Source organism: Eurosta solidaginis, chromosome X (assembly GCF_040869045.1).
Source record: "Eurosta solidaginis isolate ZX-2024a chromosome X, ASM4086904v1, whole genome shotgun sequence".
Classification (NCBI taxonomy): Eukaryota; Metazoa; Arthropoda; class Insecta; order Diptera; family Tephritidae; genus Eurosta; species Eurosta solidaginis.
In genome coordinates, this window is record NC_090324.1 from 62,011,891 (window position 1) to 62,083,979 (window position 72,089).

General features: G+C 39.2%; 1 long non-coding RNA gene across 2 annotated transcripts; it reads right to left on the reverse strand.

The window, feature by feature from the left end:
• Positions 1-13,567: 13,567 nt before the first annotated feature.
• On the reverse strand, positions 13,568-20,456 carry LOC137234221 (uncharacterized). 2 transcript variants are annotated; one of them, XR_010947735.1, is made up of 3 exons: positions 20,306-20,456; positions 14,598-14,723; positions 13,568-14,516 (listed from the first exon to the last, which is right to left on the reverse strand). It is a non-coding gene; the product is annotated as an uncharacterized lncRNA (long non-coding RNA). The 2 variants fall into 2 exon arrangements; XR_010947734.1 differs by lacking the exon at positions 20,306-20,456 and adding an exon at positions 18,955-19,127.
• Between the last annotated feature and the right edge of the window lie 51,633 nt (positions 20,457-72,089).

Genomic DNA, 72,089 nt, shown 5'->3' on the forward strand with positions numbered 1-72,089 from the left:
CACCATTTCTCCGCTCCCCACGAAACTTCTCGATGCCCCTCTATCGATGGCCGCCTCGGTTGATTCCGCGTCGAGCCTGGCTACGGCATAAAGGCGGCCATGCTCTTGGTACATTACTACTGCCAATTCGAGGTTGGGTTCTTTGGGCTCACTGCGCCTTTTTCTTCGTGAAGCCCTCTGTCGTTTCCCTGACGTCGACGGCAGCATTCGATTGCGCGTATATCGCTGCGGCCACACTCCCAGCAAAAAATTTTCCGTGGGTTTCGGCATCTATTGGTGTAGTGTCCTTGTTCACCGCACCTCCCGCATACGTTGTTTTGGTCGAATCTGGAGGCGTGGGGTGATTCCAGGGTCGTGTCACTTGTGATGTGCCCCGTAACTTCGCGGCGATTGCCGCCTAAGGGTCTTCGATAGTCCTGATGTATGCTCTCTTATTCCTCGGCAAGGGTTAAGAGTTCCGCGAGATTGGTGAAGTCCCTCCGACGGATGTAAAGTAGGTAATCGGAGTGGCTATTAGGGAATATTCGTTCCAGCCGTTGTTCGCTGGTGTATCCTGCGTGTCTCGTCAAGCTCTGTAACGCTAGCAAGTAATCCTTATACTTCTCCCTGTTATGCTGCCTTCGTTGGAGTATGTCGTCCTCGAGACACTCGAAATACCGGACTGGCAGAGAGAAACATAAGAAATCCTCTCTGAAGGTTGTCCACCTTTCCCTGTGCGCATTGTTATTGCGATACCATTGTAGCGCGGTGCCCCCTAGTAGCCCGGGCATGCCTTTTGGTAGGAGATCCACGTTTAGCTTGTACACTTCGCCTAACTTCTCTAGCCGCTCGAAGAACGCTAACGGATCCCGTCCACCGTCGTACTTAACTGACCACTTCCGCACTTGGTCGATGATGGGTGCGAACAAAATGGTCGGTGCTTGAGTTACCTGAGTTGTATAATTTATGGCTGGTACCGTTGTTCCCGATGGTAAGTATGGCTGCGCGAGTTGCGAATGTAGTTTCCTTATAAGCAGCTTCTAGGGATAAACATTTTGTGTGTATTTCCAGTCAACATTTGCTTTCGATACCAGTTCTGCTATGCGCTTTCAGATCCCCCGGGTCGTGCCTGTCTGCTCAATACCCAATTCCTGTGCTATGTATATCAGCCCCTCCTTTGAAATGTTGTCTAACCACGTGGTATCAATCTGGTAGGCCATTTTAGGGATAGGTTTCTAGTCAGGAATGTTCCTTCTGACGTTGTACGATTTGCAGTGTCCCTGCTCTGGCACCAATTGTAACGAAGCTTTTTCTTGCCCCGGTGCTTCTTCAATAAGAGCTGCGGTATACTCGCCGTGTCAAGGGTTCGCTTAAAATTAATTTGTATTTCGGGGCACCCTGCAAATCCATTTCATATAGATTTCACTTTATTGTTTTAACTCTATATATTATAACTATAATAAACAAATGTAATAAAAGAAAGATATGTATGTATTTTTCACTCCGTTAGATGCTTCCTCTATGATTAGTGTTGGGCTAACGGTCCTCGTGTCCCTTTAGGATCGTTCCATTAGTACGCCTTGCTGGTCGTTGACTGGGTGTGCGTAAATGTATCTCTGTGACGCCCTGCGTCGGCGTGTCTCTCTTACGGCTAGCGACTGCGCGTCTCTGCTGCGGCATATGTCGGTGCGTCTGCGTGAGTGTAACTCTGGTATGGTTGACGCCGTATATTTGCGTATCTCTGCTGCGGTCAACGTCGTACGTTTGCGTAACTCTGTTGCGGCCAACTTCGAATGCTTGCGTGACTCTGCTGTGGCCAACGTATTATGCTTGCCTAGCGCTGCTGCGCCCAGCGTCGTGTGATTGCATAGCGCTGTTGCTGCCGGAGTTGTATGCTTGCGTGACTCTGCTATGGCCAACTTCGTATGCTTGTGTAGATCTGTTGCGGCCAGCGTCGTATGTTTGCGTGACTCTACTGTGGCCAACGTCGTATGCTTGTTTGGTGCTGTTACGGCCAGCGTCGTATGTTTGCGAAGCGCTGTTGCCAACGTGTAGCGCTACTGCGGCCAGCGTCGTGTGTTTCCGTAGCGCTGTTGCGGCCAGCGTCGTATGTTTGCGTGACTCTGCTGTGGCCCATGTCGTATGCTTGCGTAGTGCTGTTGCGGCCAGCGTCGTATATTTGCGTGCCTCTGCTGTGGCCAACTTCGTATGCTTGTGTGGTGCTGTTGCGGCCAGCGCCGTGTGTTTGCGTAGCGCTGCTGCAGCCAGCGTTGTATGTTTGCGTGACTCTGCTGTGGCCAACGTCGTATGCTTGTGTAGTGCTGTTACGGCCAGTGTCGTATGTTTGCGAAGCGGTGTTGCCAACGTGTAGCACTGCTGCGGCCAGCGTCATTTGTTTCCGTAGCGCTGTTGCGGCCAGCGTCGTATGTTTGCGTGACTCTGCTGTGGCCCACGTCGTATGCTTGCGTAGTGCTGTTGCGGCCAGCGTCGTATATTTGCGTGCCTCTGCTGTGGCCAACTTCGTATGCTTGTGTAGTGCTGTTGCGGCCAGAGATGTATGTTTGCGTGACTCTGCTGTGGCCAACGTCGTATGCTTGCGTAGTGCTGATGCGGGCAGCGTCGTGTGTTAGCGTGACTCTGCTGCTGTACTCTGTTGCGCCTTACGTCAGCGTATCGGTGGCATCAGGCCGGTCGCGTCGCTGCGGTGTGGTTTATCACTCTCACGGCGCGGTCCCCGTCGGCGCAGGCCTGCGGACGTCACCTGTTCGCGGTTGCGCGTTACTGTGGCAGGGCCTGTGCTTACGCGGGAGTGAACGAAGTCTAAAGCGGTGTTTGCTGGTAGAACCGACGCATTCACAACTTGAGGCCACGACTCACTCCTATGAAAGGATCTCTCCTGGTGGTAGAACCAACAAATTCGAAATGCGCTTCACTGGTAGCTCTGGTCACGACCACAGCTCCGTGCTAACTAACTCATGTGCTGCTGTGTTGCTCCTTTTATGGTTGTCGTGTTTGGTGTTGCTAGGTCAAATGGTTGCGTTTCCATGGTTACCGTGTTGCTGTTAAATGTTGCGATCGCTCGTTGTGTTGCTGAGACTAGTTAGTTTTTCGTGTTACTATTAAGTGTTGTGATCGCTAGTTGTGTTTCTGAGACTTGTTGGTTTGTCGTGTTACTATTAAGTGTTGTGTTGCTGAGACTTTTTGGTTTGTCGTGTTGCTAAGGCCTTTTGTGACTGGCTGTTGTCTTAATGCTGTGTTAAATATGTTGTGGGGTCGTTTTGTGTGGGCCAAATTAATGATGTTTTTTTGGTCCTCACAATTTTAAGCGGATGAAAAATAAAATTATTGCCACCATTGTCACCGTGAAAGGTGATAATATATTTTTTGCGAAAACTACTATAGGATGTCTTGAGGTCCTTGCTCTCATGGACTCAGGGGCGAGCGCCAGCTGCTTAGGAAAGGAGTCATCTGCACTCCTTCGGGGAAATGAAGCCTTGATTATGCCAATCAAGGGCCAAAACATCCGGACCGCGAACGGGGAGGAATCCGCCGTGGTAGGAGTAATAAAGTTACCTGTGGTATGGGATAACTCCACTAGGGGTCTAGAATTTTTGATTGTTCTAGACCTTTAACAATAACTCTATATAGGCATAGATTTTTGGCAGGCATTTGGAATGAGTGTGGCCAGTAAGGGAGCGAATGATAGTGTAAATGTTGCCGGGGTGGCGGAGCTCGTGCCCGCCGACGGTAACTTGTATTTCGATGCTGTGCAGTACGTTTCAACGCCGGAGCAAAATGATAGTTTGGAGCGTGTAAAAGCCCAATCCCCGTCCTTTGCTGTATTAGGGTTAGGCCAAACAGATAAGGAGGAACACGTCATCGAGGTGGTTGACGAGAATCTGCCAGTAAAGCAACGCCATTTATATCGCCGGCCATAAAAAAACTTATTTACGCAGAACTGGACCGAACGCTGAGCATGGGAGTGATCGAGGAGTCCAACAGCAGTTGGAATTCGTCGGTATCACTGGTAATAAAAGGGACGAAAAACCGCCTGTGCCTTAACGCTCGCAAAGTCAACGAACGAACAATTAAGGATGCCTACCCCTTACCACACTTTGATGGAATCCTTAGCCGGCTACAAAATACACGATTTATTTCCGCGATAGATTTGAAGGACGCTTTCTGGCAGATTTCTCTTGAGAAGAAGTCAAGAGAAAAAACTGCTTTTACTGTCCCTGGCCGACACCTATACAAAGTCACGGTCATGCCTTTCGGGTTGTGTAATGCAGCACAACGAATGTGTCGTCTCATGGCAAAGTCATTCCGGCCGCTTTACGTGAATGTGTTTTTGTTTATTTGGATGATTTGTTAGTGTGTTCTGAAGATTTTATGACCCATATGTGTCTGTTGCAAAAGGTCGCTCGGTCTCTTCGTGAGGCTAAGTTAACTGTTAAAGTAGAAAAGAGCAAATTCTGTTTCAGAGAATTTCGATATCTAAGGTACGTAGTCGGGGTTGGTTGCATTAAAACAGACGCCAATGAAGGGGTAGCTGTGAGCGACTTCCCAGTTTCGAAAACCCCGAAGCAACTACGACGGTTCCTGGGTATGTCAGGCTGGTACCGACGTTTCATACAGGGCTATGCGACAATTGCAATTCCGCTGCACGACTACCTCAAAAAGAACAAAATTAAGAAATTTACCATGAAGGACGAAGCTTTGAAATCTTTTCACATTTTGAAGCAAAGCTTGATTTCAGCACCAGTGCTGTACCGGGTGTGTACCTGATTTTAACCGAACATTTTTTATTCAATGTGATGCGTCAACTGACGGAGTGGGAGGGGTTTTGTTTCAACTGGACGATGACCAGAACGAAAGACCGATGGCCTACTTTTCGGCAAAATTAAATAAGGCGTAGAAAATTAAAGCATTACAGAACTTGAATGATACGCCGCCATCGTGAAGGTCAAGAAATTCCGACCTTACGTAGAGGGAGCCCCGTTCACCATCATAACTGATTATGCCAGCCTCAAATGGCTCATGAATCAGAAAGACCTTTCTGGGAGGTTGGCAAAGTGGAGTTTGAAACTCAACGATTATGATTTCGATATCCAACATCCAAAAGGTGCACAAAACGTGGTTCCCGACACACTCTAACGAATGCACATGGACGAAATACTGACGAACGGAGAAGTATACGGAGTTGAAAAAGACGGATACCGAAAACAACGACAAGTTACCAGACTTATGCATATCGGACGGTTCGGTTTATTAACGGACGCAATTCTACAGGGGGACGATCGTCTAGCGGACCAGACTTGGAAACTCTGGGTTCCGTCGGGATTGCGACCGGGGTTGGTAGAGTCGTCTCACAGCTTGTGCGGGCCCAAATCCACCGGCTTTAGGGCCCACACATTCGAACCTAGATAATCTACAATTACAAGTTATATATCATTTCTCGAAGCACCCTAATGCATATGACAATAAATTTATATCAGTGCATATAGGATGTAAAACATATAAACCCGAATTATATAAATTGAATTTACACACATAAAATAATCTTTTTCTGAAACACCCTAATATACACTTATATATTTATTATTTCGCAAAAAAGATAATTTTCTCTGCCAGCATACGGCAGAAATTTGGTTGGATATTATATTTTGAATAAAGATCAAACGGAAAAAAAACTTTGGCTTTGCATTGAGATCAACGGACCTGCTGGAATTCTAAACAACGATGGGAATACAGCAATGCAATAAGCAACACACATAAGCTTCCATTGCATGAGCGCCAAGAACGTGCAAACATACGTATACCAAGAAATTACGACCAAGCACAGAAGGCATTGAAGCGAACCGTCAAGGCGGACATCGCACAAAGGGGAAACAAAAAAAAGTGCAATGTACTAGAAAGACGTCACCTCAGCATACCAACAACACAGCGTGTGTACTAGGCAGCCATAAACATTACACTTGCAAGTTACTTACGAAGAGCAACTAACTCGTTGACAACAACAAGGCACAATAAGCAGGCAGCAGAGGGAAATTGAAAGTAATTATGCTAACTAACTGGAGATGCGTGCCCATGAACTCGCATGCTAGGGGGCAGACCAAGGGGAATTACTACATATGTAATTTAGAAATAAATACTTATATGCAAGTAGATAATTGGATATATGGGTAGAATAATACCGTTAAACGTAGGATATCTTATGTAAATACATGTAATAAGTAAAATTTATTGTTTCAGGATAACTGTCCCCCTGCGCGTGGACAAGTATAAAAGGGCGACAAATTTTGCGAATTTGAGAGTAGCCAGCTAGGTGTAGTAGCATGCTAATGCCTTGTTTAGCGCTGAATGGGACTCCTGGGATTTTTCCATCTCACGAGTTCTTTATTTTAGTAACTTTGGGAGTTTTTCCAAACCCATCGTTAGAGGGATTGTTGTGGTTTTTCCACCTCCGCAACATTCAGGAAGAGCAGGCTATCTTTAAGTTATATACTCTGTGGGAGTTTTACCAACTCCGCCGACTGGGGGGAAGTGGTGGTTCTCCACCTCCGCTTTATTTACGAGTAGTTTGAGATTTTATTTTAAGCGTAGTCCCGGTGGGGGTTTCCCACCTCCGTCGCCGTAGCTTTAAGGGTAGTTTTAATATTTTGAATAAAGGATTTATAACGTTAACAACCAACAGGGTCTTTCCTTTTAAAAGGAGACGATAGGGATTCTTCTCTATTCCCACAGGGATCCTGGACGGACTGAGCATACTCCGGCGTAAGGAAAAGTCCGCCACAAGCTCACCGTCCGCTGGTCATGGTGGCATCCATAAAACATTATCCCGACTACGTCAGAAGTATTACTGGCCAGGTATGATAGCTAATGTTCGCACATTTCTTAAAAACTGCGAAATTTGCAAAGAAAATAAAACACAAAATGTCTACAAACAGCCAATGATGGTCAAACAAAAGCTGACAGGGCGACCTTTCCAACGTTTGTTCATAGATTTTATGGGTCCGTATTCTCGTTCTAGTGATGGTAATGTCTTTGGCTTTTTGTGTTTAGATCATTTTTCGAAGTTTGTGTTCTTAAAACCAATGAAAAGGGCAACTTCAGCTGAGGTAGTAAAGTTTTTAGAAAAGGATGTTTTTCGGACAATGGAAAACAATTTGTTTCTGAGATATTTGGTAACTTTTTAGAGAAATATGGCACAAACATGTAAAAACCACAAATGTGTCAGCGATGCCGCATTTGCACTCCGCAGTGTTACTCATGCAGAAATCAACATGTCGCCGTACTACGCCACTTTCGGTCTACCTATGATACAGCATGCTGCATCATATGAGCTATACCGAAAGATGGCAGCAGTAAAGGATATTGATTGCGAGGTAGAGGCTCCAAGTGACAAGCTGCAACTGATTTGGAATACGATTATGAGAGAGCTGAGGTTGGCCCACGAGAGAAGTAAAAAAATATACGACACTAGAAGTAGGGATGTCAAGTTCCAAATTGGACAAGTGGTATATCGCCGAAACTTCAAACAAACCTCCCAAGTTGATAATTACAACGCCAAATTAGCTCCAAAAAAGTCAAATGTATTGTTTTAAACGTTTTAGGAAATGTATGAACTTGGCGATAATAGTGGGAAAAACATCGGCGGATACCACGATAAAGACATTTCTGCAAAATAGTTTAATGTTTTTGTAGTGCCAGTCCTTTTGTTCTATGTTATTTATTTATTAATTGACATACTTTATTTATTTATCTATTGACGTATGTAATTATTGTATTAAATTATTTTTATTTTTCTTGACTTTTTTATTTTTTATTTGATTATTTTTGCATTTATTTAATTTTCTTATTTTATTTATTTATGTATTGTACCTTTTTTTTACATACTTGACTACACGATCTGTGATATTTTTTTTTTATTAATTTGTTTTTAATAATTTGTCGGCCATCTGTTATATTTTATTTTATAAATTTTTTTTTCATAATTTTTCTGCTAACTGTGATATTTTATTTATTTTTTGTTCTATTTTATTTTTTTATTTATTTTTTTATCTGTGATATTTTATTTACTATTGAATATGTAGAGTAGTATCTGTGATATAGGTTAAGTTAGTAGCATTAGCCCAGTGATTAGTTTGTAGGTAAGCAGTACAAAAGTTTGAAGGCGTGAAGAGAAATAGGCCCGGCATTAAGTCGAGGCCACACGTTGGACGCGGGGAATGGTAATTGGCACGCTGCGTTGAAAACCTTTTACGCACACGCTCCATAGTGCAGGCACCATCGGCGGTTGCAAGCCTGTAACGACAGCCTGCCCCCATACTGGCTTGAATGAGTGGCAGCGTATATATGTGTCTATATGTTTATGTGTTTTGTGTCCAGGTCCGTGCCTTAGCCGCAATGCTGCCACTAATCTAATGACATCATGTATTGACAACATTGTAGCTATAGTGAACACAATGTTGCAGCGGAAATAAGATGTTGCGCTTGGCATCATACTGTTATAATAAATAAAATATCACCTTGTTGCTAACACCCTAGCAACATTGATGAATGCCATGCACCCATGTGTTTATTTTGTTCTGTATTATGTATGTGGACGTGTATGTGTGCAAGGCTATGAGCGTGCGAATGCATCAGTGTGAGCGGTCAAGGCACGAACCAAATGTATCTGTGTAGATGTACGTTTTGAGGAGCGGTAAGCGTGTGAATGTATGAGCGCCTAATTGTATAGATGGAAAAAACGGGAAAGTCGAAAAAAAAGTTTGGCATGTAATGGTAAAAATTTTCCGTTTCTGGGTAACGTTCCTTACCACGGCGGTGGCTATAAGAAGGAAAAAAATTAGGCAACGGGCCAAAGTCTTGTATTAACAGTATCCAGTGCAAGTCTAGTGGTGATAATCAACAGTGAAGTGCGCGCTTTTAAAGGTAAAGTTAAAAGTTCACATAGTTCGTAGTGCGCGAATTATAATGCGTTTGTGAAAAAGTTGTGCGCGTCGAAAGTTTCCGCGATACGATTGAAAGGCGGTTTTGGACAAATAGATTTTGCAAGAGGTAAGAACACAAACAATTTTTTTCCAGGCACGCTTGACGGGAGCTGGGTTTTCAACCTGGTCTACCTCCCAAGCAGGCCAAAAGAAAACTTGCATCGACATTTACCCCTACATACAAATATATGTATGTAGATGAGTATATGAATATGCAGACATGAGATCCACAGGCAACTGTGTATATGTACATGTACATAGACCCGCTTTTACCTTTGAATTTTCTAAATAGATTTTCTTTTGTATTTAGTTTCAGCGCGCAATTGATTTTTCTGTGGAGAAGACCCACTGGGCACGGTTCTTGGCGACGTACCGGCCAACAACAACTACAAGAAATTGGTAACTTTGAATATAGCAATTTTCACCTGCGGCATTGGGCCGCAACACCAACAACCATAGCCATCTCGGCAACAACTACCACGCACTACACTACAATATTAATTTGGTGGCGCACACCACAATAACAACCACTACAGCATTTTTTTTATTGGCAACATACGGCCGCAAAAACCACAACCGCATCCTTTTTATAGTGGCGACGTACCGCCCTACAACAAAACAATTGCCACGCATTCAAAGGCACTACATTATATTTAATTTTTGCCTGCGCACACCACAACAACAACTGCAAAAACACAATAAAATTGGCAGAAGCGACAGCATTTTTCACCGGCGGCATTGTACCGCAACAACAATAGCCACGACACCACATACAACCAAAATCCTTTAGGAACACACAACTTGAATCAACCCAATATAAGTTTGGCGACAGCTGATATCCATTTTTGCGCTAGTCATACATCTTGAAACACAAGTAACAAACAATATCAGCGGAGGGAGGAGCTTTTCCACCAACACGTTTAGCTAGATTATGATTGTTGTATCTTTTGTATGTATTATTACATTTATTTAGATATTGTTATAAGGAGCATAATTTTGATAGGCAAAAGGCAAAAAGAGTAGTCATTTCCGGGGCCAAGCATTGCTTTTTCGAATATATTAATTTTGAGTTTTACCTTAACTCTATTGCAGAAGTTAATGGGGGCACTTTTGCCTCCATCAGTTTTTTCTTTTCGTTTCTTCATTTTCTTCTTTTTTTATTATTTTATTTTTCTTCTTTCGTTTGACATTTAACTTTTTCTTGATATTCTGATATTGTTGTTACCGAATACACATTTTTTTTTTTGGACATAGTTTCGCCTACCTATGGTAGTACCAATTCAAAATTGTCGAATTTTGAATTTCGGCCTTTTTTTGTAATTTCTTTGTACTTACATTCCTTTTTCGGATTATAGGCAAAATCATTTCCAACATCTTTTTTCTTGTTAGTATGTGATAGGGTGCCTTTAGCACTAATAATTTTTTTTCTCGTCTGATATAAATTTTTTTTATATTTTACATTCAATCATCGCGCTGGTAGATTTGATACTACCAAAGCTCTCAATGCTAAAGACCACTAGCGAGTGCTCTTGGTTGAGTGATGGAGGGTGGCTACCGTGAGCGTTTGTATGTATGTTTTTGACTCCTACTATTTCAGCAAATTCAGCACATCCACTCAACTGCGCCGGCGCCGTTGGAGTACGAGTATATGGGTGAGTGAAATTTGAGCACAATATTTTTGCTATTACACATATTTGAATATATGGACATATATAAGCATATAATGCCTGATCTTCTTGAGAAAATAGAAGAAGGAAACCTAAACAAAAGAAATATATGTACATACATAGCTACAAATATACACACATTTTGTTTATAATATGCTAAACTGGTTTTTGCTTTCCTTTGATGACCTACTTTTGTTTTGTACAAAATTGATCTTATGTTTACTTGAGCGGTTGCGGTAGGTCAGGGATTGGGGTTCTCGAATTTTCTTTTTTTCGCCCTCTTAGTTTATTTTGTTTGAATTTCGATAGTAGTCAGAATTTAAGATAGTAGTCAGTAAGATAACATATTAGGGTGGTTCATAAACCTTTTTTTTACCACTATAAGGAACTTGACCTCTCGTTTTCCTTTTTTACTTTTTTGTTTGCCATTACAAGCCATTGTTTTAAATTGAATTGAATCGAAATTAATTGAAATCGTATGTTATCATTTTGTTTTCCTTTTTCTTAAAAGTTATTTTTAAGTGGGTTTTTATCCCTACAAATATAATTTGTTTTCAGTCAATGAATTAGATAGCTCTAGGGGGTAGACTTAAGTAAGATTAAATTGTTTTATTAACAATAAAATGTATGGATGAAAACATAGATTTTTGATCATGCAGGGCTAAATTTCTATTTTTGGTATTGGTGCTGCGCTTATGCACCTTTTTCTCCCCTTATGATTTCCCTTTTCTAACTCTGCCCCTCACGTCTATTTATATCATTTTCAGCTTTTTCTTTCCTTTTTTCTCATCATGCAGGTATGAACCCCTTTTTTGTTTGTGTGGCTGCGGGTGAGGTCGGTGGTGCAATACCCCGCCGCCGACGACGAGCTAACCTGGGCCCGCAAACATACCTGCTTGCCGGCGCTCCTCGCCTCCCAACAAGCACAGCCACGTAACAATGGCGCCCAACGATTATAGCCCGATCACCTTTTTTGTTTTTCCTTTTTTTATATTTTTTTCTTCAAACCATTTTTAAATTTATAGTTTGTTGTTTGCAGTTTTTTTATTCTCCATTAATCCTTCAAGTTCCGCTTTTAATTTTTTTGTAGTTTCCAAAATTTTATTCCAGTTTTTAGCTTTAGTATCCCCAACGCAATCGCCCGATCAAATTTTCTTTTCATTCAGTTAGTTAATTAGTTCCTATTTTAAATTCCAAATTACCATTTTTCTTTTGATTACTTAATTCCCATTTGTCAATTTTGAATTCCTAATCTTATTTTACTTTCCTTCCTTAGACTTTTTTTTAATACTTCTTAGCCTTCCAAACCAAATCCTTATTTCCGTCTTTCGACAGATTAATAAAAAAAAACATAAGCATAGGTACATACTGCTGTGTTAAATTACATATTACATAATATCACAATATTTCAGTAGTTCACAGAACTTACAATTATGCTTGCTGGAAGTCCACAATGCACACACTAAATAAGAAGAAACCTATTATTATAATATGTAAATCTAAGTAATTTAACTGAAAAACTCAATTAAATAGTTTAAATTTGTTTTTTATTATTTATTGCCTGAGGTTTTTTGCTTTTAAAATTGTTCAATACTATTTACAGCGCACAATCTTTACACGAATAATCGACTGACGCGTGCCACAAAACGATCTAGATGTACATATATATGGAAAAGTATGAACATACATATGTATGTATATATATATTTTACACGAACCTTCACGAAGTTTTAAAATCATTATTACAAAGAATGCATAGAAATGTCTTGATTACAAGTCAGCATACAATGTAAATGAATGTAATACATTACTTGTAAGGGTTTCGTAATGCATAACGTGGAAGGATCGCAGACTCACTTCGCCGCTGGGTCATTATCTGTGATAAAGTTTGCCGAGAAAAAATCTGCACAGAGATTAACAGAGTTAGCAGTAACATTATTGTAGCATACTGATTTCGGTATGCTAGATGCCCTCTGCATGGAGTTTATGTAATTCCAGAAGTTCTTCCGAGTATTCTTGATGTGTACCTCGAAATTTCTTACGTACTTAGCATATGAAGACTTATTAAGATGTTAAAATTTATCTTATAATGAGTATACAAATCATAAAATAGACGCTGATTAATAATCTTGTATTTTTTAAAGAACTTGTTTCTCAAATTTTTTAGATGATTGAGCTCACTATTGTGCCATGGACATATATAAATTTTATTTTTATGTACCCGCACGATGTTTTCACAAATCTTATGAGTTTCATTTTTAAATACATTGAAAGAATTTCCAACTTCACTTTCGCCAAACATTGCATCCCAGTCAACCCCACCTAAAGCAGAATTTAAGCGATTACAATTACAGCGTCGAAAATTGCACGATGTTTTCATATTTGATGTAGGAATACAGAAATACTCCACGAACTCAATATCAAGCTTTAAATGCAGGTGATGCAAGTTTGGTGGCGAAATTGAAGACGCAGGTTCAGAGATAACAAAAGTAATTGTATTAGTTACAAAAATTAAATCAAGAGTGCGATGTAAAGAATTTTGGAAACTATTAATTTGAAATAAGCCCACCCCTTCAAAATTATCAATAAGATACGATTCATAAGAGCTATTAATGTTAATAGGAGATAAATAGAGATTGTTTTCAAGAGAGATCCAGCTAACATTACTTAAATTATAATCCTCAAGTACACACAACTGCGTTTCTCCCATACTTCGCTTTATATTTAAAATATCTATTATTTACATGGGCCTTATAAATACTTTCTGGGATGGACGGCGGAATGTATGTATCATAAATGAGCAGCTGACCCAAATAGAGATGAATCCGTACACAAAGTTGATCAAGAAGCGTGCCACTATCAGTTAACACTTCGTTAGACACATGGATTTCTGTTATGTGGTTAGGCACGTGGTCTACTATCGTAGACCATTTTAATATTATGACTAAAAGTTTTATTCATTTTTTTTTTTTTGATAATAATTCATAAGTATATTCTGTGTTTCAATATCAGGAATATAAACTAGTATCTTGACCAAAATATTTCTGTATGTTCTGCAAATTCAATAAAATCATTTATGTATGTGTTTTTTGACATTTGTTGCAATTCATAAGTATTTTTTCTTATAACTAATGGACGATTTACAAGAATGTTTTTATTAGTCGTAAAACTTAAAATAAAAATATGAAAAAATTCACTTCTTCATGTAAAAAAATAAAAGTTCAGTACAAAACTTATATGTTGGGGTTGCCTGAAAACTGCTTATATTTCCTCATTGAGACATTCCTTGCAGCTCCCCTCATATGATTTTTGGAAGCAAATCTGCCGCATTTAGTACACGACTTTCGGAATAATTTGTTTATATTTATATTGCTTATACTTGTTTATATTGCGAGGACAAATATGACAACATCCAACATAGTTACTTGGTGGTTGAGTGGGTTGTGGTGCAATACTTGGGATGCCAAGAAGGTTACGGGCTCGCTGCCTCATTTCCATGGGTAGTCGAGGATTTTTGATCTAACTTCAATTTGTGGTCGAAAAGGCATTTTTCAAGAAAATCACTGCGTTTTATATTCTTTTGGGGATTATTTGCTTTATAAACACAAAGAGCGTTTATACCAGAGATATTTGGTAAATAGTAAAATATTACCATTGGCCAACGACGCGTATTCCGTCTGAAATAATTTCATAATCGCTCGATACTTTTAGTTCGGATTCGGCCTCGTGGTCTTTCTCTTCAGCAGCATTCACATTGGCATCCATATCTTCGTCAACCTCCGTCTCGTCTTCTTCATCCATAGCGCTTTCTTCACTACTTGATAGTTCGGAGAGCCATCTTTCCCGTACTTCAGGATTTTTGCTCCTTTCCACTCGTCTTTTTTTGGAATCAGACATAATATTATCTCAAAGTAGTGATATTACCGCACTTTTGTAACAAAATATACGCGGAACTTACCTGAACTTAAGTAATATTGTAGCAAGAAAAAGTTACGTCGTTAGTCACGTGGTCTACGTACGTAGACCAGCACTGTTCAGACCTTGATATAATTTACAACCACACGTCAAACCCGCACTGAATGCACTAATTGGATAAAGAGATAAATTTTAAACAGGTATTAAAAAGCTTATGTAATTTAAGAGAAAAATTTAAGGAGTTGCACGACTTTGAAACGATTGTAGGTTACGTGCCTAATGAAGGGTTAAAGAAATAAGCGAGGCCTGAAGACCGCCCCGGGCGGCAATCAGCACACTACCTCTTCTATTTAAGCCAGTCTTTGTTGCCTCTATCCTTACGGAAAATGTGAAAAGCATAGGACGAAAAAATTCAACATCTAAGAAATTGCTATTTAGCCAAGTCTCGATGATGACAAATACATCATACTCCAACAACGAACTAAAAAAAAAAAGATTTGGATATATTTGTATGGCATGTGATTGACACTATGCACTAGTCCGCTGTTGTAGTTTTGCGTCTTTAAAAAAAAAAGTGGCAGATCGTCACTTGGACTGGCCACAACTCAGGCTTCATAACTTTATCAAAGTGCAATTCATCTACACCAAGCCTAAAATGTATATATTTGCGGTTAATCGACTCCGACTCCTTAGTAGGCTTGAAACAATGCAGTTGATGCTTAGGTTAGGTTAGGTTGAACTGGTCCTCACATAGACTTCACATAGACTGAATAAGTGCGTAGTGTTACCAGAAGTTTGTTTTAACGACCAAACTGAAAAACCCTGTCAAATATCAGGACCTATGTTATAAAATAACTCCGTCCTCTTGGCAAATACTAGAAGTTTCCTAGGACTTAGGCCGCTTGCTGCTTCTAGATCTGACAGCTGTATCAATCCTAATAGCTGGAGTCTTAGCCTGGCAAGCGCAGGGCACGAGCACAGAACGTGCTCGATCGTTTCCTCCTGCAGCCCGCACTTCCTACATCTGCTATCACGGACCAAGCCTAATTTAAAGGCATGTGATGCCAGAAGGCAGTGTCCAGTCAGAATACCCGTCATGAGTCTAAAGTCCTCCCTTTTCAATGATAGAAGCAACTTTGTTAGTCTAAGGTTGTAAGACCTACAGATAATTTTAGACACTTTACAGCCCCGCGCTTGAACCCCCGCCTTTCCTGCTTGGTAGATCATGTACACCTCTCGCCTTCGCTTAATTTTGCCCACTCTAATTGGGACGTCTACGGAGCAAGCTTCAAGGGATGCAACATTTTAAGCTAGTTCATCCGCTTTTCATTCCCATCTATTCCCATATGCCCAATATAGATGTATGCTTCTCCCTGTCTCGATTCTCTGCAGGGACTGCTTACACTCTAACACGCAGTTGATGCTTATTTAGTTTAGTATGTTTAACCACATACTCAATAATATCCTCAGGTGAGACCGACGGTAAAACAGATGAAAGATGCTTTAGCATTAGTAGTATCAGCAGCATATGATTTACCTGCATTCGTAAAAGTATTAGTAGCATTAGCACGACTATAAACATCGTCAGCTGAGGAAACCGATGCATCCACACTGTTAGCGACAATGTATGCAAACGATGGAGCACAAATCGAAGCAATAACAGTCCCATCGGCAGAAGATACGTTGCTTACGATAGCATTATTAGCAGGAATTGCATAACCCTTAGTAACATCTGTTAAAGAGCATGTATTATGCACATTCACACCATCTGACGGTACGAATGGCGAAGTGCCGTTGCCAATGCAAAGAATAGGTATAGGATCAGCAGTTGGCACCACTACATATACACGATTACCAAATTGAGAATGTGTTAGTACCCAGCGGCGAAAATCTGCATTACGAAATCCAATACTTCTCCAACACTTCGCGCTCAGCTTAGCTTCAAGAATCAGTTACAATCAATGTTACTTTTCCATAAGCATGGCCGCTTTGTGGACAGTCTGATTAATTACATCGTTACTGGTAATGGAGTAAGTAAACGATCTCCGAACAATCTTCGGATGTTTATTACTCTAGGGCAAAAATTTTTGAAATTCTTATCGGCATTATAGAGAGGTCCTCCACTCAACGATATACGCTTTCTAAAGGGTAAGGAACCTTATGATACAGCCACTATAACAATTCGTGTACTTGTAATCGAAGTGGTAAAGTATAGTCAACACATTGCAGTTAAGCACATGTACATTTATGCAATTGTAATTGGCAGTGTAGGTAGAACACCCACAGAACGATACACAGTTCTGAAATGGTAAGTGCTCTTGGAACATAATCACTGTACAACTTAGTGTACAATTCAAAGCAGGGAAACAGCAAAGTAAATTATATATTTTCATTTATTCCAGTTGTAAAATGTTTATTTTTATTTAGCTATTTTTGAAATTAACAAATTTATGTAAAATATTTCAACAAAAATAATTTCAAAAAACTAAAGCAACAACTACAATTTCATACTAGATATTATGCATACACATATATATGGGGGGCATCCACAAACCTAACCTACATATATAAGTACGTATGTACATATTCTTTCTTATAATTAATAAAAAAAATTAAAAAGTGTTTAAAAAAAACTTCAAAAAGGATTAAAAAACAAACTAAAATACGAAGTCCATTTTATGCACATATATTTCTTATAAGTAATATCGTTACTAATTTGGTGACTTTTTCCCATCATTCGCTTTTTATTGTCTGTATTCCCAGCACTTCCGATATTTTCCTTATTTTTAAGATGTTTAATTTCATAATCGTACTTTCGTTTTGCTAAGCGCTCTTTTTTCGTTTTGAATGATTGTGGTGTGGTTTGTTTATATAAGCGCTCATTGGTGCATCAACTTTTAAATTATCTGTAAATTAAACAAAAATTAGGACTTGTTTTGCATATATTTATAAATATAATAAATAACACAGTGCTACACAAAACACAAAAGTGTATTGGGGTATTCACGCAAGCAGCTTATCAGCTTATCTGTATAAAAAATTATTTGTTATTTTGTTTATGGAAATTAAAAAATATACAACATAAGCATATAAGCTGATAACTAGGCTCTCGTGAATACCCATTATATATGCCTGGGAAATGATGTGTTTCTTGCAGGTCTCGTCGAGTAGAACATGAATTAAAAAAAATAAATAAATAAATGTAAGGCGCGATAACCTCCGAATAGATTTGAAGCCGAGCTTCCTTCAAATTTGCGTCGTGCTCCTTTTTTAATTTTTCCTAAAAATTGGCGGGACGGGACCTACTTATTTTATGCCGACTTCCAACGTCATCTGCGAGGCAGATGAGTTTTCACTGAGAGCTTTTCATGGCAGAAATACACTCGGAGTGCTTGCCAAACACTGCCGAGGGGTGACCCCGCTTAGAAAAATTTTCTTCGAATTGAAAAACCTTATTTCCAAAATTTTGATGCTTTGCCGGGGGTGTGAACACAGGGCATTCGGCGTGGTAGGCGGAGCACGCTACCATCACACCACGGTGGTCGCAGTTGGGGTAGGAGGTTTTACAAACACACCCAAAATCTTGAGTTACGATAAAAAACTCTTTTAAAGGGAAGAAAACTTTCTTCCTTTACTATGATACATAGTTGGGAAATTTTTCATATGTGTGATATTGTTCAACATAACTCAAGATTTTAAAGATGTTTCGCAGATTTCGCTCGCTTAACCCCTTTTTGTTCTCATATTAATTTTCCTTTTTGTATTGGAATAGTAGTAATATTACTAAGTAAACAAATATTACTAAGTAAACAACGAAAATGTTTTTAGCTATAAGCTGATACTGCGCGTTTATACAAACAGAAAAAATTGGTTAATTCGTTGTAGTTCTATAAATAGAACAAAAAAACAGCGACAAATACCACAGTTTCTTTGAAAACCGCCGTACCAACAAGCATAGCTTTGACACATAATTGCATATGAAGTATGCAATGTGTAAAAGATTAAAATATGCAAAAGGCAATTGGGAAACACTTTACAACAACTAAGGCATGACGTAGCTGAATGCGTTTGTAACCATTTCAACTATCGTAGGAGTGCGGGTTCAACTCCCACTCCCGGGAGAAAAGGCTTTGAAGAGATTTACAAGGTATAATCGCAACAGCTGTCGCCTTGTCCGTCCTGCTGTCACGTTGTTTAAATTTTTCCCAAATTATTAAATAAATTATAAAATTAAAAATTGCTTCAAATAAATGTTTTCATACATTTAAAAAAAAGCAATACGGGCAATCCCCGATCAAATCATACAAATTAACGTACAAGTTTTACATGCAAATATATGTTACGAATGTAGGTATATATGTACATAAAATCATAATTTTTCAGTAGTTCACAGAACTTACCGTTATGCTTGCTGGAACTCCACAATATGCACACATTAAATAAGCAGAAACCTACTATTATAATAAATCTAAGTAATTTAATTGAAAAACTCACTTAAATAGATTAAATTTGTTTTTTATTATTTAATTTTAAATTTTTTCACTAAAATGAACAGCGCACTATCATCACACGAATAAACGACTGGACGTGCCACAAAGCGATATAAGGAAAACATGTATATATGTACAAGCATTAATACATGTATGTATATAAGTATGTATTTCACACGAACTTTCACGAAGTTTTAAAATCTGCATAGATATTTCTTCATTACAAGTCAGCATACAATGAATGTAAAGAATTACTTGTAAGGGTTTCGTAATGTATAATGTGGAAGGATCGCAGACTCACTTCGACGCTGGGTATACATCAATACACATAGGTAGATTTTAGACATTTTGGCGGACATAATTGAATTTCTGAAAGCAGCCACAATTACAAAAATAGCACTCCCATAGATTAAGAATAGACAGGGGAACAATAATTCTACCCCTCCCATCCATCGCATACCTGGCGTTAGCTGTTAAGTAATCGGAATTTAGCTATTTCTAAAACGCGTGTTATAGTTTTTTTAACCTATGTGAAATCACATGTCTTAACGTGAATATTCTAAGTTTTAAGACCATTTGCGTCGTGCTCCTTTTTTAATTTTTCTTACAAATTGGCGGGACGGGACCTACTTATTTTACCCCGACTCCGAACGGCATCTGCGAGGAAGATGAGTTTTCACTGAAAGCTTTTCATGGCAGAAATACACTCGGAGGGGCGACCCCGCTTAGAAAATTTTTCTTCTAATTGAAAAACCTTATTTCCAAAATTTTGATGTTGCTTTGCCCGGGGTATGAACCCAGGGCATTCGGCGTGGCAGGCGGAACACGCTACCATCACACCACGGTGGTCGCAGTAGGGGTAGGAGATTTTGCAAACACACCCAAAATATTGAGTTACGATAAAAAACTCTTTTAATGGGAAGAAAACTTTCTTACTTTCCTATGATACATAGTTAGGAAATTTTTCATATGTGTGATATTGTTCAACATAACTCAAGATTTTAAAGATGTTTCGCAGATTTCGCTTGCTTGACCCCTTTTTGATACTCATATTAATTTTCCTTTTTGTATTGGAATAGTAGTAATATTATTAAGTAAACAAATATTACTAAGTAAACAATGAAAATGTTTTTAGCTATAAGCTGATACTACGCTTTTATAAAAAACAATTAACGCACAAGCTTTACATGCAAATATATGTTACGAATATAGGTATATATGTACATAAAATCACAATTTTTCAGTAGTTCACAGAACATACCGTTATGCTTGCTGGAATTCCACAATATGCACACATTAAATAAGAAGAAACCTATTATTATAATAAATCTAAGTAATTTAATTGAAAAACTCTCTTAAATAGTATAAATTTGTTTTTTATTATTTATTTTTAAATTTTTTCACTAAAATGAACAGCGCACAATCTTCACACGAATAATCGACTGACGCGTGCCACAAAGCGATATAAGGAAAACATGTATGTATGTAAAAGTATGAATACATGTATGTATATAAGTATGTATTTCCACGAACTTTCACGAAGTTTTAAAATATGCATAGAAATTTCTTCATTTCAAGTCAGCATACAATCTAAAGCGCCAAATACACGACACGAACATTTCCGCGAAAATTCCGCAATCTTGTTCGCAGCTTTTGCCATACACCATACGAGCTTTTGGCCGAACATTAGTTCTCTTTCAGACAGCGATGAATACGGACAACAATTGTGCTGCAGCAATATTGCTCGCTGTGGCAATTAAGCGTAAAAAAAAAGCGAGAAGATCGCAAAAAAAGAATTTGGTGCAAAGAATGGTTTAAAAAACGAGTAGTTCTTGGACAAAGTGAGCTTATTAAAGAACTGGAATTCACGTCACATAATGATTTTAAAAATTACGTTCGTATGAGCAAGGCAATATTTGACCAACTTTTACAAACAATTTTGCCACTCATAACGAAATGGGATACAATAATGAGAGAGTACTGATTTTTTTTATAACTGTATCATTTGTGGCATCAGGATCTACTTCTTTTAATTTTTCGATTAAAGTCGCATAATCATTATTCTTTTTAATTCTATTACAATAATCTTTGCTTTTTACTTGCCACAATGATGGCAAAGATTTTTACATTTCAATAAATTCACTCAGAAATTTTTTATTGTCCATTTTACTTTTCAGCGCACGTCTGTTTCGTTCAGAAATTACTACGATTATGAGCTATTTCGCCATACACGCATGAACAGTTCGCGCAAATATTCGCCAAAAATTAAAATATTTTGATTTTTGGCGAACATTTGCGCGAACTGGCAAACACCACCATACACGACAGAAAAGGTCGCAGAAACATGACATAACGGGAATGTTCGCGGAAATGTTCGTGTCGTGTATTTGGCGCTTAAGTGAATGTAAACAAGTAAGGAAGGTTAAATCGGGCGTAACCGAACATTACATACTCAGTTGAGACCTATAGTGACAACATAAGGGAAAATAACCATGTAGGAAAATGAACCGAGTGTAATCCTGGAATGTGTTTGTATGACATGTGTATCAAATGAAAGGTATTAAAGAGTATTTTATGAGGCAGTGGGCCATAGTTCCATAGGTGGACGCCATTTAGGGATATCGCCATAAAGGTGGATCAGGGTGGACTCTAGAATTTGTTTGTACGAAATGGGTATCAAATGAAAGGTGTTAATGAGTATTTTAAAAGGGAATGATCCTTAGTTCCCTAGGTGGACGCCGTTTCGAGATATGGCCATAAAGGTGGACCCGGGGTGACTCTATAATATGGGTATCAAACGAAAGGTGTTAATGAACATTTTAAAAGGGAGTGGGCCTTAGTTATATAGGTGGACGCCTTTTCGATATATCGCCATAAAGGTAGACCGGTTGTGACTCTAGAATGGGTTTGTACGATATGGGTATCAAATTAAAGGTATTAATGAGGGTTTTAAAAGGGAGTGGTGGTAGTTGTATAGGTGGTCGCCTTTTCGAGATACTGACATAGAGGTGGACCAGGGGTGACTCTAGAATGCGTTTGTACAAATGGGTATCAAACGAAAGGTGCTAATGAGTATTTTAAAAGGGCGTAGGTCTTAATTCTATAGGTGGACGCCTTTTCGAGATACCGCCATAAAGGTGGACCAGGGGTGACTCTAGAATATGTTTGTGCGATATGGGTATCAAATCAAAAGTGTTAATAAGTATTTTAAAAAGGCGTGGGGCTTAGTTCTATAGGTGGACGCCTTTTCGATATATCGCCATAAAGGTGGACCAGGGGTGACTCTATAATCGGTTTGTACGATATGGGTATCAAATTAAAGGTATTAATGAGGCTTTTAAAAGGGAGTGTTGGTAGTTTTATATGTGAAGGCGTTTTCCAGATATCGACCAAAATGTGGACCAGGGTGACCCAGAACATCATCTGTTGGATACCGCTAATTTATTTATATATATAATACCACGAACAGTATTCCTGCCAAGATTTCAAGGGTTTTTTATTTCGCCCTGCAGAACTTTTTCATTTCATTCTACTAAATGTTGTAGGTGTCACACCCATTTTACAAAGTTTTTTTCTAAAGTTATATTTTGCGTCAATAAACCAATCCAAATACCATGTTTCATCCATTTTTTCGTATTTGGTATAGAATTATGGCATTTTTTTAATTTTGGTAATTTTCGATATCGAAAAAGTGGGCGTGGTCACAGTCGGATTTCGGCCATTTTTTATACCAACACAAAGTGAGTTCAGATAAGTACGTGAACTGAGTTTAGTAAAGATATATCGATTTTTGCTCAAGTTATCGTGTTAACGGCCGAGCAGAAGGACAGACGGTCGACTGTGTATACAAACTGGGCGTGGCTTCAACCTATTTCGCCCTTTTTCACAGAAATAAGTTATTGTCCCAGAATGTAAGCCCCTACCAAATTTCACAAGGATTGGTAAATTTTTGTTCGACTTATGGCATTAAAATTATCCTAGACAAATTAAATGAAAAAGGGCGGAGCCACGCCCATTTTGAAATTTTCTTTTATTTTTGCATTTTGTTGCACCATGTCATTACTAGAGTTGAATGTTGATATAATTTACTTATATACTGTAAAGATATTCAATTTTTTGTTAAAATTTGACTTCAAAAAAAAAATTTTTAACGGACAGACGGGCGGACGGACGGACATGGCTCAATCAAATTTTTTTTCGATCCTGATGATTTTGATATATGGAAGTATATATCTATATCGATTTCTTTATACATGTACAACCAACCGTTATCCAATCAAAGTTAATATACTCTGTGAGCTCTGCTCAACTGAGTATAAAAATTACTCGTAAGGGTTTCGTAATGCATAATGTAGAAGGATCGCAGACTGACTTCGCCGCTGGGTATACATCAATGCACATAGGTAGATTTTAGACATTTATGCGGCCATAATTGAATTTCTGAAAGCTGCCACAATTACAAAAATAGCACTCCCACAGATTAAAAATAGACAGGGCAACAATAATTCTACCCCCTCCCATCCATCGCATACCTGGCGTTCGCTGTCAAGTAATCGGAATTTAGCTATTTCTGAAACGCGTGTTATAGTTTTTTTTTAATCTATGAGCAATCGCATGTTTTAACGTGAATATTTTAAGTTTTAAGACAATTGAATTGAAAAATTGTGATGGATTCTGATTGTTCGGCCGGGGTGTGTGTGCTCCTGGAGGTAGGTGGGCGCACCGGGGTCGATCTCAGTGGGAATAGGTGTATGGAATAGAAAATAAGCAAATAGACGAGATTTCTCGTTAAAATATATGTGGTTTATTGTATAACTATATGAATTAGTTGGTTACAATATTACCTGAATTTATTGTGATCAGAACGGCAGAGATCGTTGGCGGCAAATGCGTGCTGTACGGCTGTTGAAATCTAAGAGGCCGGTTGTATAGCAAGCTACAACCATTGACCCGCAAAATCCTCCGTTTTGGAGGGGAAAGGCACCCACACATCAACCCCGACATGCATATGCATGAGTGCTGACAAAAAAAAAAACACATACACGTACATGTACATGCATGCACATGCATGTGGCGGTGATGGTGTGGGTGGTTACAAATTAATTCGAGTATTGAGTATAGATTCGCAGGGTTGCATTGGGGGGATCGCAGACTCGAGGGTTTTGAGGTTTTCTGGGCTGGACGAAGAGGCCGAGGTCTCCGTTCCAGCGTATAACGTGTAGTGTCGCTCTCAGGTCGACTGTGGCATTTTATGGATGTGCCAGGGCGAGTGGCCGTGAGGTTGGTTGGGTGATGCGCGTTTTCGCTGCAGGGCATGTATTTCGTCAGTTGTGTATTATATTATTACCCTACAAAACACTTGGTCACAATCCTTACCCACGCCCATGCAAATGTGACTGCGAATATAACCTATCACCGTAAAATGACTAGTCAAACGACGTGGAATGACGAGATCGTTTTTGCAAGGTAGTTAGTGCTGTGATTTCGAACAGCTTATGCATTTCAACAAAACCAGCAAGATTGCGGTGTGTGGGAGGTTGGAACGGACGTGATTCCAAGCCACCCGCGCAAAATTACTTGTTTTCGTGATACGCGTGTTGTTTAATTAACAAACGTACGTTAAAATAGATGAATAAACCGAGTTTAAAACGAAGCGTTTTTTTCGACAGCTCATGACGAATAGCGAAAATCGTAATTAAATTCGATAGTTTACCAACTGCCGGTGCTTGCATGCAGATTGGCGATGCGTTCTCAACGACGCGTTCTATCTGCACGTACCATTATGCTAAATGAACCATGCAACCCTGTCGTGTATTTATTGGTCAGCTGATAGCTGGTATGGTGAGTTTGTGGCGTGCGAATATATATATACATATATGTATTTGCTTGCCCTTGAAAAAAACTAGGTCACTGGGGCAGTAGCACACTAGGCCGGTAGAAAACAGTTGACTTTTCCCATTGCGGGATTTTGTCGTGTCGGGATTCTTTTATTTCGGGACCCGGATTGTTTTTGTACCGAGCCCCTATAATGACTGTTTGTGATGTTTGTTGTTAAAAACAACAAGTCCTGCCCACCAGCCAGAAAGCAAGCAGTACCGACGGCAAAAAAAATAAAAAAAATCAAAAGGAAAAAATAAATTTTTTTTTCTTTTTGGTCCCTTTTTTTTTTGTTTGTAAATGCGAGCAATTAATTTTTAAGGAGGTGTTTGCCTTTATTTTTTTTTTTGTGTGTAAGTATTTTTTGGGACTGCCCGGGTCAAAAAAGCCGATCCCGATTTTGTTCCTTTTGCGGGTTTTCGGTACCAGTGTTCGCCACTTGATGCAGCACTAATATGATATGCCGAACCAAGTAGGCGTACATACATACATATGTACATAAGTTGGTTACAAATATGCCAACGGCAAAAGACAAAACAAATGAACATTCATACACGCCCGTGTATAGAATGTAGAATTCCAATGAATTGAAACAAACGGGACATGACTTGAACGATTTAAAGCGTTTTCTTTCTCATTGTTACGCGTGGTTGGAGTACGATGGCACATATATAAAGGAAAGGGTAAGTACATGATAAATTGTTAAACTAATTTTATTACTAATAAATATATTTGCTTTATTACATATTATTGATAAACTTTCTTTTATTTTTAGGTGGCTGGTTGTATAGTTCAGGCGACGGTTTGTTCAGATGATGTCGTTCTGGTTTTAGGTATACCGGCATCGCAAAGGGGTGCTCCAACTGCGGCGTCGGCCGCGCCGTCAGTTGTCACCTTTTTTGCGCTGCCCATTTATGCATTTGTCTTAATGGATTTTCTTTTTTTTCTTTATAGGTTTTGGTCCCAGAAAATTCATCACGGCGCGTTTTTGGGGGCATTATTTCCTGTTTTCCAGGGCATATTGAACAACAAATATTGGAATTTATGCCTTATGGTTTTCAACTGCCGTCGCTATTGTTAGAAATTCGAGAGGGAAGCGGTCCTATACCCGAGCCATACTGGGCACTTCTTTCTTGCCCGAATTCAAAGTTTGGCATAGCCCATTGAACTTATATCGTGGAGCTGAATACCAACGATTTTTTTTTCAAGGGCAGCTGGCTGGGCTGCTCGCTGGAGTGTTTGAATATCGAACACATAACCAAGCTAAGAAGTGGGGCAAGTAATGAGAACTTCATTTATATACCCACAGGACTAGCTAAAAAGCAACTGCGTATGGGAAAACCAGTAACAGAAATTAACTGGTACATACCAACGAAGGTGGACGAAACAAATTGTAGAAATAGCAAAAATACCAAAAGGTAATCGCGTAGTTGAGGTTGTTATAGGTGGCGCATTTTATGAGAAAATTGAAAAGTTGCCCGATCTTGAAGTGCGCGTAGACATATCCAAATTAATGCGTAATTTATTGAAAAACTCCAAGATACCATATCCAACATCAATGTTGCGTTCCAATTGGGGCTCGCTAGCATGTTATTTAGGCAGACGTCCTGACTCTTCCACTGCCAGTACAATCAATGATGTACTCACGCTCGCCGAGCCATTGGGACCAATGAAAAGTTTACTTTTTGCTGGCGATGCAACAATAGTGGAAGGTTTCGGTCCGGTGGATTGTGCACACAAGACTGGTATTAGAGAAGCGCAACGCATAATCGATATTTATAATAGCCAGTTGATGGCGTAAACCGTGTTGAAACCAAAGATTCGAAATCAAGGAGGCGCATTATGCATCACCGGACATCACTTGCTATTGAGCGCGTGTCAGGAAAATAGCCAGGATCTATGGTTGCTACACAAAAATGTTGACTGTGTGGATAAAAAACCTTTATGGTACAAAATATGGTAACAGGGGGAATCTTAACATTAAAGTGCAAATATTTGCGTATCATTTCGCTAGAAATCAGATATGCTCATGACTTTAATGTAGCAACATCGTTAGAAGCATTTAGTGCACTACATAGTCTGGAATTAGAATATCCGTTTTTCTATAGATCCATGTACGCCATACTTGAGGACGGGTTCACCATGTCTCGACCTGAACTTGAGTTTGAAAAACTAATTCTGCCACCGCTAATAATTTGTGGAATGGTAATGAAAATGGTGGTGCTGCTGGGGATGTTGGTGGTTGTGAATGGCGTATTCATACAGGAGGGCCTCTTTCGTAAGACGGGATCGGCTTCGAGGCAAAACGAGCTACGGCAACATATACAAAATGACAAACCACTCGGTTTGGAAGGTGGTGGCTATTCGGCACACGATTGTGCAACTGCATTTAAAGGTTATCTAGTCGATTTACCGGAGCCACTTCTTATGTTATGAGGAGTTACAGGTATGACTTATAATATAGTGTACATACAAAGAGGTTTGTGCCTTAATATGAGTATTACAAATCCCCTAATAGATTGCTGGGTCGGTAATATAAACAAATCCAAATACTGGCAAAATATTGGTAATATGTTGCATGACTTATGCGTACACGAGCCGCATCAATTGGATACTAATGACTTGGATTGACGGTGAGTAAAAGAAAAAAAATTTTGTTGGTGTTTATTTTTCCTTGTGGAGTCTGGCTTTAGAATTTGGCCAGTAATAGTGCGAAATATTGTCCATAAAGAAGTTTGTTGAAAATTCTTAGTACGCGACAGCAAACAAAATTGCATTACATAAATCTGTTATTAAACAAAGAGAACTGGGTTATGGTAGATTAGGCAATGATTGGCGTAAAGATGGCAAGCTGGCAATAGGCAAGCTCCACCTAGCTTGGTGTGCCGTTTTATACAGTGTCGTTCGGTACCACCCCATGTGGCATTCTGCCAATTCTATTAGCATACCACTGATCCAAATCCGAGGCCTACCCGTATCCCAAATAATTTATTGTCGAATATATGACATTGCAGACCACCTGCACATCTATTGTCTTCCTATCTGATTGCCCAAATTGAGTTTTATCAACCTTGTCATTTGTTGATAAATGCTATCTAAGCCTGGTATACGCCTATGATGTTTCGACGTTTTTCATAATACATTGATTAATAGAAAAATAATTTTGCAATCCCGTCAATTGACGCTGACTAATACAGTCGTGTAATGATAAATATACCCAGGCTAATCTGTCGGCCATGCAAAACTGCGGTACAAAAAGCTTACTCTGGATTTTTATACATTTTTAATTCTGATCTACCCCTCACCATTAACATCTCAGATGATTCTGTACGCGAGTGACGCAAGTCTTGAACATCCATAACAAAATCACGTTTATTTGCTTGTTCCTTTTTCAAGATGTTTCCGGTAAAGGTAATCCCCTTTTTTCTCAGGGAATTGTAGTAGACACGTATCTTTGGGAGTATATTAGTAGCCATAAGAAATTTGTAAATGCCAATACGTCGTTTTCTGCTAAATATTTCGTAAATTGATAAAAGTCACTTCGGGTAAGTCATTCTTTCAGAAATTGTTTGAAGAATGCCAGACGTTAGAATTTTATTCAAAATGCACTATCTCAAATTTGTTGCCAAACCTCCTAATATGAGCATAAGTGCAATGCATTTGGTCGTAAGAAAAGGTTAATGAAAAGCATTCCGAGATGAAGCGCTCTTCAATCTAACTCTAATCTGGGGCGGTTTTGTGACAAATCTTGACTCGGGAAATTTTGACAAATTCCTGTTGGCCGAGTGCATTCAAATTCTGTGGCAGACAACGGATCTGCTTGAGGGCTTTTCTGGTGTCCTCGTTATGGGAGAACGAGTGAGTGGGATGGTTTCTGCTTTGGAAACTTAAGGGTAGAATGGGCTGAGTCCCTCTAGGTTCTGTAGCAGATAGAGGATCTGCGTTAGGTTAGGGTAGATTTTTTTGAAAAGAGGGATGGGGAGGAAAGGAGGGATTGTTAAGAGAAGCCCGTGGTCCTCTCACAATCGATCTCCGTAGGGAGAAGGATCAGTTTGACCAAAGGTCGTCTCACTTGACCCTTCTCGGTTATGAGGTCGACTACACGTACTCGGTTATCTTCGCCGGGGTGTACGTTGACGACTCTACCTAACCTCCATTCGTTGGGAGATAAGTTATCCTCTTTGAGGACGGCGAGATCTCCCACTTGTATGTTTTCTTTGGGATGTTTCCACTTAACTCGTTTTTGAAGTTCACATAGATATTCAACCTTCCATCGCTTGCAGAAGGTATGATGGAGGGCTTTGAGTTTCTGCCACCGATTTATCATCGAGGTAGAGCTTTCACTAGCATCTGGTTCTGGCGGAGCCAGTAGGTGGCTGCCCGTTAGGAAATGTCCTGGGGTTAGTGGTTCCAGATCCGTTGGGTCATTCGACCCTGGACTGAGTGGGCGCGAGTTGAGGCACGCCTCAATCCTGCACAAAAGGGTTTGCAACTCCTCCATGGTGTACTTATGGGGAGATGCGATCTTTTTGAACTGGCTTTTGAAGCTCTTCACTCCCGCCTCCAACAAGCCGCCCATATGTGGAGCAGCGGCGGGAATAAAATGCCAGCTTAATGCTTGATGATTCTACTTTGAGACTGTTTTGTCTCGGCTTTCTGCCAGGAAGGCTTTAAACTCGGATCGTAAAGATCTTGACGCTCCGACAAAGTTTGTACCATTGTCGGAGTATATGTTTTTCGGACATCCTCTTCTCGCGATAAAACGCGCAAAGGCTGCGAGAAAGCATGGAGTACTAAGGTCACTAGTGGCTTCTAAGTGGATGGCCCTAGTGGAGAAACAGACAAAAGCATACGTAGCCTTTTGACAGTCGACATCCCCTACCGCGGTAGCTTTTGATGTCGAAAGGCCCCGCAAAGTCTACCCCGGTATTGGTGAACGCGCGGGTAAAAGTAGTGCGTTCGCAGGGAAGGGTACCCGTAAGTTGGGACTGCGCCTGTTTTCGGTGAATAGTGCAGGTTTTGCAATTATGAATGGTTGCCCTAATCATGATTTTGATGTTAGACGATTGTTGAATCCGTCCAAAGGTGCACTTTCACTGGTCCCAACTTGAGGTTCCTGAAAATTGATTCGGTGATTTCCGCTAACAGCACGGCTCCGCAAAGTTCCAATCGTGGAAGAGAAAGAGTTTTCACTGGGGCTACTCGGGTTTTGGCTAGAAGCAGGTTTGTCCAGATGTCATTATCCGTTTTTACGCGCATGTAAACGGCTGCTGCATAAGCCTTCTCAGATGCGTCACAAAATCCCTGGATCTCGATGTCGGTTCCTGGTGAAAAGTTGACCCATCTAGGTATCCGGATTTTATCGATTTCATGGTATTGGTCGGTGAAGGTTTTCCATCGTTCTAGCTTACTGCTCGATACTGGGTCGTCCCAAGCGGTGCCTTCTAACAAAATACTCTGCATGAGTATTTTTGCCACAATGACCGTTGGCGCAAGCCAGCCTAAAGGGTCGAAAAGTTTGGCTATAGCGGATAGGACTGCTCTTTTGGTGATGTTTTCGCCATTTTCCAGGGTTCCTGCCTTGAAATAAAATACGTCTGAGTGAGCGTTCCATCGTATTCCCAGGGCTTTTACCGAACTAGCTTCTTCGAACGCCAAGAAATACTCGCTGAGCAAATCCGTTTTGGGGATGTTCTTTAGAATTTCCTTACAATTTGAGGTCCACTTGCGTAATGGAAAGCCAGCTGAGTGTAAGGCTTCGCGAATTTCGTTTCTTGCTTTGATGGTTGACGCTATTGTGTGTCCTCCAGATAAAACATCATCTACGTACATACTCTCTCTTAGTATGCTAGCCGCTGTAGGGGGTGAATTTTCCACGTCGTCAGCCAGTTGTAGGAGCGTTCTTATCGCGAGATATGGAGCGCAATTCACTCCGAAGGTAACCGTCTTTAATTCGTAAAGACTAATAGGGTCATTCGGGGAAGTGCTATGCACAATACGTTGAAATTTGGTGTGCTCATCGTTCACCCAAATTTGACGATACATCTTTTCGATGTCGCTATTGAAGACAAAACGGTATAGTCTCCATCGTAATATAAGGATGGGCAGATCGGCTTGTAGAACTGGGCCCGGGAGGAGAATATCGTTTAAGCTATTACCGTTGGCCGTTGGGCTCGAGGCGTACTTGTACTTTCTGCTTTTACAACGGCGTGGTGGGGCAGGAAGTAATGATCCGAATCGTCGGATGGGATATTCATATTCTGACAACACTCGAACATATTCCTTATCTAAATCTGGGTTTTTTATTAGCCGCCCCTCATTCCGGAAGAATTGAGAGCATGCACGCTTCAGGGATGGTCCTAAGTTAATATTATTAGGGTAATCCCGCCGGAATGGTAGTGACACGGTGTACCTTCCATTCTCACTTCGCTGCGTTGTTTCTTTAAATAGTTGTTCGAAGTACCTTTCATCTTCATTTAATATTTTATTTTTAGGTACATTTTCTACCTCCCAGAAAGCTTTGAGTTGGTTATCTAACGCAACCTCGTTGTAGAAAGACATAATGCTCTTCGTTGGATTCGGTGATTCGATACGACCGGTTAGTATCCAACCGAACACTGTCTCTTGGGCTAAGAGTGTGTTTAGCACATTCTTTTTTATACCGCTCATTATAATGTGGGGATATATGTCTCCGCCAAGTATGAGGTCTACGTCTTCGTTGACGTAGAACCTCTTGTCTGCCAAAATCAAGTCTGGGAATGCCTGCATAGTCATTGTGTTGATATGGCAGGATGGAAGATTTCCAGTGAGTTTCGCTAGAACTAGTACGGGTGTAGTCAGGCTGAAGCAGGGATCCACTGGTGAACGTAATTCGATGTTGGATGCTTCTTCCACCTGAGCTGACACCGCATTTGTGATGCCTGAAACATGGGCATGCATTTTCCTCGCTGGCAAATTGATTCTGCGTTTCAGTCTTTAAGTTATAAAGGAACTTTCAGACCCAGAATCAATTAATGCCCGCGCGGAGAAGTCGATACCATTATGGTGAATATGCACGCGAGCAGTTCCTAATAGCACGCCTGTGCTGGAATTGGCATGGCAGGATTTGACATTCTGATTCGCAGAGGAAGGTGGTTGTCCCGATTCCTGTCTTTTCCTTGCCTGTGCCGAAGTTGATGGGGCATTATCCGCATCTTTGAAGGGATTTCGCACCGCCGGTTGCTGAAGTGTGTCCGCATGCAGGAGCGTGTTGTGACGAGAGTGGCATTTGGAACAGTTGTACGAACTGGTGCACCTCGTCACTGTGTGTCCTGGGGATAAACAATTCAGGCAGCCATTTGTGGATTTGACGAATTTAATCGTTTCTACCGGCTTGAAATCACAAAAACGTGAACTGTTGCGTAATCTGTGCTCCGTAGATTTGCGCATTTTACATATTGATTTTCTTGTTTGCTTGGTTACTTTGGTTTGAAAAGCACCAAGTCTTTTTGTAGGGTTTTCCGTCGACTGGCGCGACGTGTTTGACTTTTGCACTTTAGAAGTGACATTCCCTATAAAACCAGACACGGTTTCAAGTGTCTGTAAACGATTTTACAAGAATTTGTCCATATCCTCCCACTTGGATATGTCCGTCTTGTGGTCAATGCTCTGCTCCCATAGAGCTAACGTATTTTCAGGTAATTTTTTCGAACATAAATAGGTAATAATCGCATCCCAATTTGAAACATCGATCTGATGTGTTTTTAACGATGCCAAGCAATTATTTATGTCGCGCTGTAAGGTTTTGATAGAGCTGCCGCACTCGCTATCTATCTTTTTTAGATTAAACAAAATTTGTAGTTGTGAGTTTACGAGAATCCGCTTATTCTCGTATCTCTCACATAGGTTTTTACAGGCTGTTTCGAAGCCTTCATTTGTCAAGGGACATTTCTTGACGATGTCCTTTGCCTCACCTTGAGTTTTCTGATTGAGGTGGAACAACTTTTCTACCGGGCTTAGGTGACTGTTGTTTTTGTATATGGCCGTGAACAGGTCACGAAACGTTGGCCAAGAGAGGTAGTCGCCCGTGAACACCTCAGTATCACAAGCTGGCAGGAGGATACTGTGTTCGCGCGCGCGTTCTCCCTCAGGTTTCACTGCCCTATCTTTTTCCTTCCTCAATTTGGCTTGAAGTTCAGCCATGTTCGACATGCATCGCAAGAATACGGCATATGCCGCTTTATGCTTGATCTTGACCGCTGCAATTTTCTTTGCGTCGAGCGTGTCAGAGCCAAGCAACTCTTCTAGGGCGTTCTCTGCTTTTTCCCACTTAGCTTGCAACTCTATTTGCTGTATTGCAAGAGTATGTACAGTGTGTAGAGCCGCATTGATATCATTAAAATCGGCCTCGAATTCGATTATTCGATCGGCCAATCTAATGTAGGAGTCCAGGTTCATAGTTGAAAAGTGAAGAGCGAATTAACCAAGGGATATAAAACTTGAAAACCCGAGCGAATCACCCAACCAACAACTATTAAAATTACGCAAAATTGATTTATTACTCTTAATTTGTTTATTTTTGTCTGACTTTGCAGATTATTTGTGCCTTAAAACAACGAGCAGGGGGCATCAACACCAATGTGTATTGTGCGAAGTAAAGGGGGCCACTCGCCACTTCAACCTTCAATTTTATTATAAAATAAGTGCGTGTTGATATAAACTCGACGAAAAGTGTGAAACCGTGAAATAAATGTTATGCAACAAAGAACAAAACTGTGTAACAAGATTAGCTAGAGAAATTAGTGAAAATAATAGTGACGCAAAAGAAGTAGAATTTTGCCGCAGTCGAATGGCGTGAATTTTTTTTTTGAAAGTGAGGTTATCTGCACCTCTTCCCTGTGCTGTGTCTGGAGAGCCTTACCGCTGGTGGGGGGACAGACCAGATAGTCACAAGGAATCTTAAGCGACGTTAATGCAACGCGTTTGTATTTATTTTCCTTTTTGGCACTACACAGTTTTTTCACACTTTTCGCGGTTAACTACAATCACGTATGGCACTTTAGATCGCACTTTTATTTATTATTTTAACCAAAAAAATGTGGCAAGAAATATTGCACTTACTGTGAACTTTTTGGTGATTTGTATGTTCTGGTGATGATGTGGCAAGATGACTTGTGGTGTTGCTGATGGCTTAATCTGGCTGTCGCTTGCTCAGTGTTTTGCACGCTGGTATTAAATAATAGACTTTCCAAATTTTGTGGTATAGCTGTTGATGGGCAAATATTTTTCCGTATAACTTTTTATGTTAGGAATTCTGAAGTGTGTGCGGTCAGCTTTGGTATCTTGTGACGTGGACTGTATATAGGTACTGTATTCCAAATTCATGGTGAAGAAGGACCAAATGTTCGGCCGGGGTGCGTTTGCTCCTGGAGGTAGGTGGGCGCACCGGGGTCGCTCTCAGTGGGAATAGGTGTATGGAATAGAAAATAAGCAAATAGACGAGATTTCTCGTTATAATATATGTGGTTTATTGTATAACTATATGAATTAGTTGGTTACAATATTACCTGAATTTATTGTGATCAGAACGGCCGAGATCGTTGGCGGCAGATGCGTGCTGTACGGCTGTTGAAATCCAAGAGGCCGGTTGTATAGCAAGCTACAACCGTTGACCCGCAAAATCGTCCGTTTTGGAGGGGAAAGGCACCAAACACATCAACCCCGACATGCATATGCATGAGTGCTGACAAAAAACACATATACACGTACATGTACATGCATGCACATGCATGTGGCGGTGATGGTGTGGGTGGTTACAAATTAATTCGAGTATTGAGTATCGATTCGCAGGGTTGCATTGGGGGGATCGCAGACAGATGCGGAAAAAGTTAGGCATCCTGCCTAAACACTGATATTTCAGGTAAATACTAACATTATTAATGATGTTTATGATTTTTAAAAGTTATAAATTGATAAACAAACTATTTTATTTAGGATGTTAAACAATTTTTTTTTTTTTTGATTTTTGGTGTTCAAAACCAGTTTTGTCAAGTTTCCAAGTCCGTCCAAGTGAAAATCAGATTTGAACATGGTATCTGGGACAATTAGCTTGCCAAGTGCATTAAATTTAGCTGCATATACATTAGATGCAGATAGGGGGTTAGATAGAGGGTTTGATACACCCTTGCTGCTGTACAACAAGAAAAAAGCATCCCTTCGCAGGTATTGTTTAGTGTTACAAAGTGTAATATCTATTTTTTTAATATAACCGATTAATTACACAAATTAGATATTATAATCGCTCATTTATTAAACAGTTTTAAGAAGATATAGGCAATAAAATATTTTTGGCCGCCCAAAACTTAAAAATCTACCCATGTGCACATAGGTAGATTTTAGACAATTAGGCGTCCCTAATTTAATTCCTGAAAGTTGCGACAATTACAAAAAAAGCACTCCCACAGATTAACAATAGACAGGGGAACAATAATTATACCCCTTCCCATCCATCGCATACCTGGCGTTAGCTGTCAAGTAATCGGAATTTAGCTATTTCTGAAACGCTTGTTATAGTTTTTTTTTTGTTAACCTATGTGAAATCGCATGTTTTTAACGTGAATATTTTAAGTTTTAAGACAACTGAATTGAGTAATTGTGATGGATTCTGATATTTCAGGTAAATACTAACATTATTAATGGTGTTTATGATTTTTAAAAGTTATAAATGGATAAACAACCTATTTTATTTAGGATGTTAAAAAAAATTTTTTTTTTTTTGATTTTTGTTGTTCAAAACCAATTTGGTTATGTTTCCAAGTCCGTCCAAATGAAAATTAGTTTTGAACATGGTACTTGGCACAATTAGCTTGCCAACTGCACTAAATTTAGCTGCATATACTTGCAGATGGGGGGTTAGATAGAGGGTTTGATACACCCTTGCTGCTGTACAACAAGAAAAAAGACTCACTGCGCAGGTATTTTTAGTGTTGCACAGTGTAATATCTATTTTTTTAATATAACCGATTAATTACACAAATCATATATTATAATTTTTCATTTATTAAACAGTTTTAAGAAGATATAGGCAATAAAATATATTTGGCCGCCTAAAACTTGAAAATCTACCTATGTGCAATGGTTACCATTTCGTTCAGGCTTCAGAACTTTATCAAAGTGCAATTCATCTACACCAAGCTTAAAACTTACATATTTGCGGTTAAGCGACTCCGACTCCTTAGTAAGCTTGAAACACTGCAGTTGATGCTAAGGTTAGGTTAGGTTGAACTGGTCCTCACATAGACTGAATAAGTTCGTAGTGTTGCCAGAAGTTTGTTTTAACGAAAAAATTGAAAAACCCTATCAAAAACCAGGACCTACGTTATAAAATAACTGCGTCCTCTTGGCAAATACTAGAAGCTTCCTAGGACTTAAGCCGCTTGCTGCTTCGAGATCTGACAGCTGTATCACTCCTAATAGCTGGAGTCTCAGCCTGGCAAGCGCAGGGCACGAGCACAGAACGTGCTCGATCGTTTCCTCCTCCACCCCGCACTTCCTACATCTGCTATCACTGACCAAGCCTAATTTAAAGGTATGTGACGCCAGAAGGCAGTGTCCAGTCAGAATACCCGTCATGAGTCTACAGTCCTCTCTTTTTAATGATAGAAGCAACTTTGTTAGTCTAAGGTTGTAAGACCTACACATAATTTTCGACATTTTACAGCCCCCGCGCTTGTGCACCTCTCGCCTTCGCTTAATTTCGCTCAGTCTAATTGGGACGTCTACGGAGCAAGTTTCAAGCGATGCGCCCTTTTTAGCTAGTTCATCAGCTATTGCATTCCCATCTATTCCCATATGCCCTGGAACCCAATATAGATGTATGCTTCTCCCTGTCTCGATTTTCACCAGGGACTGCTTACACTCTAACACGCAATTGATGCTTATTTTGTTTAGTATGTTTAACCACATACTCAATAATATCCTCAGGTGAGACCGAAGGTAAAACAGGTGAAAGATGCTTTAGCATTAGCAGTATCAGCAGCATATGATTTACCTGTATTCGTAGAAGTATAAGTAGCATTAGCACGACTATAAACATCGTCAGCTGAAGAAACCGATGCATCCACAATGTTAGCGACAACGTATGCAAACGATGGAGCACAATTCGAAGCAATAACAGTTCCATCGGCAGAAGATACGTTGCTTACGATAGCATTATTTGCAGGAATTGCATAACCTTTACTAACATCTGTTAAAGAACATATATTATGCACATTCACACCATCTAACGGTACGGATGGCGAAGTGCCGTTGGCAATGCAAATAATAGGTATAGGATCAGCACTACATATAAAGGATTACCAAATTGAGATTGTGTTAGTACCCAGCGGCGAAAATCTGCATTACGAAATCCAATATTTCTCCAACACTTAGCATTCAGTTTACCTTCAAGAATCAGTTACAATCAATGTTACTTTTCCATAAGGATGGTCGCTTGTTGGAAAGAACTGATTACTTACATCGTTACTGGTAATGGAGTAAGTAAACGATCTCCAAACAATCTTCGGATGTTTATTACTCTTGGGTACAACTTTTTGAAATTGTTATCGGCATTATAGAGAGGTCCTCCACTTAACGATACACTCTTTCTAAAGGGTAAGGAACCTTATAATACAGCCATGATAACAATTCGTGTACTTGTAATCGAAGTGGAAAAGTATAGTCAACACATTGCAGTTAAGCACATTTACATTTGTGCAATTGTAATCGGCAGTGTAGTAGAGCACCCACAGAACGATACACAATTCTGAAATGGTAAGTGCTCTTGGAACAGAATCACTGTACAACTTAGTGTACAATTCAAAGGCAGGGAAACAACAAAATAAATTATGTATTTTCATTTATTCCAGTTTTAAAATGTTTATTTTATTTAGCTATTTTTGAAATTAACAAAGTTATGTGAAATATTTCATCAAAAAAGTTTCAAAAACTAAAGCAGCAACCACAATTTCATACTGGCAACACCAATACGACCTGGCGTTAGCTTTTAAGTAATCGGAATTTAAAAATAAATAAATGTAAGGCGCGATAACCTCCGAAGAGATCTAAGGCCGAGCTTCTCTTCCAATTTGCGTCGTGCTCCTCTTGATTTTTCCCTACAAATTGGCCGGACGAGACCTACATGTTTTATGCCGACTCCGAACGGCATCTGCAAGGCAGATGAGTTTTCACTGAGAGCTTTTCATGGCAGAAATACAATCGGAGCGCTTGCCAGATACTGCCGAGGGGCGACCCCGCTTAGAAAAATTTTCTTCTAATTGAAAAATCTTATTTCTAAAATTTTGATGTTGCTTTGCCCGGGAGTTGAACCCAGGGCATACGGTGTGATAGGCGGAGCACGCTACCATCACACCACGGTGGTCGCAGTAGGGGTAGGAGATTTTGCAAACACACCCAAAATCTTGAGTTACGATAAAAACTCTTTTAATGGGAAGAAAATTTTCTTACTTTCCTATGATACATAGTTAGGAAATTTTTCATATGTGTGATATTGTTCAACATAACTCAGATTTTAAAGATGTTTCGCAGATTTCGCTCGCTTCACCCCTTTTTGCTACTCATATTGATTTTCCTTTTTGTATTGGAATAGTAGTAATATTACTAAGTAAACAAATATTACTAAGTAAACAATGAAAATGTTTTTAGCTATAAGCCGATACTACGCTTTTATAAAAAACAATTAACGCACAAGTTTTACATGCAAATTTATGTTACGAATATATATGTATATATGTACATAAAATCACAATTTTTCAGTAGTTCACAGAACTTACCGTTATGCTTGCTGGAATTCCACAATATGCACACATTAAATAAGAAGAAACCTATTATTATAATAAATCTAAGTAATTTAATTGAAAAACTCTCTTAAATAGTAAAAATTTGTTTTTTATTATGTATTTTTAAATTTTTTCACTAAAATGAACAGCTCACAATCTTCACACGAATAATCGACTGACGCGTGCCACAAAGCGATATAAGGAAAACATGTATGTATGTAAAAGTATGAATACATGTATGTATATAAGTAAGTATTTCCACGAATTTTCACGAAGTTTTAAAATATGCATAGAAATTTGTTCATTTCAAGTCAGCATACAATATAAAGCGCCAAATACACGACACGAACATTTCCACGAACATTCCGCAATCTTGTTCGCAGCTTTTGCCATACACCATACGAGCTTTTGGCCGAACATTAGTTCTCTTTCAGACAGCGATGAATACGGACAACAATTGTGCTGCAGCAATATTGCTCGCTATGGCAATTAAGCCTAAAAAAAAAGAGAAAAGATAGCAAAAAAAGAATTTGGTGCAAATAATGGTTTAAAAAACGAGCAGTTCTTGGACAAAGTGAGCTTATTACGTTCGTATGAGCAAGGCAATATTTGACCAACTTTTACAAAAAATTTTGCCACTCATAACGAAATGGGATACAATAATGAGAGAGTACTTATTTTTTTTATAACTGTATCCTTTGTGGCATCAGGATCTACTTCTTTTAATTTTTCGATTAAAGTCGCATAATCATTATTCTTTTTAATTCTATTACAATAATCTTTGCTTTTTACTTGCCACAATGATGGCAAAGATTTTTACATTTCAATAAATTCACTCAGAAATTTTTTATTGTCCATTTTACTTTTCAGCGCACGTCTGTTTCGTTCAGAAATTACTACGATTATGAGCCATTTCGCCATACACGCATGAACAGTTCGCGCAAATATTCGCCAAAAATTAAAATATTTTGATTTTTGGCGAACATTTGCGCGAACTGGCAAACACCACCATACACGACAGAAAAGGTCGCAGAAACATGACATAACGGGAATGTTCGCGGAAATGTTCGTGTCGTCTATTTGGCGCTTAAGTGAATGTAAAGAAGTAAGGAAGGTTAAGTTCGGGCGTAACCGAACATTACATACTCAGTTGAGAGCTATAGTGACAACATAAGGGAAAATAACCATGTAGGAAAATTAACCGAGGGTAATCCTGGAATGTGTTTGTATGACATGTGTATCAAATGAAAGGTATTAAAGAGTATTTTATGAGGGAGTGGGCCATAGTTCCATAGGTGGACGCCATTTAGGGATATCGCCATAAAGGTGGATCAGGGTGGACTCTAGAATTTGTTTGTACGATATGGGTATCAAATGAAAGGTGTTAATGAGTATTTTAAAAGGGAGTGATCCTTAGTTCCATAGGTGGACGCCGTTTCGAGATATGGCCATAAAGGTGGACCCGGGGTGACTCTAGAATATGTTTGTACGATATGGGTATCAAATCAAAGGTGTTAATAAGTATTTTAAAAGGGCGTGGGGCTTAGTTCTATAGGTGGACGCCTTTTCGATATATCGCCATAAAGGTAGACCAGGGGTGACTCTAGAATGGGTTTGTACGATATGGGTATCAAATCAAAGGTGTTAATAAGTATTTTAAAAGGGCGTGGGGCTTAGTTCTATAGGTGGACGCCTTTTCGATATATCGCCATAAAGGTGGACCAGGGGTGACTCTATAATCGGTTTGTACGATATGGGTATCAAATTAAAGTTATTAATGAGGCTTTTAAAAGGGAGTGTTGGTAGTTTTATATGTGAAGGCGTTTTCCAGATATCGACCAAAATGTGGACCAGGGTGACCCAGAACATCATCTGTTGGATACCGCTAATTTATTTATATATATAATACCACGAACAGTATTCCTGCCAAGATTTCAAGGTTTTTTATTTCGCCCTGCAGAACTTTTTCATTTCATTCTACTAAATGTTGTAGGTGCCACTCCCATTTTACAAAGTTTTTTCTAAAGTTATATTTTGCGTCAATAAACCAATCCAAATACCATGTTTCATCCCTTTTTTCGTATTTGGTATAGAATTATGGCATTTTTTTAGTTTTGGTAATTTTCGATATCGAAAAAGTGGGCGTGGTCACAGTCGGATTTCGGCCATTTTTTATACCAACACAAAGTGAGTTCAGATAAGTACGTGAACTGAGTTTAGTAAAGATATATCGATTTTTGCTCAAGTTATCGTGTTAACGGCCGAGCGGAAGGACAGACGGTCGACTGTGTATACAAACTGGGCGTGGCTTCAACCGATTTCGCCCTTTTTCACAGAAATAAGTTATTGTCCCAGAATGTAAGCCCCTACCAAATTTCACAAGGATTGGTAAATTTTTGTTCGATTTATGGCATTAAAATTATCCTAGACAAATTAAATGAAAAAGGGCGGAGCCACGCCCATTTTGAAATTTTCTTTTATTTTTGCATTTTGTTGCACCATGTCATTACTTGAGTTGAATATTGACATAATTACTTATATACTGTAAAGATATTAAATTTTTTGTTAAAATTTGACTTCAAAAAAAAAATGTTTAACGGACAGACGGACGGACGGACGGACATGGCTCAATCAAATTTTTTTTTCGATCCTGATGATTTTGATATATGGAAGTCTATATCTATATCGATTCCTTTATACATGTACAACCAACCGTTATCCAATCAAAGTTAATATACTCTGTGAGCTCTGCTCAACTGAGTATAAAAATTACTCGTAAGGGTTTCGTAATGCATAATGTGGAAGGATCGCAGACTCACTTCGCCGCTGGTATACATCAATGCACATAGGTAGATTTTAGACATTTATGCGGTCATAATTGACTTTCTGAAAGCTGCCACAATTACAAAAATAGCACTCCCACAGATTAAAAATAGACAGGGGAACAATAATTCTACCCCCTCCCATCCATCGCATGGCTGGCGTTCGCTGTCAAGTAATCGGAATTTAGCTATTTCTGAAACGCGTGTTATAGTTTTTTTTTAATCTATGAGAAATCGCATGTTTTAACGTGAATATTTTAAGTTATAAGACAATTTAATTGAGAAATTGTGATGGATTCTGATATTTCAGGTAAATACTAACATTATTAATGGTGTTTATGATTTTTAAAAGTTATAAATTGATAAACAACCTATTTTATTTAGGATGTTAAACAATTTTTTTATTTTTTTTTGCTTTTTGGTGTTCAAAACCATTTTTGTCAAGTTTCCAAGTCCGTCCAAGTGAAATTTCTAGATTTGAACATGGTATCTGGCACAATTAGCTTGCCAACTGCACTAAATTTAGCTGCAGATACATTAGATGCAGATAGGGGGTTAGATAGAGGGTTTGATACACCCTCACTGCGCAGGTATTTTTAGTGTTGCACAGTGTAATATCTATTTTTTTAATATAACCGATTAATTACACAAATCATATATTATAATTTTTCATTTATTAAACAGTTTTAAGGAGATATAGGCAATAAAATATATTTGGCCGCCTAAAACTTGAAAATCTACCTATGTGCAATGGTTACCATTTCGTTCAGGCTTCAGAACTTTATCAAAGTGCAATTCATCTACACCAAGCTTAAAACTTACATATTTGCGGTTAATCGACTCCGCCTCCTTAGTAAGCTTGAAACACTGCAGTTGATGCTAAGGTTAGGTTAGGTTGAACTGGTCCTCACATAGACTGAATAAGTTCGTAGTGTTACCAGAAGTTTGTTTTAACGACAAAATTGAAAAAGCTATCAAAAACTCCGTCCTCTTGGCAAATACTAGAAGCTTCCTAGGACTTAAGCCGCTTGCTGCTTCGAGATCTGACAGCTCTATCACTCCTAATAGCTGGAGTCTCAGCCTGACAAGCGCAGGCCACGAGCACAGAACGTGCTCGATCGTTTCCTCCTCCAGCCCGCACTTCCTATATCTGCTATCACTGACCAAGCCTAATTTAGAGGTATGTGACGCCAGAAGGCAGTGTCCAGTCAGAATACCCGCCATGAGTCTACAGTCCTCTCTTTTTAATGATAGAAGCAACTTTGTTAGTCTAAGGTTGTAAGACCTACACATAATTTTCGACATTTTACAGCCCCCGCGCTTGTGCACCTCTCGACTTCGCTTAATTTCGCCCAGTCTAATTGGGACGTCTACGCAGCAAGCTTCAAGCGATGCGCCCTTTTTAGCTAGTTCATCAGCTTTTGTATTCCCATCTATTCCCATATGCCCTGGGACCCAATATAGATATATGCTTCTCCCTGTCTCGATTTTCACCAGGGACTGCTTACACTCTAACACGCAGTTGATGCTTATTTTGTTTAGTATGTTTAACCACATACTCAATAATATCCTCAGGTGAGACCGAAAGTAAAACAGATGAAAGACGCTTTAGCATTAGCAGTATCAGCAGCATATGATTTACCTGTATTCGTAGAAGTATTAGCACGACTATAAACATCGTCAGCTGAAGAAACCGATGCATCCACAATGTTAGCGACAACGTATGCAAACGATGGAGCACAATTCGAAGCAATAACAGTTCCATCGGCAGAAGATACGTTGCTTACGATAGCATTATTAGCAGGAATTGCATAACCTTTAGTAACATCTGTTAAAAACATATATTATGCACATTCACACCATCTAACGGTACGGATGGCGAAGTGCCGTTGGCAATGCAAAGAACAGGTATAGGATCAGCAGTGGGCACCACTACATATAAAGGATTACCAAATTGAGATTGTGTTCGTACCCAGCGGCGAAAATCTGCATTACGAAATCCAATACTTCTCCAACACTTAGCATTCAGTTTACCTTCAAGAATCAGTTACAATCAATGTTACTTTTCCATAAGCATGGTCGCTTGTTGGAAAGAACTGATTACTTACATCGTTACTGGTAATGGAGTAAGTAAACGATCTTCAAACAATGTTAGGATGTTTATTACTCTTGGGCACAACTTTTTGAAATTGTTATCGGCATTATAGAGAGGTCCTCCACTTAACGATACACGCTTTCTAAAGGGTAAGGAACCTTATAATACAGCCACTATAACAATTCGTGTACTTGTAATCGAAGTGGTAAAGTATAGTCAACACATTGCAGTTAAGCACATTTACATTTGTGCAATTGTAATCGGCAGTGTAGTAGAGCACCCACAGAACGATACACAATTCTGAAATGGTAAGTGCTCTTGGAACAGAATCACTGTACAACTTAGTGTACAATTCAAAGGCAGGGAAACAGCAAAGTAAATTATGTATTTTCATTTATTCCAGTTTTAAAATGTTTATTTTTATTTAGCTATTTTTGAAATTAACAAATTTATGTGAAATATGTCATCAAAAAAGTTTCAAAAACTAAAGCAGCAACCACAATTTCATACTAGATATTATGCATTGTACTATCGTACCTGCATTAATAGGAATATGCACTAAATTTCTCATATAATTTAATGTCTTGCTTTCGGGTATATTTTTCCTTCAATCATACTGAAAAGCAACTCACCCTACCTCTGTCCGAACACTTCCTTTTACACCACTTAGGAAACAGCTGATTAATGGACTGTCAAAAAAAAAAAAAAGGAGGAGAAAAAACCTCAGCTAAGTTTCCGGGAAAATCCTCCCTTTTTCTTTTTTTGGAACGAGCTTCGAACGTGGTAAGACCAGCAGAGATTTTTTTTTGGCTTTACGTGGAAATTCGTCCACCAATTTTTTAAACGTGCGAATATTTCAGCATATATACGTGGTTATTTCCGTAAATTTAAGAGTAACTAAAAGTAATGTGCAACAAAGTAGTGTACAGGAAAACACAAAAACTTTATATACCTATTTTTTGTTCGCGCTCATAATCTCTGCTGGCTCACAAATAAAAGTACCTTAAACATCAATCAAGTCCACATCGAAACGAGACGCATGCATCCTGACCAGCGGAATACTCAGCGCATCGGATATGGTGGTTATTTCCTCCCATCCAGGCGGCAATCAGTTTGGTGAAGTTTTCTTTTTACAAATTTTTTTTATATTTGTCTGTTTTTATAAAAAGTTTTGTTAAGCTAAGCGGAAAATATAACCTCACATTTACCCTTTTATTGAGACCACCAAAAGAATTTAAAACCCAATACATGCAGCATTGCATAATTTTAACACAGAAAACCATTTTGCTTCCATTAATAAATTCTTTTTCATTAGTATGCACAAAAATAATAATTCGTGCATTTCCATTTTTAAGAGAAAAATATCTTAAATAGGCGTAATACTTAATGCAAGTATATATGTACATACTTATATGTGCAAACCAACATATAAGAAATAACATTCAAATACTTTCCCTAAATAAAATGAAAAGGGAATAATCCAATTCGAATTCGTATCGAAGTACCCTTTAGTCACCTATTGATAATGTATCTTTTTAAAGAAAACCTAAGTAGGTTGATTATCAAAAAAAAAAAAAATGAAAACAAATTCTAATTAGAATAATATTATTGTATTTCATAATAAGAGTACATGTTAACTAGCCTCCCTCAACATGCGGTCTCTTCATTTTGTTTTCTCTTAAGTTAATTTCAAGTTTTATTTTTTTTTGATCGACTGCATTTCCAATATGCATGTCTCCATATAGTTATCTACATACATACATATATGCCTAAATTGCGGGAGCTTGCGCGATCAAAGCTTTTACCTTTTTCATTTAACAAACTTGTTTTTTTTTGTTGCTTTGGTTTCTCGCATAAGTTTAATTTTCTTTTTTTTTCGCGCTCAATTAAATAAGTGGATACAGAGCCGGACACCAGTATAGCCTGCGAAAATCAATGTTTATAAAGCGATAAACTTGATTTTTTCTTACTTTCGAAATCGTATAAAAACTAAAGAGAAGGTGGAAAATATCGGAAATATAAATGTTAATAGGAAAATAGGCGTTATTAACAAATTCTTTACAGCATAACTACACGGCGAGGAGGCCTCAACGCTACGTGGGATTATGGTATGAAACTGTAAGTGAAGATGTTTTATTTTGCTTTATTTGTATTATCATAATTTAAATATTTTTTTTTGGTCTGTCATCCATATGCACATATCTATACGCGGTTGTGCACATGAGATATGTGTGCTTAGATTTTCTTTTTGGCCACCTGATCCTTTCGTTGGGATGACCAACGTTTGCATATGCCTATATATGTACATATGAATGTGCTGGACACCTTCTATCTTGTTTGAAGATATTTTCTTTGCCTCTTTAAATTCGATTGAGACGTGGTTCTCTCACTCCCTTTCCTTACCTTTGTTTTCTTCTGGTGCCTGTCATTATAATGTATATATGAATGTATGAACTTGCATATGGAACAATTTATGTACATACATTAAAATATATGCCAATGACCCTTTTACAAATCAGCTGTTGAGGTAGGGCAGGAATTTAATATTTAAATACCTACCAGAAAATATTGTTAGCACTTAAATACATGAGACTTGAATTTGAATTGTTATACATAAGCATTATACTAGGATCATGCTTTGAATTATATAAATATACCTTTCGTAATGTTCTCCTAAATTAAATTTGTTTGGTCTGATCGAAGGTAGGGAGGGTGGTTTATTGGGGCCTTTTTACCATCTTAAGGCCATGGTAGGGTGGGTGAAGAGCAGCCAAAATACATGCGTGCGCTGCCAGGTGATCAGGGTTGGATTCCGCACCAGTAAGTACCTTAGTACCTTCATCTTTGGGTAAGTTGCTAGGTGTTTGGTGTAGTGTGCAAGTGTAAAGATTTCTTGTTAGGACTATGGATTAGGGAGAGGGAATCTTGGTCCTGCAGTTGCTTAATTACCCCGCCCCAGGCTGAAGCTCCGGGAACAAGCCAGTGCACACGCAGCAGCTGTAGGACATCTCTCACAAGACCTTCTGAACGACTCTCAATCGTTTCATACGACCCCTTTCCATAGGGCCCATAACAGAAAATGGCGTCCAAGTGTGGGGCCCGAGAGGAGAATGTCTATAACAAACTTTGGCCTCTGCTCGTTATTCCGTCTTGGAATGTTTTAATGTCCATCCGTTTTGCTAAATTCTGATAGATCTTATAGTTTTTTTCGTAAGTGAAGAAATTCTCTGGAATTAAAGCCTAGCAGCTACATGCTTACGACTCTGACCAGTTTTCTTCACATAAGATATTTAAATTTTATACTTTTGTTGAAAAGTTATTTTAGTACTTTTGTTAATATACATCTATAATCGCTGGAATTGCTATTCCTTTAGGTTGAATACCTTGCGAATTGACCGCGATTGTTAGCGCATTTATACAAAAGTGCAACGCCAATTTTTTTTTCCTTATAGCATTTTGTGCATTTTCATATTGTATAGTTGTTAGGACTTGAGCTGCAGTATAGCTAAATGCTAGCTGGCTTACCAACAATTGTTGAACGATGTGAATATGTGGAAATAAGCTCAATAATCAATAATTCTATATACTTTGTATATTGATTCGAATTTTAAAATATCTGTTCTTTCCTTTAAATTTTTTTTTTTGAGGTTTCTACAACCTAGTAACCAATGCCCAGGGACACGTACCAACACTACCCCGAAGCCATCCGACACCAATTCTGACACTCTCACGACCGGAGTATCAGACCAAAACTTTTGAAGAAGACCTTTTTATATTTTGATTTTGCTTTCTGTTTTTTTATTTGATGTTATGCTGTGAATCTCGCGTACATGCATCGTAATATATGCTTAAATTTATTTCAATTTGATAGATTTTTCATCCTTTTTGATGTATTTTGGAATAACCATATACATTCTTTTTGGAAATCGATTTTGAGCAAGTTTTGATACTAGCTTTAATGCTGGTTTTAACTGCTCGAAGCTAGTTGAACCATATCAGACGCTTGACTAAGGAAGCCCCACTTTGTTGGGAAAGATATATTTTTTTGTGCGACTGAACGAAGTTGGTCTAATTTTTTTTTGATAATTTTTTTTTGTCTTGGTTTACGAAAATGGCTATGCGTTATAGCAACGAAAATATGCCTGCACAAGGACAAGGTAATGGATGTACGATTTGTAGATCGATTTTCCGTGAGCATGATGAACTCTTAACGACAGCTTGTTCCCATACTTTCCATCGAACATGCTTGTTGACGTGGCTTAAAAAGAAGAGTTCGTGTCCTCAATGCAATGCGAATTGCAGCAGTAAAGAATTTAACAAGAAACCAGGTACGAGAAGTCAAACAACATATCAGACAGGAAATCATCCCAATGGCAGACAACAAGGTCAGAATGCTAGTCTCCAACGTCAGGAATCGCAAGAGGAGGGCGCAGCAAGTGTACCAGCAGCCCCATGACAAGGAGCAACTAACAACAATATTGAGGAGGATAACCGAGTCCAAAACATTGTTTCGGCTGTTATATCTGCAAGGCATGCAGCTCTTTTTGGCGATCTGGAAACACGCGTTTCACAAATTTTAGACCAAAGGCCTGACAACATCGTTTCGAATTTAATAGAGAGGTTGAATATCAATGCACAGCCACCACAACCTGTTACGCCTACCAGTCCTGCAAATGCAAGCCAAACTGTCAATACGCAACCAAACATGTCCACTCCTTCTTGGCCCAGGGCAATTCCCCAGCTAGGATGTTACGTGACTGGCTTGTTGGGATGGTGAGGAGCGGCGGCAAGCAGGTATGCTTGCGGGCCCAGGCTAGCTCGTCGTCTTGGGCGGGGTATTGCACCACCGACCTCACCCGCAGCCACATGAACAAAAAGGGTTCATACCTGCATGTATATATAAAGGGGAGAAAAGCTGAAACAAATAGAAATACACGTGAGGGGCAAAGTTAGAAGGGGAAAGCATAAGCGGTAGAAACAGATGAAGGCCTGTCCTGTCAGGTGGAGTCTACCCTCCCTCTGCAGTGCAACTTGCACTGCACCGTGGGCACTGTGCTGACTCCTGTTTACCTTACAGTGCCCCCAAGCCTGACACTAGTCTGTCCCCTGTCAATCAGTCATTTTCCCTAAACACTCACCTTCACCTAACCTTTCCGCGCACAAGCGCAGCACCAACACCAAAATTCGACTTAGCCCTGCATTATGAATGTCTTAAAATTTCATCCAAACATAATTCTTATACTTTATTTACAAAATTTTTGGTTTACAAATTACCGACTAACCCCCTACTACCAGTTCAATAATTTCAATAAAACTTTAAACTCAAAGTTTACTACAAAAAAATTTTCCAAGGGCTTCAAAAGTTTACTCAAAGTAACAATAAAAAAATTGCTCAAACTTAATGCTAACTTTTATTACTGGCGAACATTAAAAATTCATAAGAGTGCAAGAACCAGTGGATACATTCCAAATTCAATTCTATACAAAAAATACCTACGGCTAATAGACAAAGTGTCTGGTCTCAGAGAAAAAATTAAACTTTTAGGGCCACCCTAATGCGGTATTATTAATAGGAGCTAATTCTAATTCTAAAGGTACAAATTCAAATAAAATAAAATAAGAGGGCGAATAAAAAAAAATTCAAGTACCCTAATCCCTGACCTACCGCAACCGCTCAAATAAACATAAGATCAATTATGTACACAGCAAAAGTAGGTCAACAAGGAAAAGAATTTATGTATATATGCAAACAAATGGTATGTATGTAAGTGCAAATGTACGTTTGTGACGTTTTTCATGCATGCACATATGTTCGTTGCAATCTGTTTTTATTTTTCTGATTTGCTAATTCCTGTTCTATTTTTGCAAGAGCAGGAATCTGTGCTAACACATGTACATACAACTAAACAGGTGTATTTTGATAAATTTTAACGTTTCACTCAAAACACTCACCAAGTTACTCTTCTCATCCAACGGCGCCGCTGCAGTTGAGTAGCTGAAAAAAAGAAAAACTCAAACATACATATGTACATATGACCACACTCAAGGTAGCCACCCTCAAACACTCAGACAAGATCACTCGCTAGTGATCTTTGATAATGAGTGCTCTGGTAGTATCAAATCTACCAGCGTGAACATCAAGTGCGAGATAAAAAAAAATGTGTCTTCTACCCAAAAAAAATGCCTTTGGTGCGGAAGGCACGCTAAAATTACTAATCTCGGGTTTCTGAGGTTAAAAGAAGTTATATTGGGAATTATATTGCCAATAACCCTAAAGAGTAAGTGTAAAACAAAAATATCTAAAAAAAAATATATATAAAGTGGCAAAAATTTTAAAGTTCCAATTTGGTGCTACCAGAGGTAGCAAAAACCATGTGTAAAAGAAAAATGTGTATATGATAGAAGACGGAGACATGAAAATACACGAAAAATTTAAATGTCAAACTGAAGTGGAAAAATTAAAGAAATGACGAGGCGGAACGAAAAAAAATTATGGAGGCAAAAGTGCCACCATTAACTCCTGAAATATGGAGTTAAAGTAACACTCAGACGTTATATGCGCGAAAAGGAAATGCTTGACCCCGGAGATATGATGCCCCTTTTGCCCGTTCCCTGTAAAAATTATGACCCTTATACCAAGATTTAAATAAACTTAATAATATATCCAAAATATACGAATTTCAAAATACAGCTAGAGGTGTTGTCTGCAAAGCTCATCCCTCCGCCGGTGTTTGTTGTTGTGTTTTTTTTGTGTGGTGTAGTGGCTGTTGTTGTTGCGGCCCAGCGCCGCCGGTGAAAATTGCGATACTCACAGTTGCCAATTTCTTGTGGTTGTTGTTGAGGTGTGCGCATGCAACAAATTAAATACAATGTTTGTGGTACTTGTTGTTGGGCGGTGTATCGCCCATAAAAATAGGCAATGGCTGTGGTTGTTGCTGGTGTAGCCCGATCAACAAAAAAATGTTGTCAAAATGGTGTATCGAAGGTGTTGTTGTTGGGTGTTTTGCCGTCGACTGAGAGGCCAAAAGGGTAGTGTTGTTGTAGTTGTTGTTGTGGTGACAATATATTGCCGATACCAAAACGTGTGGCCGCAGGTGGGAGTTGTTATTGCCAGTGGAAAAGGTGACGCAGTTGTTGTTGGCGTTGCGCCGCTGATGACCAAATAAGCGAATAACGATTCGTTGCTGGTGGAAGCAAATGGTGTGCCGTTGCAAAGAAATGCGTGTCGCGTTGTTGAGCGTTATGCCACCAATACAAAGCAAAATTCTGTTGTGGTTGTTGCGGCCGTATATTGCCAATAAAAAAAGTGCTGTAGTGGTTTATGTTGTGGAGTGCGCTACCAATTAAAATTTTAGTGTAGTGCGTGGTAGTTGTTGTTGTTGTGTTGACCGCCAAGTATAATGTATTTGCTTTTTGGCGGTACGCCGCCCATATACGTGCCCAGTGGGTCTTTCCCAAAGGAAAATCAATTGTGCGCTGAAATTAAATACAAAAGAAAATCTATTTAGAAATTCAAAAGCAAATGTGTATCTATGTGCATATACATAATTGCCTACGAATTTCTTGTCTGCATGGTCATATATTCATCTACATACATATATTTGTATGCAGAGATGTATATGTCGATGCAAGTTTTCTTTTGGCTTGCTCTGGAGATAGGCAAGGTTGAAGCCCCAGCTCCCGTCAAGCATGCCTAAAACAGAGTATAATATCTTACCTCTTGTAACTTGTAATTTTTTTGACAACTGATTCCAGCTCTTTGCACGTATCGCGGAAACTTTTCGACGCGCACAATTTTATTTACAACGCGGTTTAATTCGCGCACTACTAAGGACTATGCACTTTGTAATTTACGGTTGTAAACGCGCACTTCACTTGTGATTTTTCACTACTCACTTGCACTGGACACTGTTGAAACAAGACTTTGGCCCGTTGACTCAGTTTTCCCCTTCTTATAGCCACCGCCGTGGTAAGGAACGTTACCCAAAAACGGAAAATTTTTACCATTACATGCCAAACTTTCTTTTCGGCTTTCCCGTATTTTCCATCTATACAATCATGCACTCATACATTCATACGCTTACCGCTCCACAAAACGAACACCTACACAGATACATTTGGTTCGTGCCTTGACCGCTTACACTGATGCATTCACACGTTCATAGCCTTTCACAAATACACATCCACCTACATAATACCGAACAGAACAAACACATAGTTACATATCATTCGTCAAGGCTGCTAGGTTGTTAGCAACATGGTGAAATTTTTCTTATTATAACAACATGATGCCAAGCGCAACATCTTACTTCCGTGGTAACATTGTGTTCACTATAGGTACAATGTTGTTAATGTTAATGTTATTAAGTTAATATTATTTTACTGGCAGCATTGCGGCTAAGGTACGGACCTGGACACAAAACACACAAACACATAGACGCATATACACTCTGCCACTCATTTAAGCCAGTATGGAGACAGGCTGTCGTTACAGGCTCGCAACCGCCGATGGTGCCTGCACTATGGAGCGTGGGCGTAAAGAATTCGAACGCAGCCTGACAAGTATTATTTCCCGCGTCCAACGTGTGGCCTCGACCCACGACTCAATGCCGGGCCTATTTCTCTTCAAGCCTTTAAATTTTCACACTGCCTAACTACGAACTAAATCGCTGGGCTAATGCTACTACTTAAACCTATATCACAGACACTACTCTACATATCTAATAGTAAATAAAATATCACAGATAAAAAAATAAATAAAAAAAAAAAAATAAAATATCACCGTTAGCAGTACAATTATAAACAATTTTTATAAAATAAAATATCACAGATAGCAAAAAAAAAAGAATGTATAAAAAAAAAATATCACAGATCAAATAGTCAAGTAGGTCAAATAAATAAATAAATAAAATAAAAAAATAAATAAATGCAAAAATAATCAAATAAATAAAAAGGTCAAAAAAAAAGGTAAATAATTTTAATAATATAATCACATATGTCAATAAATTAATGAATACAATACGTCAATAAATAAATAAATAACTAAAATACGTAGATAAATAAATAAATAACACAGAACAAAAGTACTAGCACTACGAAAAACATTAAACTATTTTGCAAAAATGTCTTTAGCGTGGTATACGCCGACCTTTTTCCCACTACTATCGCCAAGTTCATACATAGAATTCCCTATAACGTTTAAAACAATGCATTTGACTTGTTTTGGTGCTAACTTAGCGTTGTAATTATCAACTTGGGAGCTTTGTTTGAAGTTGCGGCGATATACCACTTGTCCAATCTGAAACTTTATATCCTTACTCCTGGTGTCGTAGACCTTTTGGCTTCTATCGTGGGCCAGCTTCAGCTCCTTCATAATTCTCTTTCTTATGAGCTGCATTTTATCACCAGCCGTGTCTATCTCCACGTCACCATCCTTCAACGCCGCCAACTTTCGATATAGCTCATATGATGCAGCATGCTGTATCATAGGCATACCGAAAGTGGCATAGTATGGTGACATGTTGATGGCTGAGTGAGTAACGCTGCGTAGTGCAAATGCGGCATCGCTGACGCATTTGTCCCAGTTCTTTTGGTTGCCCTTTATGAAGGACCTAATTATCTGCAGCACAGATCGGTTGACTCTTTCCGCAGCGTTACCCTGAGGTGAATAAAATGCAGTTTTCACGTGTGTCGTGCCGTACTTCTCCAAAAACTCTTTGAATATTTCCGAGACGAATTGTTTGCCGTTGTCCGAATGGACATATTCGGGCACACCAAACACGTGAAAGACTTCTTTCTCTAAGAATTTTATAACCTCAGCTGAAGTGGCCCTTCTCATGGGTTTTAAAAACACAAACTTAGTAAAGTGATCTAGACAAACAAAGACATACACGTTACCATCACTAGAACGAGGATAAGGACCCATAAAATCAATGAATAAACGTTGGAAAGGTCGCTCTGTGAGCTTTTGCTTTCCCATCATGGGTTGTTTAAACACGTTTTGAGTTTTGTTAGTTTTGCAGGTTTCGCAGTCTTTTACATGTGCGCATACGTCGGTGACCATTCCTGGCCAATAATATTTTTGACGTAGTCGTGACAGTGTCTTGTGGATGCCACCATGACCAGCGGACGGTGAGCTATGAGACGACTCTACCAGCCCCGGTCGCAGTTCCGACGGAACCCAGAGCTTCCAGGTCTGGTCCGCTAGAAGATCGTCCCCCCTGTCGAATTGCGTCCGTTTATAAACGTAACCGTCCGATATGCATAAGTCTGGCAACTTATCTTTGTTCTCGGTCACCGTCTTTTTTAACTCCGTATACTCCTCCGACTCGAAGCATGGTGACTCGAGACACACGTCTATGGCTCTGTCGTTCGTCAGTATTTCGTCCATGTGCATTCGTGAGAGTGTGTCGGGAACCACGTTTTGCGCACCTTTTCGATGTTGGATATCGAAATCATAACCCTGGAGTTTCAAACTCCACCTTGCCAACCTCCCAGAAAGATCTTTCTGATTCATGAGCCATTTGAGGCTGGCATGATCAGTGATGATGGTGAACGGGGTTCCCTCCACGTAAGGTCGGAATCTCTTCACACTCACGATCGCGGCGTAGCATTCCAGTTCGGTGATGCTATAGTTCTTCTGCGCCTTGTTTAGTTTTGCCGAAACGTAGGCAATCGGTCTTTCGTTCTGGTCATCGTCCAACTGGAACAAAACCCCTCCCACTCCGTCCGTTGATGCATCACATTGAATATAGAAACGACGCTTAAAGTCAGGATGTGTGAGCACCGGTGCAGAAACCAAACTCTGCTTTAAAATTTCAAATGATTTTATTGCTTCTTCCGTCATTACAAACTTTTTGATTTTGTCTTTCTTGAGGCAGTCGTGCAGCGGGGCTGCAATAGTCGCATAGTCCTGTATAAAACGTCGGTACCAGCCCGACATACCCAGGAACCGGCGTAGTTGCTTCGGGGTTTTCGGAACTGGAAAGTCCCTCACAGCCACCACTTTGTTGGCGTCCGTTCTGATACAACCATCCCCGACTACGTATCCTAAATAGCGAACTTCTTTGAAACAAAACTTGCTTTTTTCTACGTTAATTGTTAACTTAGCCTCGCGAAGACACCGAGCGACCTTTTCCAATAAACACATATGGGACTCGAAATCTACAGAACAAACTAACAAATCGTCAAGATAAACAAAAACACATTCACGTAAAGCGGCCGGAATGACCTTGTCCATGAGACGACACATTCGTTGTGCTGCATTGCACAACCCGAAAGGCATGACGGTAAATTGGTAAAGGGGTCGGCCAGGGACAGTAAAAGCAGTCTTTTCTCTTGACTTCTTCTCCAGAGGAATCTGCCAGAAAGCGTCCTTCAAATCTATCGCGGAAATAAATCGTGTATTTTGTAGTCGGCTGAGGATTCCATCAATGTGGGGTAAGGGGTAGGCATCCTTAATTGTTCGTTCGTTGACTTTGCGAGCGTCAAGGCATAAGCGGTTTTTCGTCCCTTTTATTACCAGCGATACCGGCGAATTCCAGCTGCTGTTGGACTCCTCGATGACTCCCATGTCCAACATTCGATCTAACTCTGCGTATATGAGTTTTTGAATAGCTGGTGAAATCGGGTAATGGCGCTGCTTTACTGGCAGATTCTCGTCAACCACCTCGATGACGTGTTCCTCCTTATCTGTTTGACCTAACCCTAATACCGCGAAGGACGGGAATTGGGCTTTCACACGCTCCAACCTATTATTTTGCTCCGGCGTTAAAACGTGCTGCACAGCATCGAAAGACAAGTCACCCTCGGCGGGCACGAGCTCCGCCACACTGGCTATATTTGGACACACATTCCCATTCATACCTTTACTCACGACACTCATACGGAATGCCTGCCAAAAGTCTATACCTAAATAAACTTGTTGTTGTAGACCTGGCACTATCAAAAATTCTAATTCTTCCATCGAATTATCCCACACAACCGGTAACTTTATTACTCCTACCACGGCGGTTTCCTCCCCGTTCGCGGTTCGGATATTTTGGCCCCTGATTGGCACAATCGAGGCTTCCTTTCCCCGAAGGAGTGCAGCTGAGTCTTTGCCTAAGCAGCTGGCACTCGCCCCTGAGTCCAAGAGAGCCAGAACCTCATGACCTCCTATCTTTGTTTTGGCGTAAAATCTGTTATCTCCTTTCACGGTAACAATTGTTGCAACTATTTTATTCTTCAACCTTTTAAAATATTTTCTCTTTTCCCTCATCTTCTCTATCTTCATAAAATTTCTGTTTTTCCTACTTACATTTATTGTATCACAAAATATTCTTTTTCTTGCTTCTTCGTACTCTAGCTTTCTTTGGTGTAAACTCTTTACCTCGCGTTTTTCCACCGTCCCTTGTGGTTTCCTAACCTCCTCTCTCTGTTCTATTTCTTCTTTCTTCAAAATTTTTATTTCAGGTCTGCCGGGTTGCCTGACTCCTGGCTGGAGTCCCCGGTCAACTCCGCCAGCCTCGGGTTTCCCTGTTTGGGCTTAAACACGCAAAACGACGAATCACTTCCACACGCAAAACAGACCATATTGTGGAACGAGGACGAACATTTATTTGGTTTTTGTGCTGCTGCCGGGTTTTTCACAAAGTGATCCACCGGCATACCGCACGAAAAACACAACATCAAGTGGAAGGGTGATGCACAAAAGGAATTGACGGTACAGTTGGACACGGAGACTAACAGAAGGACGAACACTATTGGGATTGGCTGTGGTTTGGTGTTGGGGTAAGGATTGGGATTGGTGTTGGGGGTGGGCGCTGAGGCTTCCTATCAAAAGCTTCTAACTTTCTCTCTCCCAGTATGTCGGGCTGTTCGAACCCTATCTCACTAACTGGTCTGGACCGGTTCTTATTTTCCCTAATGAGTTTTTCCGCTCTCTTACACTCAGCTTTGAGCTCCGCCAACGAGTCCATTTTAATGGCGAAGGTCAGGTTGGCTAGGTACGGTTTAAGATTTCCCCCTAATTATGCCAACCAATTCCCTCTCAGGGATCCTCTTCCGCAAACGGAACGTCAGGTTGTGGACTTCGCTATAGAAGTCGTCGAAAGCTTCTGCGGGCTGCTGTTTCCGTTCCATTATTTCACGGATTATTTCATAGTCGGACTCGGCGGACTTGAAGTGACTTAGCAGTTCTGCTTTCAGACCAAAATACCCAAAATCGGGATCATCGGAATGGTCTTCGAGCACCTGCCAATACCACTTCAAGGCACCGCCGGAAACCAGACAATGAAAGTCCGTGAATAACTGGTAGTAGGAGATGTTGTGTTGTTCCCGCATTCTCTCCACCCGGAATACGAAGCTTTCGACGCTCATTCCCTTGTTTGTCCCATCGAATTTGATGTGCCACTTGTCCAAATCTAATTTTTTCCACCTTGGAGGGTTACCACCGTCCCGCTCGGCAGTCCGATTGGTATTCGGCGTATTGTCACGAGCAGTAGTTTCCCCCCTCTGGTTTTGAGGTTGTGGCGTTGATGCCACGGCGGACCGATGTCCCGAAGGTTGCGCGGAAGCCTCCATATCCGCTACGCGACCACCAAGGATATCAACATTGGTCCCAATGCTCCTGACCTCCCCCGCCATTTGCACAACCAAGTCTTGTTGTTGCGCCATCATAGCCATCATTCGGCTCAGCTGTTCGACATTGGTGTCTTGGCGGGTGGCTTCAGGAAGAGGGGCATTAAGACCTCTGGGATCCCCTACCGGTGCGCCCACCACTGGAACATCGCCCCCTCGGGCACCCTCATTTCCGCTATCCGACATTTGGCACACCAAATCGATCTTCTGGGAAAAGTTCAATGAATTTTCAGCCTCACTGACTGACACCCCGTTCGCGACAGAGATCCTAATCGGGCGTTCAGGGCCAAAAGATCCGAAGATCCGCGACGCGCACCTATTAAAATAGTCTGTGGGCACAAAGTCGACGGCCCTCGGAATACCAGTGTCGATCTGGTTGAAAACTGAACCCACGATTTGATTTTCAAGCGCTCGAGTGTGACTTCTCGTAACGCGCCTATCGGAATTTAAAATCCCCAATCCCCCAATTACGCGGTTCTCTGTCTCTTTATCAGACATTCACTGTCTGAACAATAGATTTATGTCAAAAATTTGAAAAAAAAATAAATTAAAAGAATCTATTTAGCCAGACACCCTAATATATCCAAGGACACGATATCCAAACCGCAACCCAAATGGAAAAAAAGAAGAGAAAAAAAATTATGTGAAAAAGAAAAAAAAAAAAAAAAGGTAAGATGCAAAGAAAATATTCCAATAAAAGTAAACTGTTTGTATTTGCAGATCTAAATAATAAAAGCGTAAACACTATAAGATAACAGGTTCAAATTCACCCAAAACCCAATAAAAAAATATATATAAATAATGGATATTAACTAATAGATATAAAAATTACAATGTAGGTATATAAAAATTCAATCAATTAATAGGTAATATGTTTGTGTGTATGTATATATGTGTATGGTAATTCAAGTAATGGTGTGGATATGACAAAACAAACTGAAGTTGTATATCTTAAACGCCTAGAAAGGAATTAATAAAGTTCACCCAAAACCCAAGCTCAAAAATAAAAATAGAAAAATAAAAACTTAGTTCTAATTATTACAAAAAAATTCCAAGATACTCTGTAATTTATGGAATATGCTAAACACCTACAAAATGTATACGACTTTCAATATACATATGTATGTGTAGAAAAAAAATTTTTTTTTTTTTTCAAGTCCCTAATACTAAAAATGGAAAGCAATATGAAACAACCCTAAGAACGATATAATAGCAAAACCCAAAAATTTTATAACGCAGTTTGAACAAATTTGTTTGGAAATAATTCCAATAAGAAAATATAAAAAGACTAAATTGGAAATTAGCCAGTAAAAAAAAGTCACTACTGAAATTGAGTGTGTATTGGTGTGTGCGGTGCTGCCTTGGCGAAGGTTCGGTGAAGGCAGTGTGTTCGTTCGTATCTATATCCTGTGCAGTCAGTTTTCGTGCTGTCCGTGGAAGTGTGGCACTTCACGTTCAAGAATTTGTTCCTAAGCGTGGATGCCACACCTCCTACTCCTAAATATCGTGGCGACGACTGTAAACCTCACTTACCGGCAGTGCTGGACTCCCGGTAAGGTAGCTTGAACAGCTCGCCACGATCTCCTACCTAAGTCCGTCGCTAGCTAAGTGCCATACCAGTTACCACTTTGTCGAGCTGTTAAAGTTCAACAAAGGAACCCTGACATGGGCACTCAGCTAATCCCTATCCTCTGGTCATGATGACACTTGTCGATCAGGTGAACCCAACCGGCGTTGCCATCATGACTGTCCCTGTCCTGTCAAAAGACGGAAATAAGGATTGGGTTTGGAAGGGTAAAAGAAAACAAATGGAAAATCTAAGAAAGGAAAGGTTGGGAAAAAATTAAGAATTTCAAAAATGACAAATAGGAAATAATTAATTAAAGTAAAAATGGGAAATTTAAAAGAAGAGATCATTAATTAACGTGTAAATGAAAAATTGGTCGAGCTATTAACGTTCGTAATATCAACGCTAAAAACTGATAGAAAATTTTGGAAACTAAAAAAAAAAAATGTAAGCGGAACTTGAAGGATTAATCGGGATCGAGAAAAAAAAACTGCAAAACAAAATACAAATTTAAAATTGATAAAAAGGGAAATGGAAGAGTGAAAAAGGTGATCGGGCTATTGTCGTTGGGCGCCATTGTTACGTGACTGGCTTGTTGGGGTGGTGAGGAGCGGCGGCAAGCAGGTATGCTTGCGGGCCCAGGCTAGCTCGTCGTCTTGGGCGGGGTTAGAAGGGGAAAGCATAAGCGGTAGAAACAGATGAAGGCCTGTCCTGTCAGGTGGAGTCTACCCTCCCTCTGCAGTGCAACTTGCACTGCACCGTGGGCACTGTGCTGACTCCTGTTTACCTTACAGTGCCCCCAAGCCTGACACTAGTCTGTCCCCTGTCAATCAGTCATTTTCCCTAAACACTCACCTTCACCTAACCTTTCCGCGCACAAGCGCAGCACCAACACCAAAATTCGACTTAGCCCTGCATTATGAATGTCTTAAAATTTCATCCAAACATAATTCTTATACTTTATTTACAAAATTTTTGGTTTACAAATTACCGACTAACCCCCTACTACCAGTTCAATAATTTCAATAAAACTTTAAACTCAAAGTTTACTACAAAAAAATTTTCCAAGGGCTTCAAAAGTTTACTCAAAGTAACAATAAAAAAATTGCTCAAACTTAATGCTAACTTTTATTACTGGCGAACATTAAAAATTCATAAGAGTGCAAGAACCAGTGGATACATTCCAAATTCAATTCTATACAAAAAATACCTACGGCTAATAGACAAAGTGTCTGGTCTCAGAGAAAAAATTAAACTTTTAGGGCCACCCTAATGCGGTATTATTAATAGGAGCTAATTCTAATTCTAAAGGTACAAATTCAAATAAAATAAAATAAGAGGGCGAATAAAAAAAAATTCAAGTACCCTAATCCCTGACCTACCGCAACCGCTCAAATAAACATAAGATCAATTATGTACACAGCAAAAGTAGGTCAACAAGGAAAAGAATTTATGTATATATGCAAACAAATGGTATGTATGTAAGTGCAAATGTACGTTTGTGACGTTTTTCATGCATGCACATATGTTCGTTGCAATCTGTTTTTATTTTTCTGATTTGCTAATTCCTGTTCTATTTTTGCAAGAGCAGGAATCTGTGCTAACACATGTACATACAACTTAACAGGTGTATTTTGATAAATTTTAACGTTTCACTCAAAACACTCACCAAGTTACTCTTCTCATCCAACGGCGCCGCTGCAGTTGAGTAGCTGAAAAAAAGAAAAACTCAAACATACATATGTACATATGACCACACTCAAGGTAGCCACCCTCAAACACTCAGACAAGATCACTCGCTAGTGATCTTTGATAATGAGTGCTCTGGTAGTATCAAATCTACCAGCGTGAACATCAAGTGCGAGATAAAAAAAAATGTGTCTTCTACCCAAAAAAAATGCCTTTGGTGCGGAAGGCACGCTAAAATTACTAATCTCGGGTTTCTGAGGTTAAAAGAAGTTATATTGGGAATTATATTGCCAATAACCCTAAAGAGTAAGTGTAAAACAAAAATATCTAAAAAAAAATATATATAAAGTGGCAAAAATTTTAAAGTTCCAATTTGGTGCTACCAGAGGTAGCAAAAACCATGTGTAAAAGAAAAATGTGTATATGATAGAAGACGGAGACATGAAAATACACGAAAAATTTAAATGTCAAACTGAAGTGGAAAAATTAAAGAAATGACGAGGCGGAACGAAAAAAAATTATGGAGGCAAAAGTGCCACCATTAACTCCTGAAATATGGAGTTAAAGTAACACTCAGACGTTATATGCGCGAAAAGGAAATGCTTGACCCCGGAGATATGATGCCCCTTTTGCCCGTTCCCTGTAAAAATTATGACCCTTATACCAAGATTTAAATAAACTTAATAATATATCCAAAATATACGAATTTCAAAATACAGCTAGAGGTGTTGTCTGCAAAGCTCATCCCTCCGCCGGTGTTTGTTGTTGTGTTTTTTTTGTGTGGTGTAGTGGCTGTTGTTGTTGCGGCCCAGCGCCGCCGGTGAAAATTGCGATACTCACAGTTGCCAATTTCTTGTGGTTGTTGTTGAGGTGTGCGCATGCAACAAATTAAATACAATGTTTGTGGTACTTGTTGTTGGGCGGTGTATCGCCCATAAAAATAGGCAATGGCTGTGGTTGTTGCTGGTGTAGCCCGATCAACAAAAAAATGTTGTCAAAATGGTGTATCGAAGGTGTTGTTGTTGGGTGTTTTGCCGTCGACTGAGAGGCCAAAAGGGTAGTGTTGTTGTAGTTGTTGTTGTGGTGACAATATATTGCCGATACCAAAACGTGTGGCCGCAGGTGGGAGTTGTTATTGCCAGTGGAAAAGGTGACGCAGTTGTTGTTGGCGTTGCGCCGCTGATGACCAAATAAGCGAATAACGATTCGTTGCTGGTGGAAGCAAATGGTGTGCCGTTGCAAAGAAATGCGTGTCGCGTTGTTGAGCGTTATGCCACCAATACAAAGCAAAATTCTGTTGTGGTTGTTGCGGCCGTATATTGCCAATAAAAAAAGTGCTGTAGTGGTTTATGTTGTGGAGTGCGCTACCAATTAAAATTTGAGTGTAGTGCGTGGTAGTTGTTGTTGTTGTGTTGACCGCCAAGTATAATGTATTTGCTTTTTGGCGGTACGCCGCCCATATACGTGCCCAGTGGGTCTTTCCCAAAGGAAAATCAATTGTGCGCTGAAATTAAATACAAAAGAAAATCTATTTAGAAATTCAAAAGCAAATGTGTATCTATGTGCATATACATAATTGCCTACGAATTTCTTGTCTGCATGGTCATATATTCATCTACATACATATATTTGTATGCAGAGATGTATATGTCGATGCAAGTTTTCTTTTGGCTTGCTCTGGAGATAGGCAAGGTTGAAGCCCCAGCTCCCGTCAAGCATGCCTAAAACAGAGTATAATATCTTACCTCTTGTAACTTGTAATTTTTTTGACAACTGATTCCAGCTCTTTGCACGTATCGCGGAAACTTTTCGACGCGCACAATTTTATTTACAACGCGGTTTAATTCGCGCACTACTAAGGACTATGCACTTTGTAATTTACGGTTGTAAACGCGCACTTCACTTGTGATTTTTCACTACTCACTTGCACTGGACACTGTTGAAACAAGACTTTGGCCCGTTGACTCAATTTTCCCCTTCTTATAGCCACCGCCGTGGTAAGGAACGTTACCCAAAAACGGAAAATTTTTACCATTACATGCCAAACTTTCTTTTCGGCTTTCCCGTATTTTCCATCTATACAATCATGCACTCATACATTCATACGCTTACCGCTCCACAAAACGAACACCTACACAGATACATTTGGTTCGTGCCTTGACCGCTTACACTGATGCATTCACACGTTCATAGCCTTTCACAAATACACATCCACCTACATAATACCGAACAGAACAAACACATAGTTACATATCATTCGTCAAGGCTGCTAGGTTGTTAGCAACATGGTGAAATTTTTCTTATTATAACAACATGATGCCAAGCGCAACATCTTACTTCCGTGGTAACATTGTGTTCACTATAGGTACAATGTTGTTAATGTTAATGTTATTAAGTTAATATTATTTTACTGGCAGCATTGCGGCTAAGGTACGGACCTGGACACAAAACACACAAACACATAGACGCATATACACTCTGCCACTCATTTAAGCCAGTATGGAGACAGGCTGTCGTTACAAGGATATGACTCTAATCAGAACTTTCACAGAAATATTGATCAATTAAGATTTAGTGACATTTCTAATATCCCTAATGCAGGAAGAATAGCCCAACTTATTTCCAACTGGGATATTAAATTTGATGGTTCATCTCGTCTTTCGGTTGATAGTTTTATATACCGAATTGAATGCCAAGTAGTCGACACTCTTGGCAGTAATTATAGTTTGTTGTGTGAGCATGTCCAAACCTTTTTATCAATGAAGCGAAGGATTGGTATTGGCGATACCGCCGGTCGGTTGATAGGGTTACTTGGCCTTCTCTTTGTCAGGCACTGCGAACCAATTTCCAACAGCACAAAAGTGATTTTGAAATCAAGGAATCGATACGTAGTAGAAAACAGGGACAAAACGAAACGTTCGACGATTATCGTAACGCAGTTCTGAAAATTGCAGAATCGCTACAAACACCATTGCCTGAACCTGAATTAGTGGAAATACTGCAGCACAACTTAAGACCGCGCGTGCGGCAACAACTGCTGTACTTGCCAATCGGTTCATTAGCGGAGTTGAGAAGACTTTGCCTAAAAGGTGAAAGTCTTCTGAACGAAATTGCCAAATCCAGCACTACGGTACCTGTTACCAACCAACGACCACCTCATCGACGTTTTGTTAACGAACTAATCCCCGAAAAGGATTCAGTAGGAATTACGGAGTATGAAATAGATGGAATCTCCACGCATCCGGAAAAACCAAAACTGATTTGCTGGAACTGCAAAGCTGAGGGGCATCGTTACTTCGATTGCCTGGAAGAAAGAAGCGTGTTCTGTTACGGCTGTGGTGCCAGTAACGTTTATCGACCTACATGCAAAAATTGCAATCAGGGAAACGCGAAATGAGCGAGGTTTCGAAACCGACTCCTCGCAACGACCCAAAGAAAACCTAACGCATTCACCCCTAATCCCTGATCAGTCGAACAGCGAAGACTGCATAAAATTACTAAAACGACAGAACCATTTTAATAATATCAGTGATGATTCGTTGCCATCCAACACCAATACTCGAAATCCACCACTCGGTCATACAATTATACCCTATGATATACGCATGCAAAACTACAAAAAGATAAGAGAAAATATATTTAATTCTAGTCGGAAAGCAAATCCCCTCTTTAGTCGTTCATCAGCACGCGCTGTAGAGTTCTGGAAGAAAGTTAGGCAAACCCGTAAACAGCTAAACAATATTGTCTGTTCGATCGAACAAAAGTGCTTCGACTTGAGACCTTATGCGAAAATCCGTATACTTGACGTAGAATATTTAGCCCTACTAGATAGTGGAGCCCAAGTCTCTTGTCTAGGTTCAGAATTAGCAGAAGAGATTTGCACGAAAACTAAGTTACGTAAACATACAACGTCAGTTTGTACCGCAGATGGCAAGGTGCAAGTTGTTTTTGGTACAGTAGATTTAGATGTCCAATTTGAAAACAAAAATGAAAGAATACAGTTTTTTGTGATACCTAGTCTTTCGCAAAAAGTAATTTTAGGAATAGATTTTTGGATTAAGTTCCAAATAGCACCCCACATAGTATCCGAGATATCAAATTCTTCACTGAAAGAAGAGGAAAATAGTCTCCCCTTAAGTATTGAGGAACACCAACGTCTGGAAGTAACCAAAAATCGTTTCCCAAGTTTGGAGAAGGAAGGCTTGGGAAAAACTTCGTTAATGGAGTACGTTATTGAACTCCAACCGAATGTCCGTCCGATTAAGCAAAGATATTTCCCTATATCTCCTGCAGTGGAAAAGTTTGTCCATGCAGAGATTGATGAGATGCTTAAGTTAGGTGTAATTGAGGAGTCTCCAAATAGTCCATGGTCCAGTCCGGTTGTCCTAGTGAAAAAGCCTAACAAAGTCCGTCTGTGTCTAGATTCTAGGAAAGTAAATAGTGTTACCGTTAAGGACGCTTACCCCCTTCCACATATAGATGGTATATTGAGTAGAATACCTAAGGCTAAATTCACTAGTTCTCTTGATCTGCGACGTGCCTTTTGGCAAATTCCCTTAGCAGAAAACTCCAGAGATTACACCTGTTTTACAGTCCCTAATCGTCCGCTCTACCGATACCGTGTAATGCCTTTCGGTCTATGCAACGCCCCACAAGCACTCTGTCGCTTGATGGATCGCGTAATCCCTCCCCAACTAAAGAACCAAGTGTTTGTCTACTTAGATGACCTTTTGATCGTGTCGGAAGATTTCGACACGCACATGTCCGTTTTGGCCGATGTTGCTCATAGTTTAAGGAAAGCCGGTTTGACAATTAATGTCGAAAAAAGTAAATTTTGTATAAAGGAGGTAAGATATCTCGGTTACATTGTTGGTGATGGCACACTCAGAACTGATCCCGATAAAATATCTGCTGTTACTAACTATCCTGCACCCACTAACGTAAAACAGTTAAGGCGTTTTCTAGGTATGGCTGGATGGTACAGACGTTTTTTTGATAACTTTGCCACAATTACCACCCCTCTTACAAAATTGTTAAAGAAAAATAAAAGCTTTGAGTGGAATGATGAAGCCCAAACAGCGTTTGAAACCCTTAAGGGGAAAACTATGTAGTGCTCCAGTTTTGACAAGCCCTGATTACGAAAAACCTTTTATTATTCAATGTGGTGCCTGTAAGCTTGGTGTTGGTGCGGTTCTATCGCAGAAGAACTACGATGGCGTCGAAGTCCTAATCGCTTACTTCTCACAAAAGCTCAATAAGGCTCAAAGTAATTACAGTGTTACCGAACTAGAGTGCCTTGCGGCAATGCTTAGCCTAAAGAAGTTTCGAGCTTATGTGGAGGGCCAAGACTTCACCATCGTCACAGACCATGCAAGCTTGCAATGGCTCATGCGCCAGTCAGATCTGTCTAGCCGATTAGCTCGATGGTCTCTTAAGCTCCAGAGATACAGATTTAATATCGAACATCGGAAAGGTTCGCAAAATGTGGTACCCGATAGTTTGTCACGACAGAATTTTGAAGATATTAATGAATTGCAAGTCCGTCCGTTGGTTGATCTTAATTCGTCCGAGTTTTCGTCCAAGGAATATAAAAAGCTATTAAGTCAAGTCCGTGATAATGAAAGCCGTTTTCCGGACCTTCAGATAGTAGATGATCGTGTATACAAACGAACTGAACATCCTGATTGAAACCCTTCACGGGAAGCCTTTAATTGGAAACTATGGATTCCAAAAACGTTAGTAGATAAGTTATGCAAGATGCTCATTCTCCACCTAATAAATGTCATGGAGGCATAGCAAAAACGTTAGAGCGACTTAGATTGAATCTTTATTGGCCGAACATGGTTTCAAACGTAAAAGATCACGTCAACAAGTGCGATATTTGTCGCCAAAGTAAATCACCTAATGTCACGCTACGACCTCCAGTGACCACTCAATACACCGTCCAACGTCCATTTCAAAAGTTGTATATAGATTTACTTGGCCCATATCCTCGCTCTAGGCAAGGCAATATCGGCATCATGATTGTCCTTGACCATTTAACGAAATTCCCTTTATTGAAACCTGTAAGAAATTTTAATTCGTCCGCTATTTGTAATTTTATGAGAGAAAATGTCTTCAGTGTTTTCGGAACTCCCGAAATAATTTTGAGTGATAACGGAAAACAGTTTAAGTCGTCGCAATTTAATGGCTTACTTGACGAAAGGGGAATAAAACACAGATATACTGCGTTGTACAGCCCTCAAGCTAACGCTAGTGAACGTGTAAATCGATCGATAATACAAGGTATTCGTGCTTATCTGACAGAGGATCAAACGCATTGGGATAAGCATCTCCCTGATATAAGTGAAGCTTTAAGGAGTGCTTATCACCAATCAATAGGATGCTCACCATATTATGTCCTTTTCGGCCAGCAAATGCTTTCGCATGGTGAAGAGTACCCTCTTTTGCGAACACTTGAGGCGCTAGATGACCAGAACTTAGATCGAACGGACAACCTAAAGCTCATTCGAGAATCGCTAATGAATAAAATCAAACAGGCATTTGAAAACTCGGCTAAGCGTTATAATTTGCGTAGCTCGACTAAAAGATTTCAAGTCGGAGACATAGTTTACAGAAGAAACTTTATACAAAGCGATGCAACGAAGAAAGTTTGTGCGAAGTTCGCACCAAAGTTTCTTAAAGCGAAGGTAGTGTCGATCAATGGAAATTGCATGTACGAGCTGGAAGACTACGCGAGTGGAAAAAGAGGGATGTACCATCGAAAAGATATTACAGAAGACAAAAACCACGAACCAACACCCTAGGTGGGGGGGGTGTGTACTATCGTACCTGCATTAATAGGAATATGCACTAAATTTCTCATATAATTTAATGTCTTGCTTTCGGGTATATTTTTCCTTCAATCATACTGAAAAGCAACTCACCCTACCTCTGTCCGAACACTTCCTTTTACACCACTTAGGAAACAGCTGATTAATCGACTGTCAAAAAAAAAAAAAAGGAGGAGAAAAAACCTCAGCTAAGTTTCCGGGAAAATCCTCCCTTTTTCTTTTTTTGGAACGAGCTTCGAACGTGGTAAGACCAGCAGAGATTTTTTTTTGGCTTTACGTGGAAATTCGTCCACCAATTTTTTAAACGTGCGAATATTTCAGCATATATACGTGGTTATTTCCGTAAATTTAAGAGTAACTAAAAGTAATGTGCAACAAAGTAGTGTACAGGAAAACACAAAAACTTTATATACCTATTTTTTGTTCGCGCTCATAATCTCTGCTGGCTCACAAATAAAATTACCTTAAACATCAATCAAGTCCACATCGAAACGATACGCATGCATCCTGACCAGCGGAATACTCAGCGCATCGGATATGGTGGTTATTTCCTCCCATCCAGGCGGCAATCAGTTTGGTGAAGTTTTCTTTTTACAAATTTTTTTTATATTTGTCTGTTTTTATAAAAAGTTTTGTTAAGCTAAGCGGAAAATATAACCTCACATTTACCCTTTTATTGAGACCACCAAAAGAAGTTAAAACCCAATACATGCAGCATTGCATAATTTTAACACAGAAAACCATTTTGCTTCCATTAATAAATTCTTTTTCATTAGTATGCACAAAAATAATAATTCGTGCATTTCAATTTTTAAGAGAAAAATATCTTAAATAGGCGTAATACTTAACGCAAGTATATATGTACATACTTATATGTGCAAACCAACATATAAGAAATAACATTCAAATACTTTCCCTAAATAAAATGAAAAGGGAATAATCCAATTCGAATTCGTATCGAAGTACCCTTTAGTCACCTATTGATAATGTATCTTTTTAAAGAAAACCTAAGTAGGTTGATTATCAAAAAAAAAAAAAATGAAAACAAATTCTAATTAGAATAATATTATTCTATTTCATAATAAGAGTACATGTTAACTAGCCTCCCTCAACATGCGGTCTCTTCATTTTGTTTTCTCTTAAGTTAATTTCAAGTTTTATTTTTTTTTGATCGACTGCATTTCCAATATGCATGTCTCCATATAGTTATCTACATACATACATATATGCCTAAATTGCGGGAGCTTGCGCGATCAAAGCTTTTACCTTTTTCATTAAACAAACTTGTTTTTTTTTTTGTTGCTTTGGTTTCTCGCATAAGTTTAATTTTCTTTTCTTTTCGCGCTCAATTAAATAAGTGCATACAGTGCCGGACACCAGTATAGCCTGCGAAAATCAATGTTTATAAAGCGATAAACTTGATTTTTTTCTTACTTTCGAAATCGTATAAAAACTAAAGAGAAGGTGGAAAATATCGGAAATATAAATGTTAATAGGAAAATAGGCGTTATTAACAAATTCTTTACAGCATAACTACACGGCGAGGAGGCCTCAACGCTACGTGGGATTATGGTATGAAACTGTAAGTGAAGATGTTTTATTTTGCTTTATTTGTATTATCATAATTTAAATATTTTTTTTGGGTCTGTCATCCATATGCACATATCTATACGCGGTTGTGCACCTGAGATATGTGTGCTTAGATTTTCTTTTTGGCCACCTGATCCTTTCGTTGGGATGACCAGCGTTTGCATATGCCTATATATGTACATATGAATGTGCTGGACACCTTCTATCTTGTTTGAAGATATTTTCTTTGCCTCTGTAAATTCGATTGAGACGTGGTTCTCTCACTCCCTTTCCTTACCTTTGTTTTCTTCTGGTGCCTGTCATTATAATGTATATATGAATGTATGAACTTGCATATGGAACAATTTATGTACATACATTAAAATATATGCCAATGACCCTTTTACAAATCAGCTGTTGAGGTAGGGCAGGAATTTAATATTTAAATACCTACCAGAAAATATTGTTAGCACATAAATACATGAGACTTGAATTGGAATTGTTATACATAAGCATTATACTAGGATCATGCTTTGAATTATATAAATATACCTTTCGTAATGTTCTCCTAAATTAAATTTGTTTGGTCTGACCGAAGGTAGTGAGGGTGGTTTATTGGGGCCTTTTTACCATCTTAAGGCCATGGTAGGGTGGGTGAAGAGCAGCCAAAATACATGCGTGCGCTGCCAGGTGATCAGGGTTGGATTCCGGAACAGTAAGTACCTTAGTACCTTCATCTTTGGGTAAGTTGCTAGGTGTATGGTGTAGTGTGCAAGTGTAAAGATTTCTTGTTAGGACTATGGATTAGGGAGAGGGAATCTTGGTCCTGCAGTTGCTTAATTACCCCGCCCCAGGCTGAAGCTCCGGGAACAAGCCAGTGCACACGCAGCAGCTGTAGGACATCTCTCACAAGACCTTCTGAACGACTCTCAATCGTTTCATACGACCCCTTTCCATAGGGCCCATAACAGCATACACATATATATGGGGGCATCCACAAACCTAACCTACATATATAAGTACGTATGTAGATACTCTTTCTTATAATTAATAAAAAAACTGAAAAACTGTTAAAAAAAACACGTCAAAAAGGATTAAAAAACAAACTAAAATAGGAAGTCCATTTTATGCACATATTTTTCTTATAAATAATACCGTTACTAATTTGGTGACTTTTTCCCATCATTCGTTTTTTTATTGTCTGTATTCCCAGCAATTCCAACATTTTCCTTATTTTTAAGATGTTTAATTGCATTATCGTACTTTCGTTTTGCTAAGCGACCCTTTTGCGTTTTGAATAATTGTCGTGTGGTTTGTTTATATAAGCGCTCATTGGTGCATCAACTTTTAAATTATCTGTAAATTAAACAAAAATTAGGACTTGTTTTGGATATATATATAAATATAATAAATAACACATTGCTACACAAAACACAAAATTGTATTGGGGTATTCACGCAAACAGCTTATCAACTTATCTGTATAAAAAATTATTTGCCTCTAGTTTTTTTTTTGTTTATGGAAATAATGTAAAAAATATACCACATAAGCATATAAGCTAATAACTAGGCTCACGTTAACACCCATTATATATGTCTGGGGAATGATGTTTTTCTTGCAGGTCTCGTCGAGTATAACATGGATTAAAAAAAAAAAAAAATAAATGTAAGGCGCGATAACCTCCGAAGAGATTTGAGGCCGAGCTTCCTTCCAATTTGCGTCCTGCTCCTTTTTTAATTTTTCCTACAAATTGGCGGGACGGGACCTACTTATTTTATCCCGACACCGAACGGCATCTGCGAGGCAGATGAGTTTTCATTGAGAGCTTTTCATGGCAGAAATACACGCGGAGTGTTTGCCAATCACTGCCGAGGGGCGACCCCGCTTAGAAAAATTTTCTTCTAATTGAAAAACCATATTTCCAAAATTTTGATATTGCTTTGCCCGGGGTGTGATGCCAGGGCATTCGGCGTGGTAGGCGGAGCACGCTACCATCACACCACGGTGGTCGCAGTTGGGGTAGGAGATTTTGCAAACATACCCAAAATCTTGAGTTACGATAAAAAAAAACTCTTTTAAAGTGAAGAAAACTTTCTTCCTTTCCTATGATACATAGTTAGGAAATTTTTCATATGTGTGATATTGTTCAACATAACTCAAGATTTTAAAGATGTTTCGCAGATTTCGCTTGCTTGACCCCTTTTTGCTACTCATATTAATTTTCCTTTTTGTATTGGAATAGTAGTAATATCTAAGTAAACAAATATTACTAAGTAAAAAATGAAAATGTTTTTAGCTATAAGCTGATACTACGCTTTTATAAAAAAAAATTAAAATGTTTTTAGCTATAAGCTGATACTACGCTTTTATAAAAAACAATTAACGCACAAGTTTTACATGCAAATATATGTTACGAATATAGGTATATATGTACATAAAATCACAATTTTTCAGTAGTTCACAGAACTTACCGTTATGCTTGCTGGAACTCCACAATATGCACACATTAAATAAGAAGAAACCTATTATTATAATAAATCTAAGTAATTTAATTGAAAAGCTCTCTTAAATAGTATAAATTTGTTTTTTATTATTTATTTTTAAATTTTTTCACTAAAATGAACAGCGCACAATCTTCACACGAATAATCGACTGACGCGTGCCACAAAGCGATATAAGGAAAATATGTATGCATGTAAATTATGAATACATATATGTATATAAGTATGTATTTCCACAAACTTTCACGAAGTTTTAAAATATGTATAGAAATTTCTTCATTTCAATTCAGCATACAATCTAAAGCGCCAAATACACGACACGAACATTTCCGCGAACATTCCGCAATTTTGTTCGCAGCTTTTGCCATACATCATACGAACTTTTGGCCGAACATTAGTTCTCTTTCAGACAGCGATGAATACGGACAACAATTGTGCTGCAGCAATATTGCTCGCTGTGGCAATTAAGCGTAAAAAAGAGAGAAGCTCGCAAAAAAAGAATTTGGTGCAAATAATGGTTTAAAAAACGAGCAGTTCTTGGACAAAGTGAGCTTATTAAAGAACTGAAATTCACGTCACAAAATGATTTTAAAAATTACGTTCGTATGAGCAAGGCAATATTTGACCAACTTTTACAAAAAATTTTGCCACTCATAAC